Source organism: Mixophyes fleayi, chromosome 3 (assembly GCF_038048845.1).
Source record: "Mixophyes fleayi isolate aMixFle1 chromosome 3, aMixFle1.hap1, whole genome shotgun sequence".
Classification (NCBI taxonomy): domain Eukaryota; kingdom Metazoa; phylum Chordata; class Amphibia; order Anura; family Limnodynastidae; genus Mixophyes; species Mixophyes fleayi.
In genome coordinates this window covers 146284989-146346218 of record NC_134404.1, presented here as the reverse complement: position 1 = coordinate 146346218, position 61230 = coordinate 146284989, and the positions used below count along the sequence as shown (strand labels likewise).

General features: G+C 37.2%; 1 protein-coding gene across 1 annotated transcript; it reads right to left on the bottom strand.

Moving 5' to 3' along the window:
* Positions 1-3817: 3817 nt before the first annotated feature.
* Positions 3818-58632, bottom strand: FAM83B (family with sequence similarity 83 member B). Its single transcript, XM_075202516.1, has 5 exons — positions 58532-58632; positions 39516-39991; positions 14970-15134; positions 9024-9148; positions 3818-6401 (listed from the first exon to the last, which is right to left on the bottom strand). Exons 2-5 carry the CDS (start codon positions 39969-39971, stop codon positions 3920-3922), a joined length of 3228 nt encoding a protein of 1075 aa, XP_075058617.1. The 5' UTR covers positions 39972-39991; positions 58532-58632; the 3' UTR covers positions 3818-3919.
* Between the last annotated feature and the right edge of the window lie 2598 nt (positions 58633-61230).

Genomic DNA, 61230 nt, shown 5'->3' with positions numbered 1-61230 from the left:
GGGTGCTCTACCCTCAGTGAAAGATACATGCTGCTGAGTTTGCAGATGTTTTTTTATTTTTTTTAAAAAGTGTGCAAAGCACACCAAAAGTACTTTGAACACTAGCATTCATAGCCTATGGCGTTAGCTCCAATTTCCAGGGGGATGAACATATTGGGGTACCCCTGAAAAAGCTGTTAAAAAAACTAGGCTATGACAGGCTGGTCTGCTGATACATCAGCGAATTCCACAAAATGAGGTTCCCCAGACATAATGTCAACAAACTCCAGCCCGTTCATCATAAGGAAATCAGGACTGCTAAAACTACATTTTACCCGGGCCCTCTCCGCTAATTAAAATTATTATTTATTTTTTTAATTTTCTTTCTTGCGATTTTTTTTTATTTTTTATATTTCCCGCAGGGGGGGGGCGGGGTATTCGTTGGTGGGGGGAGCTGGAATAAAAAAAACAAAACAAAAACAGATACTCACGTGATCGCGCGGCGCCGTGTCCCTCCTCTCCTCTTCTCCATTCACACTGACTGCTGGGCGTGACGTCATCAAGTCATGCCTGTCAGTCAGTGAGGAGCGCCGCAGCCAGCATGAAGAAAGAAGACAGAGGAGGAGACAGAAGAGAAGAAAAGAAAGGAAAGAAGTTGACAAAAGGTAAGTAGAGAAACGGAGAGGCAAGGGGAGGAAAACAGAGAGGGACAGTACTATAAAGAAAGGGGAGAGAGAAACAGGAGGAAAAAAAGCAGAGAGCCACAGGGGAATAAAAAAAAAAGTGGGAGAGAGGAACAGAGGAGGAAAAAAAAGTGGGAAAGAGGAACAGAGGAGGAAAAAAAAGTGGGAGAGAGGAACAGAGGAGAAAAAAAAGTGGGAAAGAGGAACAGAGGAACAGAGGAGGTAAAAAAAGTGGGAGAGAGGAACAGAGGAGAAAAAAAAGTGGGAGAGAGGAACAGAGGAGAAAAAAAAGTGGGAAAGAGGAACAGAAGAGGAAAAAAAAGTGGGAGAGAGGAACAGAGGAGGAAAAAAAAGTGGGAGAGAGGAACAGAGGAGGAAAAAAAGTGGGAACGAGGAACAGAGGAGAAAAAAAAGTGGGAGAGAGGAACAGAGGAGGAAAAAAGTGGGAAAGAGGAACAGTGGAGGAAAAAAAGGAGAGAGGAACAGAGGAGAAAAAAAAGTTTGGGGGCTATTGAATGTTGGGGTGAGTTTAGGGAGAATGAGGTCTATTTATTAAATGTGACTATGAATTATTTAATGGCAGTGATGGTTGCAAGAAATAGGTACTGCTGGGGCTGTTTGCAGGAAGGGAAATAGGTTTATTTATTAAATGTGAATAGTATTATTTTAATGTTGGGGCTGGAGGAAGGCCTAATTATTAATCGTGAGTGCTATTGATTTAACGCCGGGGCTGGCTGTAATTTTCTAAATGTAGCCATTTTTTTTTCAAAATAGGTCCTTCAACATTCCTGGATCCGGACAAGCCACAACTAAAGAAACCAGCAGCCACAGGTGGAGAAAGTGAGAAGAACAGGTAGGAGAGAGCAGCACAGTGTGTGAAATGTTGTGATTCTAGTAGAGACAATGGCAATTTTTGGTGAATGTTGTGCCCAATGTAAGGTGTAGGCCAAGACTGAACTGTTTGTGTACACACTGCATTCTTTGTATACTACACTGTGGTGGTAGATGTCCTGAAAGTCAGGAGTGCTTGAACATATGTGACGCTCCGGCGAATTGATAGTCTAGTGATTTTGATGCTAGCCACGCCCCAATGGCGCATTTACCACACCCCCAAATGCATGACCACGCCTCCGAAAAATTTTGCACCGCCGTTAGGCTAGCCACGCCCCAACGGCACATTGCCACACCCCTGAATGTATTACTACACGGCGGCGCAAAAATTTTTTGGGGCTTGCTCAACTATGAGGGGGGGCCCCATGAATTTGTTGTACCCGGGCCCTGAATTCCTCTTGGCAGCCCTGTTTATTGCACACCTAATCCAAAGGGGTTCCTCTTCTTTCAATTAGCTTTCAATCTATTGTGATAAAAACAAATCCATGTATGTCGACAAACTGCTACAGAACAGCTTTCTCATGCTCTGATCAGAGTGAAGCCGATCTTTTTTCAATAGAAGTTAACAAGCTGCTTACTCTGTCATTATGGTTGTGGCTCAGCAAGGAAGAGTTTGTTGGTGGCTTGGTTTTTTTATCTCATGTATTTATGTGAGCAATTAATGGATAAAAAAGGGTATGTGTGGATGAGTCTTTTTTTTTATAAGAGACTTTGACACAATGGGCCTGATTCATTAAGGAAAGTAAAAAAAATTAATAACTTTGAAGCTTGGCAAAACCATGTTGCATTGGAGGGGAGGTAAATTTAAAACGTGCGGACAGATTTATAATTGGGGTAGAACATGTCCTAGATCAACTTTTAATGTCACTGCAAAAATAAAGCTATCCAGTATTTGCATCCTACATGAAAAAAAGCCAGTGTTTTCCTTAATGTGCAAAATAATAAACTCATTTGCACCCCTTGCAATGCAACATGGTTTTACCAAGGTTCAAAGTTACTCATTCTTTTGCTTTACTTTCCTTAATGAATCAGGCCCAGTGTGTGAGTGTGTATTTATTTCAGCATATTTTTTTACTGGTGCTGCCGAGCACTAAGGCGCCTTACAAGTCTACAGCAATAATAATAATAATAATAATAATAATAGTAATAGGTGTGCTAGCATGCTTTGGCACCCATGAATAAGCTGGTACTTGCAGTTCTATAAGCACCAGCAAAAAATACATGTTAAAACATTTGAACTTTATACCTCATGCCCACCACCTCAAGGGAAAGGAATCGGCATTCATTTTGTAGGCCCAAATTCCCTAGGGAATTCAGCACTGTGCTGAACAGATTAGGGCTGTTTGACATTATGACAATGAACCCCATGCGGTGAATTTCTCTGTTGTTGCACCACCGGGCCCACATTTCCTAAGATAAGTATACCACCGTAATTGTGTCTTTTAAGGGATGCTTCTTAAATATACATTTTTTTAATGAAAAATGCCCCCAATTCTATATGAGGCTCAATATATATAAAATGAGGCTTTGAAAGGATCTATTTATGAAACCATTATGTCTCTTGTTCTGTATTGCATAATTGTCATTAAGATGCCATTTCCCATATTTCATCACTTATAATATCTGCCATGTCATATTGAAATCTGCAACAATTACAATAATAGTGCTGAAGATACTATGCTAAAAATAAAGAACATCTCTTTAAATTTGTATTTTTTCTAAGTTGGCATGTACCCAGTTTTGAGACTAAACACACATGCATTCCAACACAACTAGGGACCAGTAATACTTCAAACCTGGTTGTCAGGACCCTTATCATGTAAATAGATTTTATACTATTTCAATAGTATATGTTAGTATAAGCTTTCCATAAATTATGCTGAACTTGTAGCAAAATGTAGATTATTTGTACATTTTGGAAATGCAAAAAAGTTATAATTATACTAAACTATTGTTGGTCCATAATTATTAATATTATAAACTAAAAAGACAGACATTTTACAATGTATCTAGTAATGCAATATTGTCCATATGCTACTTCATAAGCTAACACCACTACTGCTCCATTGGATGAAATTGCTCATATCTCTGAGATATATAACAAATGACAGCTTTTCATCTTGATTTTTTCATGTACATTTGTTTTAAGTTACTAATGCACATTTGTTAGATAAATATTCATTTTGTCAGATCCGCAGCACATTAGCAGCAATTTGTGTACATAAATCATAACTCAATTTAGCAATATATTTTTATTATGAAAACATTTTACAAAACAGATATATCTCCTATTGCACCAATTATGTATAGTGTCCTATTTACAAGCATTTTTCTTACAGGTTGGGAGGCCAATGTTCATTAATTCTTTATTGCTTTTTGTGAATAAAGTTTCCAAATTTTTGCATGAATCGACCAAATTTATTTTCATTTTGTTGGACAGAGTTATAGACATTAGAGTTGTAGCTTAAGGGCGTATTTGTTCTTGTATAATTGGTCACAGGACCTTTATTTTTAAAGTCTAAAACCTGAGCATTGCTGTGATGTGCATTGGAAGATGGGACATTATTTTCTACCTTGCAAAACTGCTCAAAACGACTATATACCCTTCTGTCAATTGATCGAGAGTGGCTGGATTCCTCTTGAGGCTTTGTAAATTCTGGCATGGATGGTACTACATTCATATCCCTACGTGGTAGCTCTTTTTGCTGCATATCTCTGTGTTGTGAATACCTTAAATGCATCTCTCTTTGTAATATGGGTGGCATGTCACTATGGTGCAACTCTCTCTGGGACAATTCTCTATGGATTGCATCTTTTGGATGTCTTAAAGAGGATTCTCTCTGAATTGCAGAAGATACGACTCTTCCGTATCGATTATTTTGTGCCTGCACTTTTGTCTCTTGAAATTGTATTTGCTCGGTATTAAATCGCGGAGCAGATACATCCCCTGTGTTTTCAATAAATTTATTTTCAACAATAGTCAGCGCAGGAGCTCTATTTGACTTGCCTTCATCAGAGAGAATTATGTTGGACCTACCGGAGCCTATATCAACATTCTCTTTACTTTTATTAAGACTTATCTGAGATATGGATAGTGTCTTTTCCCTTCGAGGAGATGTATTATTTTTTGTGCCAGACTGTTTAAGACTTTGTTCGACATCATCTTCAGAAGTTAAAGTGTCAGAACTGCTGCACATTCTATAGAAAGCAGGTGTTTTAGTTTTAGTTTGCAGTGTTTCTTTTTTCTCTGGGGCAAGATTGAGTAAAGATTTGAGCTTCTTTGAGCCCTTTTTAAGGAAGCTAGGAGAACCTTTACTTTCTTTCTTGCCAGGGGAGTCTTTACTATCATCTTCATCCAATGTTTCTGTGGACAATGCTCCCTTAATAGATTCCACTTGATCTTTGCTGACTCTATCCTTTACATTGTGCAAGTTGCTTTCTACTTTCTCAGTGCTGTTAAAATTTGTGGGATTCAGATGCACAGGATGTTCCGGCTGCCTCTTTACTAATGAATTATAAATATAGTTTGGTGGAATTATGTTGCTACTTTGACCTATATTGACCTTTCGATGTTCAAAGAGAGGCAAACTACGTCTTTTTAGAATGTTGTCATTTTGTCTTCTAATACTGTCTGATTGTCTGTTTGTGGAAAGAGTTGTGTACAGATAATTTGATGGCCCCTGGTTAGTGTTGTAATTTAAACCATGAGACATTATTTGTGAGTTTTCTGGAACCTGCAGACTATGCCTTTTTAGCACATCATGATGATGAGATGACTGTGATGTGTCGTAGTTTGTATAATTATTGAAATCTTTTGACTCTGCAAACCTGGTATTTTGTGGTGAATTTGCCTTTGGAGTGAGACTTCCCTGAGAATCAACAATAGTGGAATTTGAGTGAGATGAGTTTGTTGTGCAACTACTGGCTTCCTTTTGCTCTGGCAAAGATGGCTTATATAGAATTGATGATCGGAAACGTGAATGGCTGTAAAAGGGATTCTCCATAATATTCTCAGGTCCCCCATTGACTTCCACTCTGTCTGCTATAGATTCACTTGAATCTGGAGGTAACTCACAGTGGTCATTCAAGTAAGATTCAATTCTCCAGTTTCGAAGAAATGACTTTGTAGTGTGCTCTAATGTGGGCATTCTCTGCTGTACTGACCGTATGTGACTGTCTGTTCCATGGAAAGACCTTCGTATACTTGAATTTTTTTCAGAAACGTTTGCTGTTAATCTCTGTGACAGCTGATTAGCAAAGCTTTGTGTTGTAGATCCATTATAATTACTTGAGTAACCCCCTCTGGATGATGACCCCATAATGCCAATATCTGGCTGTCTGCTCCAAGGCACCGGATGATTAGTGATTCTACTGTTCATAGCTCTGTTAAGCAGTAAATAGGGAGATGCATCTGTCTTGTCTCCTGCCGCATAACTATGTCTTTTCCAGTTGTCATTCCGATCAAATTGTTGGAACTGATTTATTTTATTTTGAACATTGAATCCTCTATAAGGCACATTTCTCATGCCGTACTTTTCTTCCTCATTGTTTGCGAATCGGTTCTGTGATTTTAAGTAAGAGGAATCTAATGTGTGCATTTGGTCTTTTCTTCCAAACAGGCTCCTTTGACTTGAAGCAGAGAGTAAAGAAGACAGTGAATTTTGGTATGAGCCATTTTCCCATGGGATTTTTTTGTGTTTTCCAATCACGGATTCCTCTGGGCCAAATGCTGTAGGGATGCAGGATCGAGCATAGAGTGTCCGGAATTCCTCGTCAAAGGACTCAACTAATTTTCCAATGATAACTTGGACCATACTTAAATGAACTTTTTCATATGACCACATGAAACTGTAAAAAAGAAATTTAGAAAGAATTGAGATGTTGTGATAAATAATTTCCTATTAATTTGTTCACAGTAACATATAAGCTTTACATTTATAAGAACTAAAAATACATTTTACTCAAGGATTAAAACATCTATGTAAGCCACCTTCAATTGATCTTTGAATTTTTTGAACAGTGGTAAACTGGAGTATTAAATATAGAGATGATTTAGGGGTCTGTTGTTTTTCTGTCAGTTAAAAATACAAGCAATAAGGCAAAAAGAGTTATATTAAATGTAAAAAACAAGGTTATACAGTTGAATAGAGGGGTTTAAATAAGACAAAAGCCCATTGAGTTCTACCTTTCTTAGATTCTAACTGTGTTGATCCAACACAAATGTAAAACAAAACTAATTGCTGTGTATAACTGTTCAATGACAAGGCAATTATTTCACAACTGTTCATATTTATTACTTGACTTTTATTTGTTTTGCCTTAGACAGGCATTTAAGAACATAGCCAATTTCTGACCTGGAAACTGCGTTAATATGAAATGCTCAGGATAACATGAAAGAGAATGGGGAACACTGTCCCACTGTCACATCAAAGGGACTTTACTGTCAGTGTTTAATGTGGCAGAATTCCTATGCAGTGACAGGGATATAGCATTTCCCATTGAAGTTCACGGTATGCTGACAGAGCATACTGCAGTGCCCGACAAATGGGGTATACCCCTTTAAGTCCTAACCGGTGCTCAGGTTTAGTACATAAGGATATTAAAATATAAATAAAATTGTATGTAAAAATGTTCATTGAGAGTAGCAGTATCAATATATATTTTATAATGAAAGAAGGTATTTAATTGATATCTGGCCCCCAGCTACAATGTATTGAGGTATTAAATTCAAAATGTAAAAATTACATATATAAGTGTTTATTGCTATCATGGCATTGGTGATCAGTGGATGAGTTATTATTACTGGATGGCATAGTAAGGGAGGGTCACTGAAGACTACAAAAGGTTAACAATAAAAAATAATTGTTTTAATAAAGTTGTGGTAAATTAAAGCACTGTCTGTATGTGAATTGCCACAGTAAAAAATACAAGTAGAGGAGAGAGAGAGAGAGAGAGAGTCAGCAGCTAACAGGAGAGGACCTGCACATTGCTGCAGTCCCCATGGTGTTACAGAAACATTAAAGAAATAAACTAGAGGAGAAACAAATGATTGGGAGAGATACATAAGAAATAGAGAATTACAACAGGGAGTGAGTACAGAAAATTAAAATGGAGATTAACTGAAGCAATAAAGGATTGTGTCAAGAAGTGGAGAGTGGGAGCATTACTCAGCGATTGACACAATTTCTGAGTGGAAAAAAACAAGTAGAGGATAAATGAGAATATAATGAGAAAGTCTAACAGGATTTCTGAGATAAAAAAAACAACAAGTAATGAGACAGAGAGTGAGAGGATAAAGGAAAATATAAGAATACAAAGACTGACAGAATATTTAAGAAGACAAAAACAGACTCTCAACCTAAGAGAGAAAGACCTACTGTGAGCATGGGAGGACAACAATGAACAACACAAGGATCCAGAACAGGACTTCCACAGAGTACTTAACATTGCAAGACCACTGGACATGTTTGGCCTCATAGACAACCAACTGGCTGAACAGATAAGTGATAAAATGATAACTAAACACTGCAGTTTGTGTGACATACTTCAACACGCTAACTTTGTAAGTCCTTGCCAGGTGAACAATACTATCTTTACACTTTTATTTAGTAAGTACAATATTTGGAACAGAGACTGTCCCAATCAGAGTTGTGCAAAAGGAAAGGAATATGCACAGAACTCTGCAAGCAAACAGGGTAACTAAACCCTGAAAAGCCTGGAAATCTCATATAATTTATGCTTTACTGTTAAAATGTACTAAGTAACCTGATCACTAAGAGTATTGAATGATTATCTCTAAAGAGTAGCAGTAGTGATGTGTTAAGCCTAGAGCAGTGTTGACTAACCTGTGACACTCCAGGAGTTTGTGAAACTACAAGTCCCAGCATGCTTTGCCAATATATATCACAGCTTATTGCTGGAAGGGTATGCTGGGACTTGTAGTTTCACAACACCTGGAGTGTCACAGGTTAGCCAACACTGGCCTAGAGTAACATTGCTTATTTATCATTACTGTGGTAATTCGAGTGATTATTATGTTTTAATCCTAAATCTAAATCAGAGTAATCCTGTCATCACAACTGAGTTTCTGTCTGTTTCCTATCCGTACCACCCTATTTCCCCCATAATAAAGTATGTATTTAAAAAGTGGTCTGGTTTATTGGAGTCTTGTTGTGGGCAGGGCTTCACTTCTCTCTTGTGTTGAGATTGGCAACACTCTCCAGATCCAGCCCAGGGACATAGAGGTTCCTTCTCCAAAAGAACTACAATGACAACACTGAAATACAATATTATCACTTTAGAACACTGTGATTTTCTAGTCAGAAAATGAAAGTGTTCTAAAATGCCCTTTTGGCACTGCCCTGGAAAGAACACCATTTTAATGTTATCTAATTATAAAGTGTAAATTATGTAGATATCATTTATTTTTAAATAATGCTGATCATTAAGAATGTGAACAATGATGATTACCTGTAAGTACCATACATAACTTTTTCACAATCAACCAGTAGAAACTTCTCTTCCATTTTCCCACAGAATTTAGCTCCTGATTTGGAAAGATATTCCTGACCTTTTACTGTTCTTACCCTCATGTTCTGTAGGAAGATAAAGTAATAGAATAAAATACAAACAATACTTTAAGAAAAGATCCATGTGGATAACAGTTTTTGATTGTAATATTTTAAATGCATTTTTGTCTTATATATGTCTTGGCATATTAGTTAGATTAACCTTATTCATTGCCCTGTATTTGTTTTGCATCTTCTCTATCCGCAAAACCACATGCACCTGCTAATTCATCCACATGATTTCACAAGGTATGAAGAAAAATCTGAGAACAACAAATTGTTTGTACTGAAACTTTTGCTCCAGATACTGCCTTGGATCCGCTAGGTTGATGGGTTTACCTTGGCTAAAACTAAAGAAAGGACAGCTAATTTTTAGGAACCTAGGCAGGCATTACTAATGGCTGCCAGTGAAAGTTGTTTGTAGTATCTATTTTACTCTCGTTAGTTGTGTCTATATTGTACACAAACCACCAGATTAAGATATATTGTATACAGAAAATTTGCCACTAGAATGTAGTCTGTTTTGTTAAAGTCAAACACTAACAAAAAAAACATTATTTTTCATTACTTTACATTATTTTTGTCATAATATTGTGTATACTACTCTAGCAATGAAACATATTAAATGGGCTCATGAAATTGTAAATATGAAGTAAGGCAAATAATATTGAAATGTTGTCATTTAACAGTCCAAAAACACTGGTAGGTTAATTGGCTTCTGACTCTAGTGAGAGGGTGTTTGCATTCTAGAGAATTTAGATTGTAAATTGCATTGGGGTAGGGACTGATGTGAATGATTAGACATTTTCTGTAAAGCACTACATAATATGTTGGTGCTATATGAAGGACAAATTTAGGAAGTGTAAAATGTTAGAACTGCCTACTATAACCAATGTATATATTGGAAGTATAATTATATCCATACGTTACAATACTACAGTACTAGTTTTATGTACTATAATAATAGTTTTACGGAAATTGCACACTGGCATTCCTATAAAATAAATAACACTATATTGCACAAGCTAATGTATTGTTTGAGAACACTCAGGAGATTATTTTATATTGACTAAAAATTGTGTTTCCGGTATATAATACATTTTTTTACCTCTGAGTATTCACACAAACACCACTATTTTCAGAACTAGTGCTATGTGCGCTTGCCCAGAAGTAAAAAAGCATATTATCAGCCAGAAGCACAATTTTCTTTCAATTTAACATAAGCCCCGGAGATGGTCCAGGTTCTAAAATCAGTTATTTTATCAGAAATATTCTCATATTATTTAACAACCCCTAATAGGCAATATACAGTATTGCTATTTAACATTAAGACAGCATCACTTCAGTTTACTAAGAAAAAACTCATTTTTCACTCACCTGTTAAATTAAGATTGTTGATTTGTTTGTTTTTTTGGTTTTTTTAAATCTCTTTTTTATTGAAAGTTTAAACAGCTTTTACAAACATTTCTGTTTTGCATTGAGCAATAAATTGAAAGTATTACAGAGAAATACAAATAAAAGGTGGGACAATAGTCCAGCATATAAAATGCTATTTAGTATTCAGTAGTAAAACATATTAGGATGGGGGGAAAACAAAAAGGGGTAAAGAGTGGGAAGGAAAGGCAGAGCTGAGAGCAGGTCAGGGGGGGGGGGGGGGGGTAAAGGGGTTCACTTATTCCACTGAGAATATAGTGGTGAATCCTTGAATCCAAGCCACTCAAATCATATATAGTAATATTCCCTATATTTATCCCTTGATTAATAAAGTATATCGTCCATTATTTTGTAGGATTCTAATCGGGCAAACCACTCCTTAATTGTAGGGATATTTGGGGTACTGAATGAACCGGAATCACGGCCTTTGCCACGTTGCTAAGGTTTTTATTTGTTGATTTTTTATATTGGGAGATGGTCAGTTTATTGTCATTTAATAGCCAGTATTTAGGGCAATTGGGTAGCTCAACACCCATCATTTCTTTAGCAACTAGAAGGACTGCATCCCAAAAAGTTCTAAGTGCTATGCACTCCCACCATATATGTAATGGAGTGCCTGGCACCGACAAACATCGCCAGCACATGTTTGACACCCTGGGAACCATCTTAGCCAACAGGCTGGGACATCTATACCACCTAGTCATCACCTTGTACTGTGTCTCCACCACCCGTATACTGACCGAGCTAGACTGAGTGCGCAAGCAAATGTCACTCCAATCTTGCTCGGTTATTGAGCAATCCAGCTCCCTCTCCCAGTCTCGTATGAAGGTGGGTTGTTTATTAAAGGCATGTTCAATGAGGATACTGTAAATGAGAGACAAAGTGTGTCTAGGATATAGCAGGGTAGTACATAAAGATTTAAACTGGGTAAGCGGCCGCCCCACAGATTCCCATAATTCCGAGGAGCCTAGAAAGTGGCGAAGCTGTATGAATCTCCAAATCTCCGCATCTGGGAGTTCCCATTTGGACTGGAGATCGGTGAAAGGCAAAACCCCAGACACATCCACCAGCTGGCCGACCCTATGGAATCCCGCCCCTATCCAATGTCTGAAAGTCCGTCTAGCAAGTCCTGGGGGAAACTGCGGATTGTCAAATATTGGGGTCAAAGGTGAGTGTCATAAGGGAATGTGAGAAACTGAGCGCAGTCTGCCCCATCTAGCCAGAGTTGGTGTAACAGTCAGGTGAATAACTTTAGGGAGTGAGTGCAGCCATGGTGTGACTTGGAGTGTCTTACCTGAAACATAACTCTCTATCCAGACTCATTGCTTGTTCAGTCCCTGCCTCGTCCAGTCCATCACCCTATTTAACATAGCCGCATCGTAGTATAATGCAAAGTTGGGGAGTTGTAGTCCCCAGGTGTGTTTACGCATATATAATGTGTCGTGTTTAAACCGGGGATGTCTACCCTTCCATGCAAAATCCCTAAATGCTTTATGTAGTGTTCTTGAACCAAGAGGCGGGGAGGTGTATGGGGAGCGTGTGGAGCAGGTAGAGGATCCGTGGTAATAAGTTCATATTTACCACATTGACTCTGCCTATCAAGGAAAAGCCTTTTGGGTGCCAATTTCTCTGATCCCTACAAATTGTGTTGGTGATAGGTATAAAATTTTCCTCAAAAATCTTTGAGTTCTCTTTGCTGATAAACACCCCCAGATATTTTAGACATGAGGGATGCCACATGAATGAGAATGCTGGCTTCAGGCCTTCAACTACTACCTCAGGCGCAGAGATGTTAAGTGCTACCGATTTTTAATAGTTCGTTTTAAAGCCGGATAGTTCGCCATATTGCTGAAATTATGATAGTAAATTAGGAATCGAGACCACGGGGTTAGTAAGGATTGCCAGGAGGTCATCCGCAAAGAGTTGCAAATTTAAATCTTTTGTCCTCCATCTGTAGACCCAAAATGTCAGGGTTTGCCCGGATAGAGCCGGCCAAGGCTTCCATGCACAGAATAAAAATCAACAGAGACAGGGGGCAGCCCTGTCTGGTACCATTTGATATAACAATGGGCTCTGATAATTCCCCATTAACCCTAACCCTTGCTCATACAAGGCGGCAACTCGAGCCAGACTCAAAGGGCCTAGGCCCAGATGACTGAGGACCCCTCGCATAAATTCCCAATCTACTCTGTCAAACGCCTTTTCGACATCCGTGGATAGTAAAACTGTTGGAATATTGGCAATGTTTGCATACTGTACTAAATTGCTTATTTTGGTGGTATTGTCCCGCTCCTCCCTCCCCGGAACAAACCCTACCTGATCAGGATGAATGATTTGGGTTAAATATGGTTTAAACCTATTTGCTATCAGCTTAGCGTACAGCTTAATATCCCTATTAAGTAGAGAAATGGGCCTATAACTAGCACACAATGCTGGATCTTTCCCTTCCTTTGGCAAAACAGTGATCTGGGCGGCTAAAGATTGAGGGGAAAAGTATGTCTGGGCAGAGACAGAGTTAAAGGCCTGTAGCAAGAGAGGGGCTAGCTGTGCTTTGAAAGTTTTACAGTATAAAATGGTAAAACCATCAGGCACTGGGATTTTCCCTGATGGCGTCGTCTTGATCGCCTCCTCCAGCTCCTCGATAGTAAAGGGTTCTTCTAACAATTGTACGGATTCCTCATCTAACGTGGGGAAATCTATGCGTTTGAGATATTCTGCTATGCAAGCCTGTTTGGTCGGGTGTATAGCTGTATTTGGCGGATCAAACAAATTGTAAAGCTTATTGTAATAGGCATGGAATGCCCCAGCAATATCAGGAGTATGGACTAATGTGGACCCTGCTTCTGTCTTAATCTGAGGAATGTATAGTTGAGCTCTCTGCATACGCAGAGCACGGTGTTGTTTTGTTTTTATTGAAGGAAAATTAAATTAGTTGGCTTCTTACTACACAGTCTACTAATTACGAACTTATTTGTTTAATTGAAATATCTGTAAACATGAATTATTATTTTGTTCATTAGTAGCACAGTATTATCTGTTTCAAGGTATAATAGAACTCATGCATCAGATTACAGCTTCAGAAGGTTAATCTTGAATATTTTAAGGCTTAATTATATGTATTTGAGTATTAGTTTATAAAAAAAAATGACTTTTGAGTTCTATTTTGATTTTAAAAAGTACTGCATTTTTTCCAAAACCAAATACTTTGATGTGACTAATGAGGAACACCTACACCTAACGAGGCTTGTTCACATAACAGACATGCTAAACAAACTAATTGTATGTATAAAGCTATAATTTTTTGAGCATAAATTACACCCATTTTTGGGCCAATTCTGTATCAAACACATTCTGAATAATCAATACTTGCATTTATCATATGTATTCTATGTTAGGGGCATCTTTTAGACCACCCATACTCTGGCATTGCATTAGTGGTACCAAAAATGTGAGTAAAATGCATGTTGAAAGCAAAATATTGTTAGCATTTCTCATAGTAATTGGAGCTCATTATAGGCTTCCCCGAAACGACATGCTAGCAAATGCCAGTAACCACTAGTGGCTATGGTGACTGTAGAACAATCATTTCTAGTGTCAGACCTGATTACATGGATTTTGTGTAGCATTAAATACTGTATTAAAACACAAGAAATAAACACTAATGACTCAGGTCTTAAAAGCACACAAGTGTTTACAGAGGTACAGTATGTGTTATGGAAAAAATATCTTGTTGATCACTGTTATTACATTTAGAACCCTGCAGAAGACACATTTCCCATATGTAGGGTGGCTTAACACCTGTCTGAACTTGTACTTATCACTTTAAACCAATTGATACATATGATGTTTTTACTATGTGTCACAAATAAGCATTATAATTAAGATAAATAGTTCTGGGAACAACAAAGGTGGATTGTTGCACGTTTATCTGGCTAATGGTCTGTGATGGATCGTGGTTGGAATCTAGCTGGGATGGAGTGCAAAGAATATTATGAAGACTGAGATTCGGTGAGGTACATAGAAGTGGTGGTATCATGCAGACAAAAGAGAAGGAAAGGCAGAGAGAGAGGAGACCAAGGCAACAGAACAGAGACTTAGACATGCTAGCATCAGAAAGCTGGAGAAGATAGTCACATGCTAACCATTGGCCAAAGAGCCTAGTTGGAAGTTAAACTGAGGAACTGGCAGTTAATGGGTTAACAAACAAGTAAACAAATAGGATAAGATATAGATTGGGCTGACAATTAAATTCTCTAGATGGCAGTCATGCATGACATGTACTCGTGACTATGTACATATTGTAGCTGTAACATACTGTAAGTGAAGGTGATTTTCAGATATCCTTAGGTATCTCTAGGGCTATTTTTAACACATTGAAATGTACTCTACTGTTCTAAATGTTATGCTCACTTACTCTGAGTCTCTGAACTTGAAATCCCTGCTTCTCAGCCATCTTCAGGAAATGAGGAAAGTTTACATCATCAAGAAGTAGGTAGACAGGAACGCCTCTCATTGATGCTTCCACAAGTTCTTTGAAGATGTCAATATCAGTAAACATATCCATGACAATGGCAATAACCTGGAAAAAAATAATGCCTGTTATTAGAAATACATTTGTATAACTGGCACAGTCTGGACTGGGACCCCACATTCCTTACTCTCCCGTCCATAATAACTGACTACCAAACATACAAGAATGTCAGCATGTTTGTTTGCAACCTAACAATTAAATAAATTACTCAGACTAGGTGAGCTGCTGGTATTTGTAGTGCTGTGTACAGATAATGATATAGCAAGTATTTAATGTGTTTTTTTATGTGATTTGTTTGTTTGTTTTTTCCTCCACGTTTCCCGCGATAAAGATGAGATCCTTTTATTGAGGAATTGCAGAAGTATGCCACATGTGCCCAGTATCACCGAACCCTCAGGTGCTGCCTCCTGGAGTGAATGGATCTCTGGACATCTGGCACAGATCTCCATAGCTGCTTTGTAATTGTACTTCCACTACTATGTTTGAGACGATTTGTTGCTAGAGCTCACACTCAATCAGTAACTAATACATAGTTATATAGGAGGTTACAAGTGATCCTATTAATCTCTTTGGCCAGTATCCAGCAAACCCAGTACTTCAGTTTCAGTGAGGCCCTCAAGTAAAAGCATAGATGTTGGAACAGGTGTAACCAGTATCCCCATATGAGTGAGACAAGGTGAACTCTTAATACCGGTGGAAAATCTACACCCCTCCCACCCTTTTCCTGATTTGAACTGAGGCCTGGGATATTGGTTTCTTTAAGGCACATCCTGCTAGCTTAAACTTTACATATTTTACCTAATAGAACACTATTAAAATGAGTAATATCGTATCTAAAGGGTATGCCTATTTTAATTTTTTTATCTACAACAATAGTAGTCCAATGCATCATTCCAAACAAGTAAACCACTTGAATGCTGAGTTCTTCAGGCATCTCTGACTGCAGAATTCAGAATTTGGTTTGATCAATCTTGGGTCTGGTCTATAGAGAGCTCTCTAGTGTAAATGAATGTGTCTGACTTGGGTTATCCTGAGAAAAATTGCATGTGATGCAACATTCTGAGGCTGGATAAAAATGGATGGAACAAATTTCTTTATTACAAATAGTATGGGTTGAGAGACAGGGCAGTGTAGTTAGGGGCAAATGAAGTCAACAAGACACAGTGTGACAGTCATGTTTGTCACAAAGAACGGTCCTCAATCTGTACAAAATATTGAAGGATATAGCACTTCTATTATACACAGCATTGTTTAAAGCAAAATCTGAATTAAAAACAAAAAAAGCACAATTATGAATAAATAAAAGACTCGCTACAACCCTAGTTGAAGGTTACAAATAAAACTATTTCTTTTCTTTTTTCTCTATTTTTTCAATGAAGACTGCTTCGATCAAAGCACAGAAAAATGAAAAAACTAAATGCAATTTGAGATTCACCCTCTGTTAACCATTCCCATCAGTAAGTATCCAAGACTTCACAGGTACATGAACAGATAGCTCACTTATTTCTAAAGGTCCTCATGCAGTACATACATGATATCACCTGTGACTTTAAAACATGGCCTTTGCTATACATTGAACAAAAGTATGGTAGGTATAATTTCCTCCAGAATGAAGGTACATACATGGTGTTACCATGTATGAAGACAACATACTCCAGAGGAGCAGCATTCCCCAAAAAAAAAAAAAAAAAAAAAAAATATATATATATATATATATATATATATATATATATATATATATATATATATACATACAAGTTAACCCGTGCATGATACCTATGCATTCTAGTCAAATCAAGCTACTTAAGGTGTTAAAAAGGTTCTTGTCATGCATTTGGGCCTAGCCCAGGCCTCCTCAGGGGAAGAGCGTTACGTCCCGACGCAAGCGCCCTTTTTTAACGTGGTTTTGTCCACATGTCACCACCTTATCATTTTTCTCCATCACCTCATCCTTCATCTTCATCGCCACATCCTTCATCAAGCTACTTAAGGTGTTAAAAACTCCCCACTGTCACCCCCGGCAACCACCAACCACTCCCAACTGTCACTTCTCCTTCAAGAAATATATAGCTCAGTGTATAACTCTGCCCAGCAGGTGGCGCTGCAGCTTGGTTTTTTTTTTTCTCACACACGCCACTAGGCATTTATATAGTAGATATATATATTTGTGTAATATCTGGCACGAATATTTAATTTTTTAATATTACATGACATAATGAAAAGTATATTTTGATAGTTTTCCTTTGAACCAGCATGTTTACTGTACACCGCAATATATTCTAAAGAATTATTCAAATTGTATACACCTTTTCATTTTGTCACATTTTAAAAACAGCAAGTAATTATTTTCTGTTAAAAACAGCAAGAAACACATAGTGCTGGGCTACTTGAGTAACATTTACAAAATGAATAATATTAATTGAAATGTAAATTTCATTCAGAGCTGTCCTTCCAGCTTGATTTAGATACTTAGTATTGTATTACCATATTTCTCAAACACTTGTTTTCGGTGAATACAATCATAGCTGTACTTGTAATGAGTTTATCTTCCCTACTTAGTAAATATTTGCAATTGCTCATATAAAGTGAGTTTTAGACTAATTGACTCTACAACACTGTAATTTAGTCAAACATTTAAATGAAATCAACTAATACAGCAGTATACATTTGTTACTTCCTCTTTACTGTGACAAGTATATTAGCTCAACTTATATAGCCTGAATTATTATCCTATATATATAGCCACAAACTACTCAGCACTGTACAGTCAACCAGTGTTGCCCCAGTTGGAAATACTAATGTAAAACAAATAGGACTTCAGCACAGTTCAGCGGCAATGCTAACCACTGTGCCACCCAGGTACGAAACCACATGTGCCACTGTGCTAAAAGAGAAACCGATATATCTACCAGTTATATATTTAGAGATTAGCAAAGTTGCAATGGCATTTTGTGCAAATCAAGGTGCGAAGTTCTGTAATATATGTCTGAGGTATTTACTTTGCATACTATTTAAATGCAACACCAAGCCATCATCATCATCATCATCTATTTATATAGCGCCACTAATTCCCCAGCGCTGTACAGAGAACTCATTCACATCAGTCCCTGCTGCATTGGAGCTTACAGTCTAAATTTCCTAACACACAGAGAGAGAGAGTGAGAGAGAGACTAGGGTCAATTTGATAGCAGCCAATTAACCTACTAGTGTGTTTTTGGAGTGTAGGAGGAAACCAGAGTACTGGGAGGAAACCCACGCAAACACAGGGAGAACATACAAACTACACACAGGCCATGCTCCACATAAGGCCATGGTCAGGATTTTAACTCATTATCCCAGTGCTGTGAGGCAGAAGTGGTCAGGATTTGAACTCATAATCACAGTGTGAATTAGTAATTTTGCACTCTGCATTTTTCATGTATTTTGTCCTTACAAATGAGACATGTTGTCACTCCTAGCATTCATACAGTGCCGGCCTATAACTGCAGTTACTACCCTTTTTATAAATAAGTACAGAACTTAGATCATGCAGTACAAAATGTTTGCTCTTTTTCTTACAGCTTATTTTCACCTTCAGTGATAGGTCAGATTAGTTTTCTTTTATATATTAGTTAATATTAAGAACATCCAAGCGTTACAAGAGGAAAGTAGCATGCAACATATAGAACACGGTGAAATGGGTCATGTTGGGAGGTTTGCAGTGTTTTTGCATACATGTATGTTTAAATGCACACTTATTTATTATTCTTTTGTCTTTTATAATTATCTTATCTTATATGTTGTAAATACGCATGCAGTAGTGTAACTCAACCCTCCTTTCAAATACACCAAACAAGCAGTGTCTTGAGGACTGCCCTGTGTGAGATCAGCTATGGTTATTGGCTGATCAATTAGATGCATTTATGTACACACAAATACTGCCATATAATAGTCAGTAATTGTTAATATTTAACTTGTGATTGTAGTCACAAGAACTTTTGCCATGAACTATAATTATGCGGTACAAAGTACAAACTCTCCGACATGATCTTTTCAACCTGACATTACGTGCTCTGTTTCCAACCTTCTTGAACTAATTGATGAAAAGGGTGAAAATGGTTTTTTGTTTTTTTTTAAATCAATTAATGAATTCAGCACTGCCAGCTTCAATAATAAATTAAGCTGTAAAAAAAATAATCTGGCGATTATATATTTAATTTCAGTGACATGATTAGCCACTGACACCAGGGGTACAGGCTCTGAGACTTCTCTGCAGGAATCAGAGTGGAATGATTGCAATCTGACTTCTCTGCTGCTGCTGCTGCAGTTGTGAGATGAAGGTAATAAGTACAGAAATGAAAAGCCTGGTAGGAAGACATCTGCATAAGGTCTACAGAGGAACTGATCTGCAGTCTGTGGGGCTGGTCAACTCCAAGTGATAAATCACATGCCACGTGTTTCCCTATTTTTGAGATCCATATCTTACAATACAGAATGTGGACAGTCCAATTTTTCCCAAACATTTTTGAAACACAAAGGCCGGTTACCCACTGGTCCCGCGCTTGTGATTGCTTCTGATATGTGGTTCACCTGTTGTATACCAGCTGTTGATTTGTGTTCAATTCATTTACTAGCACGTCCAGATACAAATGGCAATAACCTTTTCGCATTAATTTCAATAGTCCATTGTTTTAAATTGGATTTTCAGAGTGTAGAAATCCTATTGAAATAAATGGACTATTGAAATGGGAGAAACTCTGCTAATATATAAAAAAAATGTCCAGCATGGCCCCAAAAATTCCTAAACCAGCACTAGAGTGTCTGGAGTTGGTCCCACTAAAACAGCGAGATATCCAGTGTGGGCTTTCCCTGCTACTGTTGTGGAAATAAGTCTCAGGTTAGACAGCTCAGGGCTGAAGCCTTAATGAGAAATGTGGGGCATTAATTTTAATGGCGTGTAGTGCACAACTCAATTTAACTGAATAGGTCATAGACGTGAAAGTTCAACATACAGCACAATGCTGGTTAAGCCACTTGTGTTAACCCCTATTGGGTATGTACTCAATGCAATCCCACAGAGACCAATGGACTTTTTTAAGTGTGGGACAAGCTTTGAAAGCACTGAAATGTAACAAGCTGTGTCCAAAACAACATGCAGATGTAAATATGGATGCAAATGCTTAAGAATGCAAAACAGAATATGCTTTTTTTTTATATCTGTTCACACGTATTTCACTTATGTTAATAGCACAGGTCAGATGCAGCGTTTGAATGCCTTTTGAAAAGAGTTAAGTGCAAACACTTTACATGACTACTTATAAGATTATGGCCTCGGAATCAAACTAAAACATATCACTTCAATGGCTTGCCTACTCCAATTTTTTGACCTTTCCATAATTTGAACTTTTACATTTTTGTACTGAAAAGTAAAAAGGATTTCATTAATTTTGTGTTACTTTTGTACATGTAATTGATTGCATTGTATTGGGATTTGTGTACATAAAATTATGTTTTTCCTATATAATGTGCATCTGGTTAGTGCGTTAGTGTGAAGGTATAGGTAGAAGCCCAAATTCTGCCACTTCTGAGGACATGTAAAAATAAGGTGTCTTTGTGGGTTAGAAAAATGCTCTGCGATAAACCAGAAATGCCCCAATAAAAGTAGATCTCTACCCCTTCAAGCTTATTTAAAAATAATGCAATCTTATTTTTGTATATGGGTACAGGGGGAGAAGCTTTTCTGCCCTGCGCTCACATTGGGCTAGATACTCCCAGATCTGCCCAGCTTCTCCTCACTGTAGTAACAATCTAGACATGCCAAGCTATGTGCTCAATTGAACAACTTTGACAAGACAGAACAGCATTTACTCTACTGAGTAGACTTTATTTCAACTTCATAAATTACACTTTTACTACAGTGAAACGCATACCCTAGAAATAGAGATTTATTGTTGGAAACTCCTTTTCATTTTTCAGCATAATGCTGTGTTTTAATGAATTTTACCTTGGTATATGAACCTTGCCATTTCCCACTTTAAATAATACCAACTGCAATATGCCAATACTATTGATATTGTGGATGCCAATTGTCATTATTAGTTTTGTTTAGACAACTGCACAGTGCCACTCTTATTCCAAATACTTGGCTCAATTATCAGTACTAGTTCTTTTTAAGGTGCTCATCCTGATCTTTTGAGATGTTCCCAATGTTAAAGTTTGGTAGGGTATAGAACAAGATGTAGCGAGTCAGACCCACAGCATCACAGACTATTCATCATCATCAGCTATTTATATAGCGCCACTAATTTCACAGTGCTGTACAGAGATCTCACTTATATCAATCCCTGCTCCATTGGACTAGATACTCTAACTAAGAGAGAGTGAGAGACAGAGACAGATAGAGAGAGAGAGAGAGAGTGACTAGGTCCAATTTGGTAGCAGCCAACCAACCTACTAGTACGTTTTAACTTTTTTGAAGTGTGGGACGAAACCAGAGCACCCGGAGGAAACAAGGGAAAGACATACAAACTCACTAAGCCATTGTACTGCTCACTGTTTCAGAATATATATGCATGCTGCTCTTGTGGGAATCAGTGAATATAAATGAATAAATATATATATATATATTTATAGATAGATAGATATATATATATAGATATATATATATATATATATATATATATATATATATATATATATATATATAATATATATACATATATATCTACCAACACCCAACTTGTAATTTTGCTATGTCACTTTCTGCATCCTTATGTGTAAATAAAGCACATTTCTACAGCATTCATTTTTACAACAAGAATCAAATGAGAAAGGAACGTTGTGAATGTATGTACTCCTGATTGCAGAGGGAAAGCTCAGAGTTCAGATTTCTACAATCCATCAGTCAACCCATGTTGTCAAAAGAGTCATTTTGATTAGTTTCCAGTACTATTGGAGCAGGGGTCTTTGATTAGTGGTCCAGAAACTGTTCAGCAGTACATGTCCTTCAGTGCCACTGCCTTTAGTTTATTGAAATATAGCATTATTTTGTCAGATCTACTTCAATGTAAATAAGTGTTGCAACTGAGATCACTCCCAACTGGCTATTGAAGCACAGTGGTGCTGTTTTGAACTTTCTTCAGTGTGTACATTGAACACAGTGCCTAGTTTTACCCAGATATGTATATTTCTGTTTGTCAATAGTTCTCAATTATGTCAATTATGTCATAGATAAGAATTTTATAAGGAGCATATGGACCAAAACAATATAAATCACACATAATTTTCAATTATGTGTCAATGAATAAGCCACTGTGGAAGTTGTAGAGATTAATATTTAATTTATCACAATGGTGATCACACATCTATTCGTGCTGTTCAAGAGCATCCAATATCAGGTGATTTATGTATTTATAATAAAAACATCTAATTCCTCACACACACGCATTATTTCTTTTTAAATATCAGCACTTACTGTGTATGTGCGCATGTAACATAATCGCACTCCAAGATTCTATTTTTGGATAGATATAACAAGTTATTTATAGTTTTAGTCTATTATTGCAATATAGCCTGACTTACAATACTATACTATATATGAACGATGCTCTGCTGGAAGTGATTTTGTTTTCTTATTTTTTCTACAGTGATTGATTTCAGGGGTGTTGCTAAATCCCCAAATATACATGTGTACAGACACAAAAACAGACACTCCATTGAATAACATTGAAGAGATTCAGTGATAACTGTATGTAAGTCATATGGATTTATTTGGCTAGGTTTGAATGGGAAATACTTTTCATGTCTGTGCATTAAAAGTTTGGGCTGTCTGAAATGGATATCAGGATATGACTGGAATGGATTTCAGAAAATTACTTTGTTTAGATCTTTTCCTTTTCCTGACCTACGAATAGCGTCATTTGCTCTTCAGTACAGCCCTGAGCTAATATAGTTGGCACACATCACTGGAGATAATCTTGCTTCTTGTTTCCTGCTTAGACTTTTTAGATAGTCACATGTTATTGAATACATTGCTTAAGTATAGTGGCATATTCCTGTTTGTGCTACGTGAACTGTCAATAACTGATAGATAAGTTGACAGTTTGCAAAACATAAGACCTATCTATGCAGGGATAACCTAGTGTGCTTTATTACATACTTGCCAACTTTTTAAATCTGACAGGTCATGTGACAGGGGTTCATGTGACAGGGGGTAGGAGAGGGTGGGGTGACATTGTTGCGTCACCATAGCCCCATCGCCCACTATTCAATTATTTGCTGTATTATATAGTAGGAACAGGGCTATGGTGATGCGACAACGTCACCAAGCATCCCCGACGCAAGGATCCAGGAGGTTTACATACTCTTCCGGGGAAATCCTGGAGCCTCCCGGAAAATCCGGGAGTGTAGGCAAGTATGCTTTATTATATTAAACCATTTTACACCTTGTACCTATCTCCTATTTCTTGTTGGCTATTCAGGGGCCAAAATAATGCAATTTGTCAAACGCTGCCCCCTCATGACCACTTTCCCCCCGTGACTCCTAGAGGCCAATCTGGAAAAGTTGGCAACTATGCCTATATGGCATCATAAAGTCAGAATTATATTTTGAATAAATAGGGTTGTTATGATGTTCAATGACAAGTTAAGCAGTGTAGCTCACATTTTTCCAATGTTAAGAAAGAATGGAAATGCCAAAATATATAAAAGAAATATCTGGGTAAGTACAGGAATATACTTAGGAATATAGGCATGAGTAAAAAAAAGATGGGATCAAAACAGTATTATTGTAAATAGCAAACATTAAAACACTTCTGAATCCTGTCACTGGAAAAAAAAACGAGCCAACATTACTAATGGAATTATCTGACCTGATTAGTGAATTCACACAGAGATATAATCAATGCTGTTTCAGGTATAAAGACAAAACTATGCTTAGCCGATGTTGACATTTTGCAATATAACACCATGTTAGTAGGTGGTTAAAAGCTATGGCATGAGCCTTTTATTGATTGTGAAGGATGAGAGAGGAAATAGTTCTTTTTGGGGTCTGATTGCTCTTGCAATAAATGGGACAGGGACTGATGTGAGTGAGTACAGCACTGTGGAATTAGTGGCGCTATGGTGATGATGATGATGATATATATATATATATATATATATATATATATATATTTTACACTTATGTCTATGTTTTATTTCACTTTTTACTCAGTGCCAGAGTATGATGGTACTTGTGTTTCCCCAAGTGTCAGCATGCCCTGTACTACAAGTGTCAGCCTGCTAAAACACTTAAAGGCAGCCTGGGAATGCTGGTACCTGTAGTGCACGAGGAACACGATGGTTTTTAATATTTAATTTATTATTATTACCCAACAACCACCGCCCCAAAGTTGTGGTTTTCAGTATGGGACTGGTTAAGCCTAAGGGGGCATTTTTTACAGACTCGATTTCCCTAGGGAATCCAGGCCTGTGCTGACAATCCTGGGGCTGGGTTGGTATTATGGCAGGGGGGATCCATGCTGCGAGTGTCCTTGCTATAGTACCACCATCCCAGGCTGGCAAAGCCTAGTGGATGGTAAAAGTAACTTTGGTTAGATCCCACATTTTTTGTCCCCCCATATTTTTATTAAAATTGATTCATTTATGTTCTTTATGGGTCCGCTGCGACTGGTACACTTAAGTGTATCTTCCGCACCGGCCTATAAAGCAGATAAAGAGGTGTGGCTGACCAAGTGTGTACAATTTGCATAGTATTCTGAGTTGCACGAATCTAAAGATCCAAAGATCCGTGTGACTTGGAATCATATGTGTATTATGGGATGCAATTTACTCTTACGATTTAATTGTAAACTGTGTCTAATTCTACATTAGGCCCATAGTTGTTATCATTAACTTTTGACATCTTCTTAAACAACAGTTTTATTGACTCTAGATTTCTTTGTTTTTGTCTTTATCTTATCCTGATCCATGATTAAACCTTTCAGTTTTACTGTTCATTGCAAGGACAAGACAAATATACACAAATTAAGGACAAAATATAGTTTATTGGCTTGCTTTTGTCCTCGCCCATTTATTAGGCCCTAAAAGTGAGTAACTGGAAAATTGTAAAGAACTTGTACTGTAATTTAACCATGGCTGAACGACTCTCTAAAATGTACATAGGGAAAATGAATATACAATAAATGTAATGGAATAAGTGTGGTATTTAATAGAAATACTACTGTTCTGATCAGCACATAGATTGCTCACATTCAGTAAACATGTGTGAGGGTTTTCCCTTTCTGCTGTGCATAGTTTGTTTTTGTTTTGCTTTTTTTTTATTGCAAATGTATTTGTTATAGGTCTATGATGTAAATCTGTATATATTTAAACATGCAGTAATAACTAGTCAAGATGTCCAGACAGGATTACACACAGATAATTGGCTGGAGCATGTATGTTTTACTCAAGATGCCTGTGTTGTTGCATGCTTCTGTTCATTTTTACAAATATTTTTGTTTATAACTGCACTATAGAAAGTGGACCTCAGCTACTCAAGGATTGTCTCAACAATGGAGTCCCAAGGCCAAAAGAGCCTACATGTCTCACCCCACATAAATGGTGGCAGCATGCACTTCTATGATTGGACATACCAACCCTCTGTGAAAGCCTGAGACTCCAGCTTTAAAGACAGGAACCATTCTCCTAGAGAACATTTTAATGTATTGTAGTGAAATAGAAGCAGTATGCTGCTACTTTTGTTACAACAGGTACAACAGACTTTCCTATTTGCAGGTTGGAGTAAATAAAATTGTTTATTAGGCTGTTTATTATTATTGTCTATTGTTTATTATCATTATTCTGCAAGAGCTAGGATAGGAAATATAAGCATGTGAGAGAGGGTGGATATGAAACCGATTGCTTCCTAAATTCACACAAAAACTGTATCAGCACATTTATCAACATGTGAAGAGCCTTGTTGCTGTCGAATAGGGCTTGTTATCACATCGCCCAGTATATTAAAAGGATTACTGACAATTCAATAATATTTTTTTAATTTTATTTTATAGTTTTCTTTTTTTAGTAAGTGGAACTGAATCCCAAATCTGGGCTTTAATTTGACTACAAGACAGCTCGTGCATGCACATATCCGCAAAGACTGGCTGGGTAAAGTGGTAAGTTAACCCTTACCTCTCCGAGCCAGTATCACTGGGGCAGCTGAGTAACACTCATCTTGGCAATCAGTCGTTAATAAAAAAAAATGATGTATTATTTTTTTACACCACAACAACAATAAAAAAACTCTCAAAAATAAATAGATCGCTTAGTGAGTCATTGTATTTGTAGCATTAGCCATTTGGCCACTTCTCTGACATCATTAACTTTATTCAGTTTTCTGCATTATACACTTACTATAAGTAAAATAGAACATCTGTAACAACGGAATAACGCTAGCACTCGTGAGGCTGGTGATAAATTCTTACAACAATTTTAATTAATATATCATCAGCATATTTGGTCTGTGTGGAGGTAACTGTCAGTCACATGGAGATAAACATGCTTTTGAATAGAGAACTGCATGTGATTGACCATTACCTCTTCTCTGACCACAGATGCTACATTGTGTAATAAAAAATTAAATTAAATTAAAATCTTGGTGACCCCCTCCCCCTCCAAATAAAAAAGAATGCTCAACCAGCAAGAGCCCTAGACATCCTAGGCTGGTTTTATTAATATTTATATAGCTCCAGCATATTCTGAGTACACTACAATTGGTAACAAACAGTAATAAAACAAAATGGATATTAACAGACAGACAAAGAGGTAAGAGGGCTCTGTACACAATATTATAATCTATAGGAAAAGAGGAGTTTGATACATGATAAGTTAAGTGCCACAGATTGCATATTGGTTCAGCTAGATAGCAATGGGGAAAAGTACTTAGTGAGGCTAAATGATTCAGTCGCATAGAAATGATGCTTTGGTAGGTCAAAGTGTAGTCTTGGTATATATGAAGAATACATGTAAAATTGAGTGAGCTGTGTAGAGGGGTGTTAATCAGGTAATATAGCTTAGGGAGTTTAAGGGTGTGGTTTGAGAATTTCATAAGATTGTCTGAAGAGGTGAGTTTTCAGGGAATGCTTGTAGGTTTGGAGGCTAGGAAAGGTCTTTTTATAGAAGGGAGAGAATTCCATAAATTGAATGAAGTCCTGTATCTGGCAATGGGAGCAGGTAATATGTGTGGATGAGAAATGAGGAACGTGGGTAAAGTGTAAGGTTCAAGTTTGGAGTTGTAGGGATTAAAAGAGGAGCATTAAAAGGAAAATTCAAAATTGATTGTAGTTTTCACTCCAGGGGTCCCAATCTTGATCTCAGATCCAAAGGCTGAGTGGGGTTGGGTAGAGCCCCAATGTTTTTCAGTGCCTCTGGGAGGAGGGAGCACATTGGGATTTTTTGCACATACACCCTCATTCCTCATATAGATTCACCAGTTCTAAATTGCAGTGACCCCAACCCTTGTGGTCTCCCTGTTTTAGTAAAGACCTGCCCAACCTGTCCAGCCCTGGGGCTGATTAAGTATAAGGGTGGAGAAACGGAGGGCACATTGCTCATTTATTTATCTGTTTTATTACATAGTGGAGCATCTGTTGTATGGTCAGACCAGAGATGTCGTCCATTCATTTATTGAAGCTGAGACCTGATCATAGTAATTTACTTCACAAAATGCAGTAATTATGCACTGAGTACATTTAATTCATCTGACATGAGTAGTGAGATTCTGTCAAAGTGCCATCTTGAAAGATATGTGGCTAATTTCCCCTTTAACCAATGACAGTGCCATCCTACTGAACAGTGTTTCCTAATAAGTCAGCTCAGTAACTATATAACACTCCTTCACTGACTTATGATGTATTCCTATCCACCTTTCCTATTGTGATGTCGACAATGCCCTTTGACAACATTTGCTGGTACCTGTGGTCGGACACAGAAGCTATGCTTTGCTGGCTCTTTGGGTGTCCTTTTTTACATATATTTAGATTGTTAGAATTTCTATTATTGGTAAAATATTACAGAGGCCTATGTTTATAAAGCTTTTCTTAGGAATCATAACTTATTGAGCCCAAAGACAGAAGTAAAATTGCTCTAGCAGGTTCCACCCTGTAGAAGCATTACAAATATATTTTATAGTTTAAAATTTATACAATAAGCCATTGGCAAAAATACCTTTAGTCTTATTTGTACATCACACAGGGTTGGGTCTGTAACAGCATTTGACTCAGCTCATATTAAACAGGGTGGATGACTTTTTTTTATTTTTTTTTAAATAAGGTGTTTTTGGCTTTGTTCGTCAAGTTTCTTAGAAAATTAGTAAGTGGAAAAACTACATAACCGCTTCAAGACCGCAGGGTTCCCTGTCATGAACAAACCATTTCAACTTTCTCTCTGTGTCAATTCAAATGCCCATATTTTTTATTTCTTAGTTAACTCCAGTAATTAATATAATGATTTTTGGATTTTGTTTTCAACACACGTAAGGGCTTATTACGGTAGCACAAGAGAATTTATTTATTTGTATGGCGGTTTATAGGGTACAATGAGCTAAATATAAAAAAAATAAGGTTTTCCATGAGTCTTCACATAGTTTCAAATAATTACAAAGTTCCCAGCTAATCATTCTAATATTTAATAAACAATTTATCTCTGATACAGGGATACTGTACATATTGTATGATTTACAAGGTTTGACACAGTTATAGCGCCCAAAAACTAAGGTATACATTTTAGTTTGGCATATCTTTCCCATATATGGTGTGACACCATTGTAATTGTAGTTTGGCTTGAAGTGTAGCCGCGATTAGTAAAACAAATAGGGCCTGGCATAATTTTGGGGGAGATGGATTCTACCTCTGTCTGAAACTTTTTCTTGAGCACAGAAAACAAATATGCAAAACTTTCTACTGTTACACATAAGGGACCTCATTTAGAGTTGGACGCAAAGTCAGTTTTAGGCGCATCCAACAAAAAAACACTATCATGCATGTGCAGAAAGCACCAAATCCACCTGCATCTTGGACACTTGCGCCTAAAACAGACTTTGCGTCCGACTCTAAATGCGGTCCAAGGTGTGAGATAACCCTAAATATGGTGGTGAGGGTGTTATGGAAGAAAACAACTTTTTTACATTTTATTTTTATAACATTTTAAATACTGTTTTAAGTTTTTAATTTGAAACCTTAGGGCCTGATTCATTAAGGATCTTAACTGAAGAAACTTCTTATTTCAGTCTCCTGGACAAAACCATGTTACAAATTACAATGCAAGGGGTGCAAATTAGTATTCTGTTTTGCACATAGGTTAAATACTCACAGTTTTTTCATGTAGCACACAAATATCAACTTTAAATGTCAGTGTACAGATAAGCTATCAAGTATTTGTGTGCTACATGAAAAAACAGTCAGTATTTAACTTATGTGCAAAACAGAAAACTAGTTTGCACCATATGCATTGTAACATGGTTTTGTCCAGGAGACTTAAATAAGAAGTTTCTTCAGTTAAGATCCTTAATGAATCAGGCCCTTATTTTTTATTTTATTTTGTTTTATATTGTGGACACCTAGAGGAGATCCAATAGTGAGTTAAGGCTCTAGTAGATCTCTCCTGCACATTACCACTATTTGGTTTACAGTTATTTGGACCTAATAGCAGCTTAAAAGTAAACTTTACCTACTGGTTTTAGAGCCCCAACCACACAGGGAATTCTTGGTGATGAGTTTTAGGCAAATAAAAATATTTCTATAACTCCTATATTTTTCTGACGACAGGTTCATATAACCATAATATATGCAGGTTCACTAAGTTTCAGTATTATAATTTGTTTTCAGATATCTGCAAGAAAAACTTATATTAAATCTGTTTTCATTTTTATGAAGTTCTCACATCTTTAGCAAAAGGATTCAAAAATAACAATGCAAGGATATAAAACTTTCAAAATCTATATATGTACTTATCATTTTAACAAATAATCACTGTGTGATATTACAAAGAGTTTTACTTCAAGTGATACAGAGTCATTGATTTCCTTTCTTACAGAGATAATGATTTTCAGAGATCATTGCTATTCCAAGACTTCAAACAAAATGGAATCATGCATATTTATTATTTATTTTAGACATTTTAAAGATACTTTGATTTTTTTTAAGCATTTTGATATTTTAAAAAAAGTACCAATTTCTTACACTTGATAGGCCAACTGTAAGTAAAATGAATATGTACTAATGAAAATGTAATAACATTAACATATAATACAAAGTATTTTTAGTTTGTATAACTGCTGAATAGAGCAAATCCCTCCTATTCTGTAAAAAGTTTGTCCATAAATATTGAAGCTTTTCTCTCCATTATAGAAAACTGTATGAAATGTACTCATCAAGCATTTCCAAGGTAAAATATTTGTATGCCATTTTGAATGAAATATTAGCCATGTAGCAACTGTGCTATAAAATATTTAGCACGAGAATTAAACATTATAAGTAGAGATGCTCAGGCTCGGTTCCCCGAGAACCGAACACACCCGAACTCAGCAGATCCTAGTACCCTTACTTTTGCGCACCTTCGGAATTGAAAACGAGGCAAATAATCATTGTTACGTTGTCGGGTCTCTGATCTCGCGAGCTTTGGATTCTATAAGTACCGCCCTCCACGGCGATCCAGCGCCATTTCACAGAGGGACACAGAAGGGGTAGCACAGTTCTTGGCAGGCTCTAGTGCAGTTGGGCAGCGTCATAGGCTGAAAAGAAAGAGGAGAGGTAGCAGTGTTCTTCAAAGTCTTCAGTGACATTCAGGAGAGCTCCATTGCGCCACTGCTAATTGTCATTGCTAAAATAGAAATAATAGCTCTGGCAGTCTTGGTCTTCTAAATCTGCAGTCTTTGTTTGAAAGTGTATGAAAATAAGATTGTGACCTGTGAGGTGGTCAAAATTGACTGCAAATGACTTGAAATTAGTGTTGTTGAGGTTAGCAATAATGTAGGGGGTGGGAATAAAAAGCAAAAATATGTGATTTTAGCAAAAACAAATAGGGATTTTAGAAAAAAAATCAGTATCCAAAACCAAAACCAAAACACGCAAGGACAGTTTTTTGCCAAAACCAAAACCAAAACACAAAGTTAATTCAGATCCAAAACCAAAACCAAAACCAGAACACGGGGGTCAATGAACATCTCTAATTATAAGTGATGATTTAAAATGCATACCATACAAATAAATCAATGCAGTCATTCTCAACTTTGCTGTGTACACAGTGCTTGCAAAACCAAGCAAAAGAAAAGCATAAAACCATGCTTCATTGTATTACATGCTTTCGCTTGAAAATATTTTCCACCTTCAAGTGGTAAGTTTATTTCTATGATATCCCATGTGCGGAGATCACTCTGCTAGATTAGGTCATTGTTTTATATTCCAAGACCCACAATTTGTAAGTATTCTCTGGGCACCTGGACACCAAGTTTTTATTATCATTCAATATAGGATCTATTTAGCTACCTCTTTTATAAACATTGCAGCTTAGTGACTGTTACTGTTTTCTAGTGTGTTTCTTTGAATTGAGATAGATTGTTGTTCTTACGTATGTGCTGTAATAAATCAGTCCTTTGGACTTTTTATTTTTTTCAAGCCATTATCCTCTCATTTATTCCATTCTATTTCTAATATACATTATTTGTATTTTTAACCTATGGTAGAATTAAGTGGTATGCCTCTATTTTGTTGTTGTGTTTTGCAAAAGTATTCAGACCCCTTTACAAATTCTCTTGTTTACTGAAAAACAAATCATACACTACAATTGTGTTCTCTGTGATATTTGTATTTAAAGCACTGAAACTCAAATTATGTTTTTTAATGTCTCAATGTTTTATGTTACTAATGAATCTTAAGGAAAAAAATATAGTAAAATATGTTGTTTGCATAAGTGCTCACTGTGTTGTGGAAGCTCTAAGTTTATACTGGTAAAAAAAAAAAAGGCTTCCAAACGACGGAACAGTTGCCACCCACTAGTCAATTATTAAAACATTTGCCACATTTTCTGTATAAAACCCTACACTTAAGGAATCATTATTGAGGTAGTGAATCTGACATACAGCTGGAAAAATGAAGACTAAAGAGCAAGACAAAGAAATAAGAGATAGCTATACAAATGCATAACTTAGAAAAAGCATACAAAACCATACCCAAGTGTTTGGCTATCCCAGTGGGTACTGTACATTCAATTATCATATCATATCAAAACATGTAAAAGCACTGAAGTGTACAAAAAAAGACATAAAAAAAAGCATGAGAGTGTCCTAGTTGCGATGATGGGAAAAGATAGAGCTTTTGGCCAAAGTTTGATGCAATATGTGTGATGTGAATCTAGCATTGCCCACATGTCAAAAACACCATACTTACAGTGAAGCATGATGGTGGTAATATTATGCTGTGGGCTGCTTTTCATCAGCTGGGTATACTAAAAAAGGAAGAATGGTTGGTGTACATTGAGAACATGTTTCAGTCTGCTAAAATACTAAAGCTGTGTGAGTGTTCATCTTTCAGCATGACAATCATGCCAAATACAAGGCTAAACTAACATTGGAGTGGTTCAATGGAAAAAAATGTAATAGTATTTAATCACTAGAAAGTAGAGGTGCTGCCAGAAAGAGATAGTGTGATCTCAAATTGCAAGAGTGCCTGTGCTTACAATTTCTAGTACAATAGTGATAAGAAAAGAAAAAAGTAGATTGCAGAAACTTGTACAATAAAAAATACATCTTATTTAGTATAATGAAGATTAAAATATTTCTATTGCAGACAGTGTACGTATATATGTATATATACATATATATATATATATATATATATATATATATTTATATGGGTAACATATATATATACGTACACTGTCTGAAAGAGAAATATTTTATTCATCATCATACTAAGTAAAATTTACTTTTTATTAATATATATATATAAATATATCCAACAGGATTTAGTGGTCAATGATACAGTGGAAAATCAGATTGAAAAGTCCAAAATGATATTAGTCATTATTGAGAGAGCCTGAATGATCATCATAGTTATACTGGTATGTATTTACGGAGCTTGGAAGTCTCTCTAATAGTTAGCCTTACACGCATGAGGTGTATATCTGTCTCCTTGTATCTTGCAGGTAAATCAGTGGTAATGTCCACAAGACTGAAATAGCCATGGCTGCTATGAAGGAAGCTGACTGGATAGCAAATACATGTGATTTCCTTAACACATTTTCAGTGCAAACGCTGCACTTCACCTTCACCTCCTCATCATCATCATCATCATCACCAGAATCCCAATTTTTAAATGTATGCTGTCTTATCAGTTTGCGGTGTTCAATATGTACCAGCTGTGTTAAGCAGATATGTAATATCCAGCAGCACATGAAAAATAGTTAGACATTACAAATAATGTTTCTGCTGTACAGTAAAATTCTAAATATGTAGTAGTATATATTCAATTCCATTAAATTATTCATTAATAAAATGGCACCTGTCCTTTAGTAAATATTTACGAATAACTAACATGTTGCAATCGGAGTAGTGCAAACTGGCTAACAGAAGCATGCAAATTATATTATTATATAAAAATCGTTTATGATAAAAACAAAGTATGTAAATGTAGAAAATAAAATACTATATAAACTTAAAACAGTTTATTTTACATTTTTCAGCCAAGTTGAGTCATCAGATTTTATAGCGGTATAAACCTCCATATACACCATGAGTGATTTCATTCATAAATTACTTGTAGGGGGAGAGTGAAAGTGATTATTGTGGAAATATATAACCCAATATAACCCAAAATCCAACTCAATCATTACATTGAGACCCTTAGGGTGTAAATAAATGAATGCAATAATACTCTCTAAAACTAAGTAAATGAAAATGGTTTCCTCCTCTATGTGCAATAGGAATGTGTTATATCTCTATTAGCTGAATATCAAGTGGATTGTTCTTATGTATCTCAGGGAAATGACAATGATATTATGGTTAGTTGTCTTGTTTAAATTATTTTGTCTATGATCTAAAAAATAAATTTCAAGACAATGGAGAGTACACCCAATATATTGGTAACCATGGGTGCCTTGAAACATATATATTACATATTTTGTATTAAAATTAATAAATTATTTAATAACATATTTTTGCTATGTAAGGTGTGATTCAAAATATTTGTTGTATATGTTGTATAGGAAAAGGTAATGCATTTTGAACTACCAAATTTATTATGGGCCAATATTGGTGTGAGTAGCCATGTTGTTTAAGAAGCTATTGTCTCACGTGCTAAAGATCTATTATCTATAAAGAAACAAAGATCCAGGATACTTTGCAGTTTTTATAAACTTAAATATAATTGAGGGACCAGAAACTAGAGTGGATTTAAGTATTGGTTCGATTGTGAGAATATTGTGATTTTGAGTTACTATATTACTTACTTGTTGATGAGCTGCTATATCTGAAAATAAATTACATACATTTTTCAGTCCTGTAATTATTGGAATTTTTAGAATGTATTGATAATTTCTAGTTGAGAATCTATTTTTAACAATTTTTATGAGTCTTCTAAGTTACCAATTTGGTATATTTTTTAAACAACCTCTATGATTACTGCTTCTATAATGTAAAAAGTTATTAGTATCAACTGCTTTACAGTAGCTGGATGTATGGATAACATTATCCATCACTAGGAGAGTGATATTGAGGAAACTAATTTGAGAGGAGTGAAAGTGAGATTACATTAGTTGTGATTTTAGTCATCAATACATTTATGTTTGAGTGAATATCCCAATACCAAATTAAAAAAATGTCATAATTATTTTGGCCATAGTGGACCAGGTTCACCCCAAAATTTTCACTCCAGATGAGTTATTCTTCTAGATGACCATGTAGAGTTAGGCAAAACATGGAGCAGACCTGCTCCCCATTGCAGTTCCCAATGTCTGTTTATAATAAATGTGAACAGAAAATAATTATATGATAGATTAAAATCAATCCAAAGAAAATGGAAATGTTTAATATAATGAAAAGGGTGTTGCTAAAGTGATAGAAGTTTGGCCTTTGATGTGACGTTTAAACTTGGCACAAAGTGCCTCTTCAGATATTTGCGTATCATCAAGGTACACTTTGCGGAGGCCTCTCCAAAGACTAGTAGAAGAGCATTTTGAAGTGCTTTATGGTGCCTATCCAATCTGTGTTGTGTTTTAGAATGTATTTGGTCTTGGGGAATATAGTGATGAAAAAGATGTCTCTACTCATAAACTCAGGAGCCTGGTGCAGTGTTGGCAGAGTCAGATTGCCCATAGGTTTCACAGGTAGATTTCCCATTACTTCTTGGGCCCCATTATACCTTTTTTATACACTCCTCTTGGCTATCCCTTGTTTTCTCACCTTGCATTTGCAGTATATTGTACCTAGCAAAATATCTTATCTAGCTGTGATTGGTGAATGTAGCAGTGCTAATCTGTAAGATAAGCAGCTGTTAAGTTAAACGCAAATTGCATTCTCAGCATATAATACTTGTTTTTAACATCACAGCATTTTTGGGTCTCTGTAATTTGTAACACATCAAAACATACAATATCATTTTACTTCTCTATAATAGCACATGTATATTTTCAATTATTTTTGTATGTTTTCATGCATACTATTTTTAATAACAATTACATTCTTGAGAAATTTTGAATCACTAATTAAGATATGAACAATTATTGGTTTACCTTTTAATTTGCTTGTGTAGTTAATGATTCACTTGTGAGGATGCAGCATGTAGAAATATAACGTTAATTAGTATTGTTCTCATTTACTCAATGTTTAGTCATCAGGCTTGTTAAACATAGACTAGTTTGCATTGTGTGTGAACCCAGTCATTTCCTGCATTAGTAATATATCCTTTCAATTTAAATTTGTTTGCAATCAGCATATTTAGACAATACATATTTAGACAATAGAATCCATAGAACATTGTATTTCAGTTTCACACAGGAAGTGATGGAATTCTTATTAGCTTATTTATTTGCTCAAATTATTACTGTCTCAGCCCCTATAGCAACCTTCCTCTTTTTAAAACAGGTTGTCCACTTTTGGACAAGCCTCCTTTAGTATAACTTGTTCTGCTATGCTGAAAATGGGTGTAGTGCAACCCCCAACCCTTACCTATAGCTTGGTCTATAATTGCTCACCAACTCGCATTGCAGGGTGACTCAATGAATTTATACCTCTCTCTAGTAATGAGCTGTGAGCTTCATTGATGTGGCGGCAAAAATTGGCTAATTGCAAACAAGATTGACAGAAAATTGTGGGTCCTATATGAAGGGGAAATGAGTGGTTATGCATATATATATATATATATGTATATATATATATATATATATATGTATATGTATATATATATATATATATATATATATACATATATCATACTTGCGAACTCCCAAAATTCGGGTCGGGCTCCCGGGGGAGCTGGAATATCTCCCGGATCCAAGATTTCACAGAGAATCGTGGGAGGGGGCGGGGCGAGGCTAATCGCGGCATTTTGGCCCCGCCCCGCGAACGTACACGCCCCCGGGAGTTGGCAAGTATGACATATATGTACAGTATATATATATACAGTGACACTAACTTCTTCCCTTTTGAGGCTATTTGTTGGAGTGCCATTCAAGATTGTTACCTGCTAGTAATGTAGGGGAGACACCACATACAAGATATATTACATAGCATGTTCAGTACTAAGGTATGACCTAGATTACACATAAAATGAAAACAAAATGCTAATGTTGGAGACATTTCTGAACTCAAAAACTATGAAGACCCAGCACATATTTATATGCAAATGCACACACATTTGAGCATGCACCATTACCATTTTTTGATATTTGTCTGCACCAACACTTAGCACAACATTTTACAGATTTTTATCAAAGAAATACCCATAAAAATCCTGCAGCTGCAACAAAGTTGTATTTGTGCAAAATATGTTTACACATTTGTCACAAATCGCAAATAAACCCTGTTGTTATTATTTTTTATTTTTATTACTATTATTAATAGTAATATTATTATTAGTTGCAATGGCTGTAATAATTTTGTACTGCATGCATTCCTTGCACACAAAATTAATTGTAATGCACATCCGTATTCAACTATTCAACCGTATTCAATTCTGAAAATACTTCTGTTGTTGAATAACAGACAATACACTGCAGGATACATCCAATATATATGTGGAATATAAAGTCCCAAAAGAATGCACAGAAAAAAAATATTTAATTAAGGTCACCTGTTAATATCAAACTGTGTCTAGTCTGTTCTTTCCATATATGTTAGTAGCCAATTTACTGAAATGTAAAGCCCCAGCAGTCTGCACAGTTCGCCTTCGTACAGTGGCCCGCATCTCTCAGGAAGGCAAGGACAAATGATGTCATAAACAATGGCACACAATTTCTCAGGAGCTTTGGTGACAGGCTCCGTGGTGATAGATTGTACCTTGACCACTGAGGGAGAGGGGGAGCAATGCAAGTGTTGGCTCCTATCTCTCATTCATGTGTGGGAAACTTCTAACACCATGATTAGTAAGTACCCCACTGACTGTATACACCACAATTATGTACACTGTGTAACTGCTTTGTAAGTGACCATTTATTTCTATCTTTAAAATGGAATCACACACTGCACATGTTTGGGCCTGAGTCATTAAGGTAAGTAAGGCAAAAAAAAAAGGAGTAAATGTTCTCCGGGACAAACCATGTTACAATGCAAGGGGTGCAAATTAGTTTATTATTTTGCACATAAGATAAATACTGGCTGTTTTTTTCATGTAGGACACAAATACTTGATAGCTTTATTTTTACACTGACATTAAAAGATGATCTAGGTAGGACATGCCCTACCCCAACTATAAATCTATCTTCACATTTTATTTACCACCCCCTCCAATACAACATGGTTTTGCCAAGGTGCAAAGTTACACATTTTTTTTGCTTTACTTTCCTTACTGAATCAGGCCCAATTTGTTTCCGACTTTTCCCCTTTTTCCCCTTCTATGGCCCTGTATTATGTTATGTTTTGTTTTCCCCACTACCAGACACTCAGGAGCACTTTGGTGCTTTAAATATTAATGACAACAATATTAAATTGCATGAAAATTTGCCACAGTTTTGGTCATCTTTACATTACACCACATATAGCAATTCTTTTTATGCATTTTCTGTCTTTAGAAATATATTTTCCAAATAATTAAAAAAGGGATTATTTAACTTGATGCTGGTATGATAAATGTCATAGTTATGACATTTTTTTGTTTGAAAAAAATAAATGGGTAGTACTTAGAGATGAAAACCGTGTACCAACATAATACACAGGTTTGGAAAATTAGTTAATTTATTAAGTCAAGTTTTTCTTGACTTAATAAATTAAAACACTATTTCATACTTGCCTACTTTTGAAGGCAACTGTCCGGGAGGGGGTCCATCGAGGGGGCGTGGCCATGCGTGTTGCGCCATTAGGCCCCATCCCCAGGGGCTGGGGCCACGATGCCACATTTAGTCCCACCCCCACCCTCTTCAAAAATGGAGATGGCTGCATCCGGGATGTTTGCCTGCTTTCTCGGGAGTTCGGAAGAACTCCCAAAAATTCGGGACATTCCAGGAGAGTAGGCAACTATGCACTATTTTAGTGTTTCAAAACACTATTTTGGAAACAAATGTATATAGATGAATGTCAGAGCACCAATTAAAAAGCTACTTTTTTTTTTTGAGGATATGAATAATATATTTACACAATAAAGTTTACTCTGTCATTTGAGATCTTTAGATTTCATAATTTGTAAGCTTCTATTCTAATATAATCTTGTATAACTATGTTCACAAAAAATAGGCCAAATTAATATTTATCTGGTATACTTCTCTGCATAAATAGGATTTTTAGAAATATTCAGTGTAACTTAGAAAAGCTTTAATATAGTGAATTGATAGACTGCATACTTATGTGATATCTTTAATCAGGGTGCTTGTTGTTTTTATCTTGTCTTTTTCTAATGTCCATGCAAATTATACATCAGTTTTAAAGTAATTATTATAATGACCCTTACAAGTGTGCTATCTATCAATCAATTAGGAACCAATTCTTATTTTTAGCCTGACATGTCACATTGATCTTTAGAGAATTGATAGGCTGCATTCTCATGTACATATATATATATATATATATATATATATATATATATATATATTTATATTATTTATTCATATATAGGTGACCAGTGCCACTTAGGCAGATCATGCATCCACATTGATCATTACATTTTCCCACTTGTCTGAAAGAATGGGAATGACGCCTGTTTTTGGCCAACTGCCCTGTCCAGCCATAGAAACGTACCCTTTTATTTCTGTAAGTACATTTAATCTTACCTTTCTTGCTTCTTTGATCATCTTTCTGACCATTTCTTTGATGGTGAGTGGATGTCCTCTTGGAGGATGAAAATACAGATTTATGTCTGTAGCACCTATATGTCCGGGTACAACATAAGGCCACCCTAGGTCAAGATTTGGAGCCTCCGCATCAGATTCCACTGGCCAATAAGTTCCAGAAGATGAATTATCATCTGTTGATTCACCCTGCGGACTGTCCACATTCTCTACTGGCTTCTGGATGTGGTTTGTAATATAGTTAATTTCATCTTCTGCAAGAAATTCTGTTACTCTTTCCTTAGCAAGAAATTCCTGATATGAAGCAATGCCTCCACCAATTAGTGCATCTATGGCCACCCGGTACCATTCTTTATAGTGAGGTTCTATATCATTTTCAGATTTTCCTTCATCATGCAAAGATGAAAGTAACGATAGTGTCTCCACCATTGCAGACATTCTGAGAAATCAAATTAAACCTAAGGAAAACATAGAAAAATACAATTAGATAACATTTTAATATTATGACACAAAAAGTTGATGCAATGTATGTGTTATTTTATTGGCCAGCAAAAAATACAATGCAGCTGCCTCTCATTCACAACATGTCCCAGAAGTTCGGACAATCGAAAACTAACCTTTATTTAACATATTCTCCTTTATTTGCTTAAATGTTAGATTAAGTTGTGTTCAGCAATTGTACATGTGTATTTGTCATCACTTTCAATATGAAATGTGACCCAAAAACATTTCTTCATTAGTTGACAGACTTGAAATATCAGGTTATGATCATTTAAACTTCTCTAGGTCAGCAAATTCTCAGCAGCGATGTATTAATGAAAATATACTAGGAAATGGTTAAGATGTAACACATCCATATTTTATCAGGTTCACTAGTGAAGTCGTTAGTGTCATTACTAGTGAGTCGTTATTGTATAGGGATTCCTGCTGTTGATCACACCCATTGCTTTTGTTATATTGTTATCATTTAAGTCAATAATAGCAGCTGCAGTATGCACGGCACCAAATCAAAGCATCATAAATTATGGCCCAGGTGGTATATGCTGGTACCACTGTTGCTATGGTTTTATAGCTTAATGATATCAACAAAAACTTTAGGCTTGTTAGTTATGTAACAACTATATTATATGTCAGGGTTATATATTCCACTTGCAGACACGATCTGATAAAAAAAAAAAATTGCATACAATAGGTATTATGAAGCTGCATGTAAAGGTGTAGCCCTCTAATAACATTGTGTGGGGAACCTCTTAGATATGCTTGCTAGAAACTTCAAAATAGAAATAAATTGACAGGGCAAGAGAGGGTTTTGCCCAAAGCACTATGAGTGAATTAATATTTGTGCTCTGTCAAACAACCACATCTATAATTGGTAAATACATACACAAATAAAAGAGAGAAAGTGAAAAATTGTAATAGAATTAATGTAAAACAAACTCCATGCTGATGCCCTGGACATCTGACAAGTTGGCCTACATGGTTCAGTAACAATTTGAAAAAAATTACGTAAGTAAATTGTACCCCAATGGTTTAAATGAGATAGTTTACATAAAAAGGCATATTTATATAGGCTGAAATTCGGCAAGTTGGTTCCCATTTTTCCCTAGATTATAAGCTCTCACAAGCAGGGCCTCCTTGCACTTTTTCTCATGTTTTTACCATTTTGTCAACCTTGTATGTTACTGTTCTGCTCTTTATATGTGTCTTGTTTTCCTTGCTTTCTGACGCTGCAGATTAGTGTAGCGCCACACAAATAAATGATAACGATAACATGAGAGCTCATTAGCTGTAAATACCAACATGTCTCAGATGATTTTTATGTCTGTACAGGGCCCACATATGTATTTGTTATAAAGTGATTCTTTTCAAATGCAAATAAAATGTGCTTTAGTAAAGGTTAGAATCATGCATTATGCAGGTGGGGGCTTAGAATTTGAATTGATGACAAATGTTGACAAGTTCAAAAAGATAACCTCACCCTCACGGCATCCTTCTCTGATGCATCATCAGAAGCTTTCAGCAACTGCACTTTCAAAGCATCATTTTAATAAGCTATACCACTTACAAAGCCATAAATGATCAAAGTAGCTTAGAAAAGCAGATATCAAATGGTTAATTAAGCTAATTAATAAAATCCCGTAAGCATGTAAGATAACATTTGCACTATGATCTATGTTGGAATTTCAGTTATGTCATATCATTTTGTTAGGCCTATGCCCAAATTCCTCTCTACCAAAAATATTGAAACAAGCAGTATAACTAAGACAGTACCTCTATAATGCCCACATGAATATCTTTTCTGAATATCTGAAAGGCCAAGCTTGCAATGTGTTCATTCATGTATCCAAATTATGGTTCAGGGTTGACACGACTGAATTGTTTAATGCAACACATGTCAGTGAACCACGGCAAGTTGTGGTTTGCTGTCATATTGTTTTATAATGCATATGGATGCTTCACTAGAAGCCAGATATTTTTCCTCGCCATGCTTGACTTCTTAGAAATCATGGTGCAAGGTCGCACCTATCTTCATAAGACACACGGCATAATTTCTAAGGAGTGAATGCAGAACTTATTCAACGTTTTGACCTTCTACAGAACCTCGCCTGCAGTAAACCTTTATAAATCATTTTGTTTTGCAAACAAAGATGAAACATTTCAATATTTTGAAAAACCTGTTTAAGTGATAGAGTAACTCAGCTTAAGTCATATTTTTAAAATCATCTCCTGCATACAATCAATATATATTAAATATATATTACTAAGAGTAATCTTACAACATTTTAAAAGCACAGTTTAATTACTAAATATAACAGGCACAGGTGATGCAGTTCTACGAAAAGTGTAATGCTATGTAGCCTAACATTTCTACAATTGTTTATATATTTGACCATTGCCGTCACATATTAGGAGTTGCAGACTGTTTTAGGACAGGGAATAGATACTGTAAAGAGATCACACTGTGTGTGCTTTTACACTAAGTGAACATTGATGTTTACACTCTAACATGATACAATTCCTTGTTTTGACAGGCAATTAAAGTTCAAAAGACAAATCAAATTAACGATTTCTTTTCCATTTGATACATCCACCGATTTGAATTTTACATTTAAATTAAGTTTACATGAAATTATATTTCTTCTGATTTGTATAATGGAAAAAAATAGGATCCAAGACTGTGTTTATTTTTGGAGTTTGTCATTTTAAAATAACAAACTGTCTTTGCTACATGAATCTCCAAGACAGGTTTAGTCTCCCTACCCGGGATTTTTAGAAATATCTTCAGATAAGACATTGGCTTACCTTTCTCCCTAGACAGGGTTTGGACCTTTGGTCACCGCCGGCCCTGATACACACAAAACTGACGAAAGGGGATAATAAAGCCGGTATTTCCCTTTGGTATGGCTTTTCCATCCCTTCTACTCTTCAACCTACAGCTGCAGTAGGAATCTGACATAGGTTTGGATCTATGTAGTGATCAGTGGGAGGCTCTTTGAACTCGTTCCATATGTCCAAATGAGTGGATCATACAGAAATGTTGATAAAATTAATTAATAGGCTTTATCTTACTCCAGTTAAACTAGATAAAATGCAGCCCGTCCAGTCAGGTTTTGTTGGCGTCTGTGCAATGCAGTGGGCGACTTATTACTTATTTTTTTTGGGATGCCCACTTATCCAACCACTGTGGGTTCAGGTTTTCGCCTTGACTAACAAAGTGACAGCGCAAAATCTTTCCCCGGCACCTGAAGTAGTCCTTTTGCATCACTATCCGCACAATTTCCCCTACATGCCAGATATGTTTTCAGTCATATTCTGATAGCTGCACAAGCCACAAGCCCCACTCCCGCCATCCCTGCTGGGGCTAAAGTTCAATACAGCTTTGACAGTGGAAATGCTGTACTCCACCGCAGCATCAGTTCCGTTAGTCAAATGGTTTAACTGACATATGTATGTCACTGAGGGAGAGGGTGCCCACCCTACTACCTTTAATTCTATTCTCCATCTTCCACCATTTTCTGTCTCCTCATTCCACACAGCCAGAGATACTTGAGTGACAGTGAATGTAGTGACCTTTCTATTGTAAAATGTTTTTGTTCTCTCCTTTATGTGGGGAATTTATATTTTTGTATTGTTGTGCTCCTACCCCACTATGTATTCCTTTATACCCCTTTATATTCTGTCCTCCCTTTGCCCCCTTCCCTTCGTGCTTTTTGTATCCCTTATTTTTTTTAAGAAAATTGGAAAATCAATAATGTACTATTGAAGATAAAAAAAATCAAACTGTAAGGGGTCTATTTACTAATATGTTGTAGTAACAATCAATAAAATATAATGAAATACTGTTAACTCTTACCCTGCTGTTGCAGCTCGGGAGCTCCAGCGAAGACCCCCTTCCTCCATGAAAATGTTTTGCTATTCAGAGCAGCCTAATGGAGGAAGTGCTATGCGCATAACACTTTTAAGTGAGAGGAATCCAGCAAAGCCGGAAAGGCTTCAGCTGGATCCCATTATAAAAGACAGCTAAGGCCATTGTAAGAGGGCAATTCTTTGCTGCCAAAAGTATAGCTTTTTGCAGCTTAATAAATTGACTAGTGGTGCTGTCCACATAGATTTCTATGGGAATAGCGGTAAGCGCTGTTAACGGGGTGAAGGCCGGAGAAATCTCTGATTTCTCTAGTGTTAACCCTTTCTTATATAATGAAAAGTGATGAAAGAGCCTTTTGTCAGCACTGGCATTTTGGCTCTTCATCGCTTGATAAATAGACCCCTAAAACTTTGACCCCTTGACAGAAAGTCACTTTGTTGGATGCAACCTTAAAAATCCTTGTCAATGGAGCAAAAGTACAATATCACAAATTAAAAATATATATATTTTCAGGCTCTGATAACACTGTATTGCATTGTCCTTCAGGATCTGCATTTGGCATGTTTTATTTATGTATTTATTATTTATAGAATATATGATATGAAAACTGCATGTAAAGCTTACAAAGTAAATTGTTTTTCTTTTACATTGAAAAATCCTGCGTGGTGGTATTCAAAAGTGATGAACATTCAATAGTTTTCATTTCCTTCACGTTTAACACCTTTATTTATCCTATAGGTGTACTATAGTGAATTGTCACATTGTTACAATCTACATTAATCAAATATGACATTATAAATAAACACTTGGCATGATATTATTAATGTATTTAATTGTATAGTATGTGATGTTTATTAAATGTCTTCCTAAAATCAAATCTGGAAATTCCTGCTTCTTTGTCATAGGACACACCCCGTGTTAACAACCATTCTTGCTTTGCTGTGCTGAGGAACTACATTTCTGCTGGTACATTGAAACAGTTTACTTTATATGCCAATATCATCTGGAAGATATTGCTCTGGTGCTAGATGAGATACCCAGCCTATAATCATTACTAAAAATATGAACCTGTCCAACTTTTGGTTTGATACCAATTCATTACCCAACACATATTTTAAGTAATTAACCTTACACTGTGAAAAAAAGCTTCAAAACATGACTGTCAAATAGTTATGTACCAGTTTTGCAGAAAATTACTAAAATATGTCCTTCCATAGATTTAGGAATTTTACTACCTATAAACAAGTCTGTAAGGGTCATTCTGTTAACCTTCCGAAAGCTGATCCATAATACATTATCCATTGTGTCCCTTCATGCACCGATTGTTGTGTGAACCTGCCTGTAAGTAAGTTCATAGCTTTGTGTGTCAAGATGAGGTGAAATGTGGGGGTGCAAATGTTTGCTCCTTTTTGTTTTGGAAGATTTAAACAGACTGAGGCATTTCTTGGTGAATGTAGTCTAAGAAGCAGTGGAAGAAGTGTCTCACTGCACCCAAATTTAAAAGCAAGATTTTGTTCCTTGAGCTGTCTTCATGACATTTAATAGGTGAAGTGTCAGCATATGGGGGTCAGTATTGGGTTAGTAAATAGTTACAGGGCCTCTTTCCCCCATTTTTAATTATCTTCAGTTGGCCTATACCAGTGGCATTCACATGGTGGTTTATGTATTGCAGCCAGCAATATCATTATTTTATTGATACGCTATAGCACATTCTGCAGCATTTATACTATCAGAGGGAAAAATGATCATTAGCTAAATGGCAAAACAATGAAATAAAAGGCGAGGGAGACATGATTGCTGCAGCTTGTACTCTCAAGGCGATAAAAGAAATGAGACATAAAGGTGTTATGTCTCACATAGGTGCTTGATGTTATATTCAGTGAATTTTCAAGTATATGTGATCCCAGTATAAAATAATACTGTATGAACTATAAGTTTTGGAGGGTAGGTGTAGTTGATGCGGGGGGGCGGGGGGAGGTTATCTTCCACTAAACAAAAGGCTAGAATACCAGGGTATTTAGGAAGTGTGATAAGTGTCCCTGAAAAGAAGTGGTCTCAGGGCATGCATTAAGCTTTGCAGGTTAGAGATTATTCTAGACAGAAGTTGGAGGTATTGATAAGAGAACATAAAAAACATATGTCATTGGCAGACTAAGAGCACAGGTAATCAGAGATAAGAGAAGATAAGTAGGAGAATGAAGCATTATGGGAGGCTTTGTAAATAACATGAATTTTGAATGTTTGACCTGGAAGAAACAAGCACTGAGTACAATGAGGATCAGCATGTGGCAGCAATAGTAAAATTAATGTACATCAACATGGCAGCCGCATTATAGGTGCATTGAAATGAAGCTAGTTTTAATAATGCAAGGTGATTAGCCGGGGGGGGGGGCTTTAATAGTCAAGCTGAAAAATGATTAGTGCACAAATTAATGTTTAATTGTGCCATAATACACAGCGGTCTTATGGTCTGGAGAGTTATAGTTTGGCTCACAGGTATATAGATTTCAGGTGTGGGGTTGTGGAAGGAGGGGGCGCAAGGACCTAAGTATTGGACTGAATAAGTTTCAGGTCGAGAAAGGACGCGATGGAGGAAACAGACTGTGGCTGGTGTTAATCAAGGAGGCGATGTAGTGTCGTGCCTCAAAAACATTGAACAGAAAACTAAACCTGCTAATTTCCAAGGGGAAAAGTATAAACGGAAAACAGCAGTGGTCCTGGTAGTCAACGGAAAGACACATATGAAGACAACACAATCGCTCAAGTATTTTATTTTAAAGGTGATTAAATATTGCCAGTTGCTGATTAAATTAATGCAAGTTTGTTTACTGTGACCTGTCTTTGCATAAGAATGTAGACATTATAAGCACTAATTATAGCTGACCATTCAGCAGTTGTAGACCACTGCTTTAGAATTGTTAAAATATGTGAAATATAGCTGAAGGGCATTTGTTTCAAAGACAAACAGCAGGTAAGCTGAAAAAACACTTGACCACAAAGATTAAAGTGAGATTTCTGGTCCCGTGTTCCTTTGTGATACATCTGTGCTCTGAAGTGTCAAAAGAACAACTAGCTTTCTTGTCTATCTGGCATGTGAATAAGATCAGATCTAGGTCGAACATTAACTGGCTTAAATAAAAAAAAGTCCCTGGACTGTTATCAAAATATGTGTGTATGTAATTGTAAATTTTACTATTTATAGCACAAATTATGAGATCACACTTATTCTATTTGAGTGAAGTCGCACAAATGACTTCCAAATTTCCAGAATTGCAGTTTTTATTAGTCCTGATTACATTTGTATAGTGGCATTAACTGTGCTTCTTAAAATTGTGCATTCTCCATCCTTTTGTCTCACTTTAATCTTCCTCCACAAAATTAATTTTTGTTTTTGCATGGACCTGAAAAACTAGGTGCTGGCCGCATTTAGCAAAGTGCACTGTTGCTTTACCCAACTACTGTGACCTATCCTATTAAGCTCATTTACTTTTAGGTGCATCATTGCAAATCAATATACATGCGGTTACCATAGAGGATTTTGTACTGTAGCTGTGCAGTTTGGAGCATTATAAAGCACCTTCATAGGGCCTCCTGTAGCGTCGTACTCAATATACATTTACAGTGTAAGTGTAAGTTTCATCCTGTAAAATACATAGGATTCCAAGTCACATCTTTAGATGCGTGAGACTTAGAATAGTACACAAATTGCAAACTTTAAGTATGTATAGACTTTAAGTGTATCAGTTGCAGTGGCCCAGTAAGGCATATAACTAAATAAATAATAATAATAATAATAATAATAATAATAATAGAAAAGCAGCATTGATTCCTCCAAACATCTTAGCCAATCCTGCCAGACAAGGATGGTAATAGCAAAATCAATGGGACAAAAAGGTGGGATACCTGGTGGTACTATAGCAGGGAAACATGCAGAGTGGGGTCCGCCTGCCATAATGCCAAATCAAACCTAGGTCGGTCAGCATAGGACTCGATGTGGGCCCGATCCAGTCCTGTGCTGACCGACCAACAGTTGGTTTGGCATTATGACAGAAGGACTGCACGTTGCGGGTTTCCCTGCTATAGTGCCTTCAGTCCTGGCTGGCAAAATCTAGTGCTGGAACTAGTAAATTTGTGGGGACCCAATGCTTTTTGTTAATGCTAGGCTAGGCTGGCAGCACTAGGCTTGGTTAAGCTTTTTGGGCGGATGATATTTTTATTAAATTATTTTCCTATTTTATATTACCGCAAGGTCTGTGCTGATAGTCATCATCATCAGCATGGATCTTCCACCATTTTAGAAGCACTCGCAATAGATGCATCGCCAAGAGGCCTAAATGCAGCTACTTCCTAACTATGGCTGCTTTTTACACTTACGTGTCAGAGTTACGTCTGACTCTACTTAAGGCCCATAGTGTTTAAGTCACCATGTCTTAAATAAGAAATCATTTTTATTTATAGTATAATCTATATATGTATAAAATAAGAAGTTTGTTTGTTTGCTTGTTTGTTTCTAGGTGAATATCCTCGACACCCCTGTACCGATTTGGATGAAACCAACGCGAGGTGGTCCAGTGGGATCCCGGACAGATTTTAAGAGGCTTAGAGATCCAATTGGACCTCCCGCTGGTGTACACTGGCCAGAAATTTGACCAACCGAGCCTGTTCTGAGCCTCCCACTGGATGGATTTGGACAGAAATTTCAAAAGACTTTTAACATTGGATCCCAGAAGACATGCTAGGGGGTGTAGGTCTCAGATGGAACTCCCGTTAGTGTACGCTAGCCAGAACTTTGATCTGGGGAGCCTGTTCTGGGTTCTCCACTGTATGGATTTGGTTTGTTTGCATTTGGACACTGCTGCACTGATTGGGATGAAACCAATGCGAGGTGGTCCAGTTGGATACTGGCAGGGCCTGATCAACCACTAAGCTGACCAGGCTGCAGCCTGGGGCGCTGGGTCCCGGGTGGCGCGGCGCTGCGGGTATTTATTTATTTTTTTCATTCTTTTTTTTTTTTCTTCATTCATTTTTTTTTTCGGGGTGGGGAGGGGGGGTCGTCGCAGGGGGGGAGGGGGGGTCACCGCGGGGGGGTTGAGGGCTCGACAATCAAAAGCATTGGTGGTCAGTGGTTAGCAACACACAGCCAATCGCTGATCTGAGGAGAGGAGCGACGCTGGCACAACTACAGGTAAGTGAAGGGGGGAACTGCCCTTCATATCTATAGGGAGGGGGGGAACTGCCCTGCATATCTATAGGGAGGGGGGGGAACTGCCCTGCATATCTATAGGGAGGGGGGGGAACTGCCCTGCATATCTATATGGATGGGGGGGGACTGCCCTGCATATCTATAGGGAGGGGGGGGAACTGCCCTGCATATCTATAGGGAGGGGGGGAACTGCCCTGCATATCTATAGGAAGGGGGAGGGGAACTGCCCTGCATATCTATAGGGAGGGGGGGAACTGCCCTGCATATCTATAGGGAGGGGGGGAACTGCCCTGCATATCTATAGGGAGGGGGGAACTGCCCTGCATATCTATAGGGAGGGGGGGACTACCCTGCATATCTATAGGGAGGGGGGGAACTGCCCTGCATATCTATAGGGAGGGGGGGGGGACAGCCCTGCATATCTATAGGGAGGGGGGGAACTGCCCTGCATATCTATAGGGAGGGGGGGAACTGCCCTGCATATCTATAGGGAGGGGGGGGAACTGCCCTGCATATCTATAGGGGGGGGGGAACTGCCCTGCATATCTATAGGGAGGGGGGGAACTGCCCTGCATATCTATAGGGAGGAGGGGGACTACCCTGCATATCTATAGGGAGGGAGAGGGGGGACTGTCATGCATATGTATAGGGAGGGAGAGGGGGACTGTCATACAAATTTATAGGGTGGGAGGGGGGGGACTGCCATGAAAATCTATAGGGAGGGAGAGAGGTTGATATGTATGAAGGAGGGCAGAGGAGGGGGGCTGATATATGTGACTGGGGGAGTTTTGATGTGACGGGGGGATAGCAACAGAGTGGAGGTAAGGAAAATAGCTGCAAGGGGGATGGATGCAGGGTGGGAGGTAAAGAAAATGGCTGCAGCAGGGGTTAAGGAAAATGGCTGTGGGGGGGGGGTTGTGGTTAAGGAAAATGGTTGCAGGGGGTATTTAAAAAATAAAGCAGCTTTGGGGGGCAGAATCTCATGATTGTGTGGTGGTCACATGGGTGGTCTCAGCAATCACTAGAATACTAAATATTAGTGAGATGGGGCTGGTAGAGGTTTGTATTTGATTGACAACAAATATTCAGATATTGCTTATATATGCCTGTCCAATGGGGTACTTTTAGCTGGCCATAATGGAGTGTTTTGTTTTAACTAAATGGCCTAATCATTCAGGGTTTGCATTATAATACATTTTTGCATTTTCAAAACAGGACGCCAACTTTCCAGAAGCCAGTGAGAGGATAACAAAGTTGCAAGAGAGAAGAGCAAGAACAGGTAAGAGACAATGGCACAATCTGTCTAAATTTGAATGCTGGAGAATACACCTGAACATTCATATTCAGGAGTGTTCCTATACACCTATATATTCGGAGGAGGAGGAGGGGGGGGGGGGGGGCGCTGCGGCCGTATTAGCCTAGGGCGGCCAGAACCCTTAATCAGGCCCTTGATACTGGGTAGGTTTTAAGGTGGTTAGGGTCCTGGCCGGACCTCTCATTGGTGTATGCTGGGCAGAACTTTGACTCGGGGAGCCTGTTCTGAGCCTTCCACTGGAAGGATTGGGACGAAAACTTCACAGACAACTTAATAACTTCAATAATTAAACACGGTCAACGCTGGGTACTTCAGCAAGTATCTTATGAAATCTAGTATCTACTTATGACTGGGTATTTTCTTGTTCAATGTCATTTTTATCATGGTACAATAATTTTTTTTAATAATGCTCTTATTATATTCAAATCATTTTGGGTGTGTGTGTTCAAATTTAGGGGTTAAGCATTGCTGATTTATTTCCACATGTTATACACTTAAGTGTTTACAATTCCAACCTGCACTACTGAACACTTCTGTTACTTTGAATGCAAATTGTATTCTTGCCATATAATATTTTATTTACTTATAGGCAAATGCACAAAGCACTAATTCTGAAATTAGTGGTATGTGTGAATGCTCAGATGTAATAAAGCATATTATATAAGCCCCTCAAACAGAATATGGCCAAGAGATTATTAAAATAGAACATGTTAATAATTCCCACCACAAGTCAAGCTGCTAATATTCCAGGGGATCATAATCAGGGCATACTATAAGCCAATTCAGGAATGTTTCCACCGCTTTCTGTTCTTAAGGTGTAAAATTGGTTGGCTCCTTAAATCTGCGGCATCATTCCATTCAAAACAGGGTGTCGAGTTTATTATAGATTCCTTTTTTGTCTGGAATGAGTTTGGATGTCAGTTTGCTGAATGTTATTAACACATTTATTATCAATAATTTGCTGAGTTTCTCAAGGCACACCAGACTGTACAATACACTCTTGGTTTCATCCTTTGTTTTGCACCCTGCACTCTATTTGTACATTTGCATTTTGCGGAATGTATAGTCTATGGTTACAGCTGAGACAGCAAGTAAATAAGTCACCGTGCTCGTGGTTTGGTTGAGTTAGGGCAAATTCCGCCTGATATAAATCACTGATTCCCTGCTTTGAGGTTCTTGTGGAAGCACTTATTTCCTTTCACACAATGTATACATTTTTTGTTTGTTTGTTTTTTAACAAATACACAATGAATTGCCTGTGTATTTATAGATAAGTAATGGCACTAATGATAAGTACGTAAAAGTAAAATAGTGTTTTGTACCAGTGTATTGTAATGAGGCTGTAAAATGTGTAAGAAATAAAATGTTAAATAAAAATCAGGCAAGCAATGTTGTAGTGCTGTTCACACAGCTATGTAGTAAATGCAGTGCACATACTTGTGAGTGACTGCTACAGGCAGGAAAAAACAGTTAACTGTCAACAACTGATTTTCTGTTCCCATTAAACAGTATCTGCCACAGGGGATGTAAGTCATTTATAAATAAAGCACAATAATAACAATGGATAAAGATTCATAAGACCTACATGTTTAATGCAGCCCTGCCAACAGGGCATGATAAATAAAGTCATGAAAAGGTGCTACTTAAAAAATCTTGCTTTTGTAAAAACGTATCCAACATTCACATTTCTGCATGATGAGGGTAAATACTTGGGGGCAACACTCACATCACATGATTGTGTATACTAGTATTTTATTATGCACATATTGTAAACATTATTGTCTGAGTCAGGGTGGAACGATTTTCTTTTGACTTATTTTCTATAGATGGGATGCAGTAAACATTTGTGCCCTAGAGGATGGTCATGATATTACAGGTCAGTACACGCCTAAATAGTCCCTTCTCCATTGTTTACGCCTTATTATAAATCTCACTCTATGACAGTTTATTCCTGTTAGTCTGAGTTAAAGATAAGACAGTTCTTTGTCATCCTTGCTCATAATGAAACCCAGTGCAACTAACAGGTGCTACACATATTGAAGTTTGCTTACCAACATTGCTCAAATGATTAATCCAGCAACCAATCAGACATTAGCTTCTTATATCTACAGCAAGATACACAATGACAGCAAGCATCTGATTGGTTGCTATGGTTTTGGTAAATATGTGCACCTTTACATAATGTTCAGAAGCCCTCATTGAAACATACAGCACATATGCAGGTCTGATGCAAAAATAAGGAACTGGGACGTCATATAATGTGTAATGTGTTAATGTATAATGTCCACATTGAAGTCAACTAAAAGAAAACTCTTTTTCAATGTTATTTTGAAGTTGAAGAGATTCAAATTGGTTGGTTAGAAAGTGAGAGAAATTTCAATTTTACAGACACACATTTCAAGTCTGTCAAGTGAGCTATTATTGCTAAATCAGACAGGGAGTTGTCCATACGAGTAACTATTAATCTTGAAAATTACACTTATTGGCAAGTGTTAACAAAGAGCAGAAGCACTTCCCTTACTCATCATCCTCGAAATCACCATTGTGTTCTTTCAACACAGTTTGTTTGTTTAATCCCAAGAAGAACAAACACTACATTACAAAGACATGCCTAATAATGCCTGTCAATTAAAACTTCTAACCACAGTCCTGGCAAATAATATTTGACATGTCTGGATAGAAGTGTAGTCATAACAAAAGTATTTAAAATAAGTTATACTTTCAATTTGATGCTGCCTTTTATTTTTAATTCTGCCCACTTTAAGCAGAACTAAGAAGATTCTACCTTTGGAGGTGCCCATGTTCTTGTGCTGTGCACATTTAGTAAATATGACCTTGTACCTTTACAATTAGTAGGAATGCCATTGTCTACATAATGTCTATCAAGAAAACTATAACAATGAGCTGTACAACTGAGGGCCCTGAGCCCTTGCAGCAGTTCAAACCTTTTATGCATTAACCCCACTTTTCCCTGAAACTCCATCAGGGCAAGTCTGGCAAACTTTAGCCCGGGGGGCAAGAATCCATTCAACAGCCTATTTTAAATGAAAAAAAATGCAGGTGGCCCAGTGACCCAGCCCAAGGTAGCCCAATATCAGACCAGCCCGGGAGGCAAATGCCCCCCTGCCCCTCAGCCCAGCCTGCCCCTGACCTCCATAGATTTGTTGGGTGATATGATTTACCAGTATTTGGCCCTTGAACAAACACATACTTGCCAACTTATGGTAAGTATGATCCGGTATGATCCGGGAGCTGCAGTGGGAAGGTGGGTGTGCAGGGGGCTTGCACCGAAAATTGCATCATTTTGGCCCTGCCCCCGTGATGTAATGACGCAAACCGGTGAATCGCTGCGATTTGGACCAAATTCTGCCCGATGCGGGAGATTACCATACAAATTACCTTTACTGTCAGTAGGGCTTTCATGTTCTTAAGATGAGATACTTCTTGGCAATAAATGTATCTAAGAAAGCTTAGCACTACAATTGTGAGATTGTGTAATTTTTTTACATGCATGTATTTTTTTTAAGTTAGTTTTGTAGATAAACCATACTTTTAAGATTTAAAAAAAGGGGGAGAAGTCATGTGACAAGGGGTAGGCGTGGGGAGTGGTGACATTGTTGCATCACCATAGCCCGGCCCCCACTATAAAATGCCGAAATTCGCGGCATTGAATAGCGGGGGTGGGGCTTAATGATGCGATTAAGACCCGTCCCCTCCATTCATTGCCGTGAATTTCGGCGATTGCGGGAGCTTTGCCTACTCTTCTGGGAGTCCGTGAGGACTCTTCGAAATTAGGGAGCCTCCCGGTAATTCCGGGAGAGTAGGCAAGTATGAAATAAACCTCAGTTTATAGTTTTCAGAGACCATAACATATTCATTTGTTTATAAGTAGCAATGTTATTTCAATTGCAAGATTGTGCATATATGTTGACACAGTGGTGTCATTCTACTTTAGCAAAATACTTAAAAGGTACTGTTTCAGCACATATTTGAAACAATGATCATGGCATAGATTTGTTTCCTCCAACTGGAAATTTAAATGAATTATAGAACATATTCTTGCCAGCTTGATATTTTTCAATAAATAAGGCTTATATTTTTTATACACCAAACAATTAACATAGCATATATTATTCCAATAAAGTGATGGGAAAACAGGGGCAGAATAATATACAGAGAAATGACTTAAACAGGAGGTAAAAAATGCCTAATCAATAATGAAAAAAAACCATAAAGTGGCCTCAGAGCATGAAGTCTGTTAGCAGTATCCGAGAGTTTATAGCAATAGTTTGAAGGGACCCTATCCCCTCAACATCCCAACCCAACATCATTCTGTGAAGTTAACTGTGAGCAGACACGTACACCAGTGTGTAAGCTAGCAGCATATTCACATCAAAGTGTAAGATTTGTGCAGCTGGAGTATTTTAGGCAAATCTGCACTTGCATGCTGTTTTCCTGGATATAGTAGTAAGGTCTAAGTTCCTGACGCACTAACACTAATTTGTTCTGTGAATGTAGTTGGCAGCTTTCACAGAGGAACCTAGTGTATGTGTGTTAGGAATTTAGCACATATGCTGCTGCCGTGTCAAGGGAAACTTAGTGAAAAAATATTGCACAGTTCTCCAGGCTAATAATATACATGAGTGCACAAAACACCCATTTGATGTTAGCCTTAAGGGCTTGAATCCTACCAGCCTCAGCAGCTGCTACTGTAATGCCTATTTATCTGTGTGTATGTGTGTGTATTTGTGTGCATATATATGTATATATATGTATATGTGTATATATATATATATATATATATATATATATATATATATATATATATATGTATACACATATCAGGTTAATTGGCTACTGAGAAAATTAGCCTGTGTGTGTGTGTATGTGTGTGTGTGTGTGTGTGTGTGTGTGGTAGGGAGTTTTGATTGTAATCTCCAATGGGGCAGGGACTGAAAAAAGCGACAAATATTTTCTGGTCAGTGCTGCAGAACTGGTGGTGCTATATATAAATTATGATGATGATAACATATATATATAAATATATATATAATATACACACACACACTGATCAGCCACAACAGTTTTATATTGAGCATGCCCCCCTAGTGCCGCCAAAACAACTCTAACCCATTGAGGCATGGACCCCACAAGACCTCTGAAGGTGTCCTGTGATATCTTGCACTAAGATATTAGCAGCAGATCCTTTAACTCCTGTAAGTTGTGGGGTGAGGCCTCCACGACAGGGACTATTTTTTCCAGCACATCCCACAGATGCTCGATCGGATTGAGAGCTATGGAATTTGGAGCTCAACACCTTAAACTCTTTATCATGTTCCTCAAACCATTCCTAAACTATTTGTGCAATGTGACAGGGTGCATTATCCTTCTGAAAGAGACCATTGCCATCAGGGAATGCCATTGCCATGTAAGGGTGTACGTGGTCTGAAACAACATTTAAGTAGGTGGTATGTGTCAAAATAACATCCACATGAATTCCAGGATCCAAGGTTTCCCAGCAGAAAATTGCCCAGAGCAACACACTGCCTCCGCCAAACTTGCCTTCTTCCCATAGTGCATTCTGGTAGCATCTCTTCCCCAGGTAAATGAAACACATGCACAAGGCCATCCAAATGATCTAAAAGAAAATGTGATTCATTGGATCTGGCCACCTTCCAATACTCCATGGTCCAGTTCTGACACTCACGTGCCCATTGTAGACGCTTTCAGCATTGGACAGTGGTCACTATGGGCACTTTGACCAGTCTGTGGATACGCAGCAATTTGCGATGCACTTTGTGTTCCGACACCTTTTTTATCATAGGCAGCATTAACGTTTTTAGCAACTTGTGCTACCGTAGCGCTTCTGTGGGATTGGACCACATGGGCTAGTCTTCGCTCCCCATGCACACCAATGAGCCGTGACGCCCATGACCCTGTCGCTTGTTCACTGGTTATCCTTGCTTGGACCACTTTTGATAGTTACTAACCAGTGGCTAACTGATGTGTGTATATATATATATATATATATATATATATATATATATATTAAAAAACACAAGTCAATCAGGCTGAACTTCAACTCATTTGTATAATCTATATGAACAAATCGTCCATATAAGCAATAAATATATATTCTAGCCTAAATAAAAAGCTTTTAGCCCCTTTATAGGGGTGTTGTAGGGTGACCCAGCACTTACAAACCCGACACACACCACACACCAGTATAATGTAATCCAGGCTGTGGGTCCACCCATTGCCACTTTAAAACCGCAGTTATCATGATGTCCATGAAAAGTGACGTGATTTTTTACTGTATGGGTTTTGCAAAGTCGCAGTTTAATTTTGAAGGGGATTTTAGCTGCCGGAAATACTACTTGTCAGTTACATGGTTAGTCAATATCATTATATTATTGCTGTTATACTCATCGTGATTTTTTTGTCAGTGTGGTGTGTGTCGGGTTTGTAGGTGCTGATTACACGACTACCAGCGCTTTATAGTTGTTTTTCTAAAGCACTCCCTTAAATAAAGGTGGCTGTTTTTTTTTGGTTCCTCCTGTTTGTTCACTCAGGAATATAAATCTGGATTAAAATAAGAAATAAAGCACCTCGTAGTGTAATATTTCCATTTTTATGCCGTAAAAAAAAGTTTTTCTGTTGCTTATTCACTATATGAAAGTGGGTTAAACACATTAAGTTGTGTTGAAAAAAAAATAATATTGCACTATTGTGTGTTTTCATTTTTCTGCTTATATATGATCATCCCGCAGCATATGAACATATGAAGCGGAGACACAGTGAAACATCACTATAATATACAGATGAACTTATTTTAAACCATTTTGTGGTATGCGTGTTTACATACAGATCATAAAAAGACAGATATGGAAATAATGCACCAGGAGGTGCCTTTTTTCTTATTTTATAATATATATATATATATATATATATATACACACACACACACACACACACACACACACACACATTTAAGCACATAATAATAACAAGCAATTCTGCATTGTACTAACTCCCAGCTATGTGTGCACTTGATACATTTTCAGAAATTACATGAAAAACCTATTTAGCACCACAATATCTAGCAACGAGGAAATTAACTTTCCTGATTAACTTTTTTGACTCACATGCAGTCAAAGGGAAAACAATCAGAACACAGTTGTTTGTTGCATGGACAACAGAAAGTGTTGAAATCAGTAAAAGGTATTTTCACATAAATATTTAAAACTCACAATGTGTTTTTCTTTGGCTGAGAAATAAATTTTCAACACAGTGTTGTTGGAACTGCCTATCTGATCTCCTAGTTCTGGGATATCCAGGGCTGGCAAGTCACTACACAGGTCCTAAAGCTCACCTATCCAACAACTAGTTAATGAGATGACAATGGACTCTAATCCCCCCACTCTGTCTAGCTTCTCACATATATAACACTATGCTTTGTTGTGATAGCACTATACTGTTACACCAAGTGAAGAAACAAAATAGAATCTCTGTTCTAAGGTTAGTTTGAGACTCAACAGTCAGCAAAATGAACAAAAGGAAGTAAAACACCGGACATTACACAAATATACTCAAAATTGTATCAGTTCACTGCTGCAGCTATCTATATTTTTACAATTACTGTTCAAAAGAAATGGTTCTTGTCTATATTAAGGTTATATTAATACAATGTTTAAATGTATACAGGTTTCTTTTTGCGCCATATGAATTGCTTTAGCAACATTACATGTTTATTATTTGCAACTATATCACTAGTTTACATTTTCTGTTTCCTCTCACTCCCTAAATCGCTGTATTAGAATAAAACGAACACATTGTAACAACTAAAAGCACTTAAAAGTAACATTGATAAACTAAAATAAATGATATATGTGTCTACATTCCAGTCCACACTTTTAAAGATTTCTGCTGCCAATAGACGGAACTGTCCTGGAAAATCCAGGACTTTCAGGAGACATACTGATATCTGTTCTCACTATTATTATTGTTTATTTATAGTCTGTTCAGTATATCTTCCTGATGGTCCAGTGAAGAAGTAATTTCATTAATCGCAATGTAAACGTTGAAAATACTTAGATTTAAGATGTGTTACTTACCATGAAATGGAAACAGAGAGAAGCGTGTGAGTCAAAGCCGTCTAATGTGTCACAGCTCTGGCGGAGATATGAGAGAAATGTGTTTGGGTTTGGCTAGTCCTCCTGAATAGAGCCCTTGGCAGACAGGTGTGTTAACCTGTTGTAACATGCAAATAACTTGTTATATGACACCGCCTCAAATGTAGGAGCAGTACATAACCTGTTTAAACGAAAAGCCCATCCCTTCAGCAAGAAAGTATAATAAAAAGGCAAGGCAATCCTAAAGATTTCATTAAGCACAGCAAGCTCACTGATGTAATCATGGGGGAGGGAATTGTTAATGACAGTTCAAGCTTGTACTTTTTACCAACACTAACATATGACTAGTTTGTTAGTCAAAGAACTGGGAAATAGTTTCTGATATTCTTCTTTCACTCATCATCAGTTGTAAAGCAATAAAGTAACATACAAAAGCAAATGTTTTTATAACAGTTTTATTCATAACATCTGCATAAAAAAAAGAAAAAAATACACAATTTTTTTATATAAAATCTACAACTAAAGTGTGTACATTTAATAAAATTACAAATTTATGCTATAACAAAGATGGTCATAGATGTAAACAAGTACACAAGTTGACGCTACCACTAGGAGTAGACGAACCTACCAGGTCGTCGCGGGCACCTGTTTATAGGGGGAACTAAAATACTGAATGAGTGATATAATGTCAGTCGTTCAGTGTCTTTATTTTCATCCTGTCACTGAGCGAAGGTTTTTACCTGTACATTAAGTGCTTTTCTGGGCTTCCCAAGATGCCAGATGCTGCTGTCACAAGGTATGAAGCAGGGTAGAGCCTGACAGAGGGGAGCTAGAGCACTCCTGGTGCATGTTCCACTCCTGAGTAGTCTCATCTTGGACATCTCATTACTGTATAAGCAGTGGATTAGCAACAGGTAAGGTTGTCTGGAGAGAGCACAAGCCTGTAAATAATTTTCCCCATAGCCCCACATTTCTCCCGTTATTCCACCCCTCCGTCCAGTTTCCTACTAATTCATATGCTCCCTCATGCCTCTTCATCACCTGCCCAGCACTCTTATTTAACCCTCTCCACCGTTACTGCAATTCATCTGCCCCCTTACCCCCTCTATCATCTCCTCCATGCCTGTTATTAAGATACCTAATATCCTTATATATTATATATACCTTAAATTTAAGAGTGCGTTTAGGACAGCAGAGATTTTTTAGAGCATATGTTTTATTCTTAAATCCAATGTAAAACGATCCTCCTGAAATAATATGTGCTAAGGGGGAAATTAATCAATGGGGTGGTCTGATGTTGGCAGCTGGAACAGGTGACTGGATCAGAGGGCTGGAAATCAGAAATTTATACCTCTCAGGTACTTTCCCGCATGGTGTGTTTTAGCATAAATATATCCCGTGTAAATAACTTTAGCACCCATCGCAATGATGAAAGTTATATTTGTTCTGGCTATGGTTAGGTTATATGGTGGCCCTTCTGTAGCCTTTGTCCTTACATTCATAATATTAGAGTCTGTTGCACTTAAGACGTCCCTGATCATACCGTAAATCATGCCGTCTGCAGATATATGTATTTTTACACGCTGGTGAATTCACATGCAAAGGAGATCATTTTCAAAGTGCAAAACCCTCTTGCCCCAGATGGGCCTATATTTCCTGCATGGGTTCACTGAGCAAGAACGGGGCACTGGTGGATGAGCTAATTTCACAGGCCCATGTTAGGAGTTTAGCACAAGGTAGGTGCACTGGAATGGCTGGTTTTGCAGAGAAGTACTAAAATATGATTTGTGGAAGAGAGCACAGCCATTTCCACTGCACATAAACGCTTTAATTTTATATCAGCTCTGAGCTGGTGGAGATGGAGTTGTGTCATGTTAGTTAATGGGATATTTTGTACTTTAACGCTGTACATAAGATGTAAAGTACATTTTTTGGTGCATTTTTTTCAATGTAAAAAAACCTTTGATAATCACATCACTGTGAAAAGTAATACGATTCTGATGATTCTTAATTTTTAAGTTAAGTCGTACATGAAACTAAAACAAGCAATATTTTTGGAGAAATATTTAAACGTTTAATTCAATGAAATGGCTGGTTCTAAAGTAGCAGGAGGTTGAGATTGGGCTTTAATGAGACGATTATACTTTTGCACAGAGCACAGTTTCTGCTGCTCCTAAAACCTAAGCATACTTCTAGCTTGTGGTGATGCCTCCTAAAAGAGATGGTCTGCACATTGAAGAGGATCATCTAAATGCAAAACCAAGATATTTTGGGCTGTGCATCTAGTTAGTATCTTAAGTGGGGTCCAAAGCCATGGGCAATAATGTCAAGCAACTTCGAGATGATCAGCTAGTGTGTTTTTTGCAGTTTAGTGTTAGTATTCCATATTCTATATCATATTCATTTTAAATGATACTGTAGTAGAAAATTAACTAATTTTACCTTCATACTTCATTCTAACATTCTTATCTGACTATCCTGATGAGAGAGTTACGCCGACAGCATGTTCACCCTTCTTTTACCTTTTTAACCAACAGTCAATCTGGTCATGAAAGGTCCAAAAAGTGGCCTTTTCCAGCAATAGATCTACGTTCTCAACTGTTAAACCAGATCATCCAGGAGGATGAGCTAAACAAGTAGGAACCCCAAGGTGGCCAATAATGCCACCCCAGAGACTGCAT

What these genes read in the sequence shown, in the direction of transcription:
- FAM83B (XM_075202516.1), bottom strand. Translation starts at nt 39,971, where the DNA reads ATGTCTGCAATGGTGGAGACACTATCGTTACTTTCATCTTTGCATGAT. An exon ending in TTCAAGTTCAGAGACTCAGA is followed by an intron (nt 9,149 to 14,969) that starts GTAAGTGAGCAT and finishes ATCTTCCTACAG; the next exon opens with AACATGAGGGTAAGAACAGT. An exon ending in GTTATGTATGGTACTTACAG is followed by an intron (nt 6,402 to 9,023) that starts GTAATCATCATT and finishes TCTTTTTTACAG; the next exon opens with TTTCATGTGGTCATATGAAA.